Here is a 63,441-nt window from a genome sequence, read left to right on the forward strand (position 1 = left end):
TCTCGATTATGGAGGTGACAAAAAGGTTCGTCGTAAAAGATTACGTCAATGCAAGTTTTGACACTAATCCAGATGACTCTAAGTCTCAATCTGGATACATATTGAAAGTGGGAGCAATTAGCTAGAGTAGCTTCATGAAAGAGCATTGTTGACATAGAAATTTGCAAAATACATACGGATCTGAATGTAGCAGACCCGTTGACTAAACTTCTCTCACAAGCAAAACATGATCACACCTTAGTACTCTTTGGGTGTTAATCACATAGCGATGTGAACTAGATTATTGACTCTAGTAAACCCTTTGGGTGTTGGTCACATGACGATGTGCACTATGGGTGTTAATCACATGGTGATGTGAACTATTAATGTTAAATCACATGGCGATGTGATCTAGATTATTGACTCTAGTGCAAGTGGGAGACTAAAGGAAATATGCCCTAGAGGCAATAATAAAGTTATTATTTATTTTCTTATATCATGATAAAGGTTTATTATTCATGCTAGAATTGTATTAACCGGAAACATAATACTTGTGTGAATACATAGACAAACAGAGTGTCACTAGTATGCCTCTACTTGACTAGCTCGTTGATCAAAGATGGTTATGTTTCCTAGCCATAGACATGAGTTGTCATTTGATTAACGGGATCACATCATTAGGAGAATGATGTGATTGAATTGACCCATTCCGTTAGCTCAGCACATGATCGTTTAGTATTCTGCTATTGCTTTCTTCATGACTTATACATGTTCCTATGACTATGAGATTATGCAACTCCCCTTTACCAGAGGAACACTTTGTGTGCTACCAAACGTCACAAAGTAACTGGGTGATTATAAAGGTGCTCTACAGGTGTCTCCAAAGGTACTTGTTGGGTTGGCGTATTTCGAGATTAGGATTTGTCTCTCCGATTGTCGGAGAGGTATCTCTGGGCTCACTCGATAATGCACATCACTATAAGCCTTGCAAGCATTGCAACTAATGAGTTAGTTGCGGGATGATGTATTACGGAACGAGTAAAGAGACTTGCCGGTAATGAGATTAAACTAGGTATTGAGATACCGATGATCGAATCTCGGGCAAGTAACATACCGATGACAAAGGGAACAACGTATGTTGTTATGCGGTTTGACCGATAAAGATCTTCGTAGAATATGTAGGAGACAATATAAGCATCTAGGTTCCGCTATTGGTTATTGACCGGAGATGTGTCTCGGTCATGTCTACATAGTTCTCGAACCCGTAGGGTCCGCACGCTTAAAGTTCGATGACGGTTATATTATGAGTTTATGTGTTTTGATGTACGGAAGGTAGATCGGAGTCCCGGATGAGATCGGGGACATGACGAAGAGTCTCAAAATGGTTAAGACGTAAAGATCGATATATTGGACGACTATATTCGGATATTGGAAAGGTTCCAAGTGATTCGAGTATTTTTCGGAGTACCGGGGAGTTACAGGAATACGGGGAAGAAGTATTGGGCCTTAATGGGCCTTAGTGGTAAGGAAAGGCAGCAGCCAGGAGGTGGCGCGCGCCCCTCCCAAGCCTACTCCAAATTGGACAAGGGGTTTGGGGCGCGGCCCCCCTCTCCCTTCCTTCTCCCCTCCTCTCCTTTCCCCCCTTCTCCTAGTTGGACTAGGAAAGGAGGAAACCTACTCCAACTAGGAGTAAGAATCCAACTCCCTTGGCGCGCCCCTCCTTGGGCCGGCCTCCTCCTCCCTTGCTCCTTTATATACGGGGGCAGGGGGCACCCCATAGACACACAATTGATGATTGATCTCTTAGCCGTGTGTGGTGCCCCCCTCCACCACAATCCACCTCGATAATATCATAGCGGTGCTTAGGCGAAGCCCTGCGTCGGTAGAACATCAACATCGTCACCAAGCCGTCGTGCTGACGAAACTCTCCCTCAACACTCGGCTGGATCGGAGTTCGAGGGACGTCATTGAGCTGAACGTGTACAGAACTCGGAGGTGTCGTACGTTCGGTGCTTGATCGGTCGGATCGTGAAGACATACGACTACATCAACCGCATTGTGCTAATGCTTCCGCTTTCGGTCTACGAGGGTACGTGGACACACTCCCCTCTCGTTGCTATGCATCACCATGATCTTGCGTGTGCGTAGGAACTACGTTCCCCAACATGTGCACCGTTGCGAAGGTCCGTTGTTTTGAAGTACCACGTGATGATCGGGTGTGATAGATTCTAACGTTCGAATACAACGGGTGTAAGCTAGATTTACACAAGCAAAACACTTAGGTTGACTTGACGAGCCTTGCATGTACAGACATGGCCTCAGAACACGAGAGACCGAAAGGTCGAACATGAGTCATATAGTAGATACGATCAACATGGAGATGTTCACCGTTGATGACTAGTCCGTCTCACATGATGATCGGACACAGCCTAGTCGATTCGGATCATGTATCACTTAGATGACTAGAGAGATGTCTATCTGAGTGGGAGTTCATTGAATAATTTGATTAGATGAACTTAATTATTATGAACTTAGTCTAAAATCTTTACAATATGTCTTGTAGATCAAATGGCTCACGCTAATGTTGCCCTCAACTTCAACGCGTTCCGAGAGAAAACCAAGCTGAAAGACGATGGTAGCAACTATACGGACTGGGTCCGTAACTTGAGGATCATCCTCATAGCTGCCAAGAAAGCATATGTCCTTGATGCACCGCTAGGTGAAGCACCTGTTTTCCCAGCAACTCAAGACGTTATGAACGCCTAGCAGTCGCGTAGTGATGATTACTCCATGGTTGCGGCATGCTTTACAGCTTAGAACCGGGGCTCCAAAAGCGTTTTGAGCAACACGGAGCATATGCGATGTTCCAAGAGCTGAAAATGGTTTTCCAAGCTCATGCCCGAGTCGAGAGATATGAAGTCTCCGACAAGTTCTACAGTTGTAAGATGGAGGAGAATAGTTCTGTCAGTGAGCACATACTCAAAATGTCTGGGTTGCACAACCGCTTGTCTTAGTTGGGAGTTAATCTCCCGACGCGGTCGTTGACAGAATCCTTCAGTCGCTTCCACCTAGCTACAAGAGCTTTGTGATGAATTTCAATATGCAGGGGGTGGAGAAAACCATTCCTGAGGTATATTCAATGCTGAAATCAGCGGAGGTGGAGATCAAAAAGGAACATCAAGTGTTGATGGTCAATAAAACCACTAGTTTCAAGAAAGGCAAGGGTAAGAAGAACTTCAAGAAGGATGGCAAGGGAGTTGCCGCGCCCGGTAATCCAGTTGCCGGGAAGAAGCCAAAGCATGGACCCAAACCTGAGACTGAGTGTTTTTATTGCAAGGGAAACGGTCACTGCAAACGGACCTGCCCCAAGTACTTAGCGGATAAGAAGGCCGGCAATACCAAAGGTATATATGATATACATGTTATTGATGTGTACCTTACCAGCACTCATAGTAGCTCCTGGGTATTTGATACCGATGCGGTTGCTCATATTTGTAACTCAAAATAGGAGCTGTGGAATAAGCGGAGACTGGCGAAGGACGAGGTGACGATGCGCGTCGGGAATGGTTCCAAGGTCGATGTGATCGTCGTCGGTACGCTACCTCTACATTTACCTACGGGATTAGTTTTAAACCTCAATAATTGTTATTTAGTGCCAGCTTTGAACATGAACATTGTATCTGGATTTCGTTTAATGCGAGATGGCTACTCATTTAAATCTGAGAATAATGGTAGTTCTATTTATATGAGAGATATGTTTTATGGTCATGCCCCACTGGTCAATGGTTTATTCTTGTTGAATCTCGAACGTGATGTTACACATATTCATAGTGTGAATGCCAAAAGATGTAAGGTTGATAATGATAGTCCCACATATTTGTGGCACTGCCGCCTTGGTCACATTTGTGTTAAACGCATGAAGAAATTCCATGCAGATGGACTTTTGGAGTCTCTTGATTATGAATCATTTGACACGTGCGAACCATGCCTCATGGGAAAAATGACCAAGACTCCGTTCTCTGGAACAATGGAGCGAGCAACCAACTTATTGGAAATCATACATACTGATGTGTGCGGTCCAATGAGCGTTGAGGCTCGCGGTGGTTATCGTTATGTTCTCACCCTCACTGATGACTTAAGTAGATATGGGTATGTCTACTTAATGAAACACAAGTCTGAGACCTTTGAAAAGTTCAAGGAATTTTAGAGTGAGGTTGAGAATCAACATGACAGGAAAATAAAGTTCTTACAATCAGATCGTGGAGGGGAATATTTGAGTCACGAATTTGGCATGCACTTAAGGAAATGTGGAATTGTTTCACAACTCACGCCGCCTGGAAAACCTCAGTGTAATGGTGTGTCCAAACATCGTAATCGCACTCTATTGGATATGGTGCGATCTATGATGTCTCTTACCGATCTACCGCTATCATTTTGGGGTTATGCTTTACAGACTGCCGCATTCACTTTAAATAGGGCTTCGTCGAAATCCGTTGAGACGACATCATATGAATTATGGTTTGGGAAGAAACCTAAGCTGTCGTTTCTAAAAGTTTGGGGATGCGATGCTTATGTCAAGAAACTTCAACCTGAAAAGCTCGAACCCAAGTCAGAAAATTGCGTCTTCATAGGATACCCTAAGGAAACTATTGGGTATACCTTCTACCTCAGATCCGAAGGCAAGATCTTTGTTGCCAAGAATGGATCCTTTCTAGAGAAAGAGTTTCTCTTGAAAGAAGTAAGTGGGAGGAAAGTGGAACTTGATGAGATGACCCCTCTCGAACCAGAGAGTAGCGCAGTGCAAGAAAATGTTTCTGTGGTACCTGCACCGACTAGAGAGGAAGTTAATGATGATGATCATGATCAAGTTACCACTGAACTTTGTAGGTCCACAAGGACACGTTTTGCACCAGAGTGGTACGGCAACCTTGTCCTGGAAATCATGTTGTTAGACAACACTGAACCTTCAAACTATGAAGAAGCAATGGCGGGCCCGGATTCCAACAAATGGCTTGAAGCCATGAAATCTGAGATAGGATCCATGTATGAAAACAAAGTATGGACTTTGACAGACTTGCCCGATGATCGGCAAGCCATAGAGAATAAATGGATCTTTAAGAAGAAGACAGACACGGATGGTAATGTGACCATCTATAAGGCTCGGCTTGTCGCTAAGGGTTATCGACAAGTTCAAGGGGGTGACTATGATGAGACCTTCTCACCCGTAGCGAAGCTGAAGTCTGTTCGAATCATGTTAGCAATTGCCGCATTCTATGATTATGAGATATGGCAAATGGACGTCAAAATGGCATTCCTTAATGGTTTCCTTAAGGAAGAATTGTATATGATGCAGCCGGAAGGTTTTGTCGATCCTAAGAATGCTGACAAGGTATGCAAGCTCCAACGCTCAATCTATGGGCTGGCGCAAGCATCTCGGAGTTGGAACATTCGCTTTGACGAGATGATCAAGGCGTTTGGGTTTACACAGACTTATGGAGAAGCCTGTGTTTACAAGAAAGTGAGTGGGAGCTCTGTAGCATTTCTCATATTATATGTGGATGACATACTATTGATGGGAAATGATATAGAATTCTTGGAAAGCATAAAGGCCTATTTGAATAAGTGTTTTTCAATGAAGGACCTTGGAGAAGCTGCTTACATATTAGGCATCAAGATCTATAGAGATAGATCGAGACGCCTCATTGGTCTTTCACAAAGCACATACCTTGACAAGATATTGAAGAAGTTCAATATGGATCAGTCCAAGAAGGGGTTCTTGCCTGTATTGCAAGGTGTGAGATTGAGCATGGCTCAATGCCCGACCACGGCATAAGATAGAGAAAAGATGAGTGTCATCCCCTATGCCTCGGCCATAGGGTCTATTATGTATTCCATGTTGTGTACCAGACCTGACGTGAACCTCGCCATAAGTTTGGTAGGGAGGTACCAAAGTAATCCCGACATGGAACACTGGACAGTGATCAAGAACATCCTGAAGTACCTGAAAAGGACTAAGGATATGTTTCTCGTTTATGGAGGTGAGAAAGAGCTCGTCGTAAAGGGTTACGTCGATGCTAGCTTCGACACAGATCTGGATGACTCCAAGTCACAAATCGGATACGTGTATATTTTGAATGGTGGGGCAGTCAGCTGGTGCAGTTGCAAGCAAAGCGTCATGGCGGGATCTACATGTGAAGCGGAGTACATAGCAGCCTCGGAGGCAGCACAGGAAGCAGTCTGGATGAAGGAGTTCATCACCGACCTAGGAGTTATTCCCAATGCATCGGGCCCAATGACTCTCTTCTGTGACAACACTGGAGCTATTGCCCTTGCCAAGGAGCCCCGGTTTCACAAGAAGACCAGGCATGTCAAGCGTCGCTTCAACTCCATTCGTGAACATGTTCAAGATGGAGACATAGATATTTGTATATTGCATACGGACCTGAATGTTGCAGATCCGTTGACTAAACCTCTTCCACGAGCAAAACATGATCAACACCAGAACTCTATGGGTGTACGATTCATCACAATGTAACTAGATTATTGACTCTAGTGCAAGTGGGAGACTGTGGAAATATGCCCTAGAGGCAATAATAAAGAGGTTATTATTATATTTCCTTGTTCATGATAATTGTCTATTGTTCATGCTATAATTGTGTTATCCGGAAATCATAATACAGTGTGAATACATAGACCAAAACATGTCCCTAGTGAGCCTCTAGTTGACTAGCTCGTTGATTAGATGGTTACAGTTTCCTGACCATGGACATTGGATGTCTTTGATAACGGGATCACATCATTAGGAGAATGATGTGATGGACAAGACCAATCCTAAGCATAGCACAAGATCGTGTAGTTCGTCTGCTAAAGCTTTTCTAATGTCAAGTATCATTTCCTTAGACCATGAGATTGTGCAACTCTTGGATACCGTAGGAATGCTTTGGGTGTGCCAAATGTCACAACATAACTGGGTGGCTATAAATGTGCACTGCAGGTATCTCCGAAAGTGTCTGTTGGGTTGGCACGAATCAAGACTGGGATTTGTCACTCCGTGTGACGGAGAGGTATCTCTGGGCCCACTCGGTAGGACATCATCATAATGAGCTCAATGTGACCAAAGAGTTGATCACGGGATGATGTGTTACGGAATGAGTAAAAGAGACTTGCCGGTAACGAGATTGAACAAGGTATAGGGATACCGACGATCGAATCTCGGGCAAGTATCATACCGGTAGACAAAGGGAATTGTGTACGGGATTGATTGAATCCCCGACATTGTGGTTCATCCGATGAAATCATCGTGGAGCATGTGGGAGACAACATGGGTATCCAGATCCCGCTGTTGGTTATTGGCCGGAGAGATGTCTCGGTCATGTCTACATGCCTCTCGAACCCGTAGGGTCTACACACTTAAGGTTCGATGACGCTAGGGTTATAGGGAAAGTTTGTATGTGGTTACCAAATGTTGTTCGGAGTCCCGGATGAGATCTCGGACGTCACGAGGAGCTCCAGAATGGTCCGGAGATAAAGATTTATATATGGGAAGTCCTTATTCGGTCGCCGGAAGTGTTCGGGGGTTTATCGGTATTGTACCAGGACCACCGAAAGGGTTGCGGGGGTCCACTGGGAGGGTCCACCTGCCCTGGAGGGCCCTATGGGCTGAATATGGAGGGAAACCAGCCCCTAGATGGGCTGGGCACCAAACCCCCCTAGGTCCCATGCGCCTAGGGTTGGGGGGAAACGCTAAAGGGGGTGCCCCCCTTGGCTTGGGGGGCAGGCCTCCCCCCTTGGCCGCCCCCCCCTCTAGATCCATCTGGAGGGGGCCGTCCCCCTCTCCCTTGCCCCTATAAATAGAGGGGAGGAGGGAGGGCAGCCGGACCACATCCAAGGCGCAGCCCTCCCCCTCTCCAACACCCCCTCCTTCTCCGTTGAGCTTGGCGAAGCCCTGCCGGAGTACCACGCTGCTCCACCACCACCACGTTGTCGTGCTGCTGTTGGAGTTGTCTTCCCCAACCTCTCCCTCTCTCCTTGCTGGATCAAGGCGCGGGAGACGTCACTGGGATGCACGTGTGTTGAACGCGGAGGCGCCGTTGTTCGGCGCTTAGATCGGAATCATCCGCGATCTGAATCGCTACGAGTACGACTCCTTCATCCGCGTTCTTGTAACGCTTTCGTATCGCGATCTTCAAGGATATGAAGATGCGCTCCCCTCTCACTCATTGCTAGTATCTCCATAGGTTGATCTTGGTGATGCGTAGATTTTTTTTAATTTCTGCAACGATCCCCAATAGCCGTGGGTCCCGCCCCCTCCCGCCACGCGCCCATACTACTGTCGCCCGCTCGCCGCCCACTCGCCACTATAAATGCCGCCCCTCCCTGCTGTTGGCCGCACACTTGCCTCGCCACAACCTCTCTCTCACCGCCGACGACCCACTCTTCTTCGCCGCTCTCCCTCGTCTCAAGCCAAGACACCATGGTCGAGCGCTTCCCCGGCGACAGAGCGGCGGCCAATGGCTTCGACCACTGCCACCTACACGAGGTGGAGGCTTGCCTCCTCTACAAGGAGGACTACCCGATGCTGCCCGACATGCGGGTGTCGGGATCATGGAGACCCAGCACCGGCGGAGTCCCAGTGCCACCGCCGCCCGCCGGTGCTGAATGCCGCACCGAGATCGCGCGACTCCGGTTGTCTCTGCCGGAGCGCGTGCGGCAACAGCTGAGGTACGCCCCCGACAGCCACAATGTGTGGATGGCGTACTTCGAGCGCCGCCACGCCGAGCAACTCGCATCCACGAACGGCGCTAAACCCCGCGGGCGCCACAACCCCGAGGGGCGGCGTCAATGGTGGGGCATCTCGGGCGCGCTCTCGAAGCCATTCGCGAGCACATTGAGGCTGACAACTCGCCGCGGATGGAGTACCCGACGGCCCCTCCTTCTCTCGCCGCCGCAGCAGTTCCTGGACGTCGAGGCCAATGGAGACGACATCGCTGGGCTCCGTTTCATCCGGGTCGCCGCTCCTCCCCGTCAAGCCGGAGCCACGGGAGACACCAATCGGGCGGCACACCCGCGGCAGCGCCCTCGTCATCAACGAGGGCGGCCGTGTCCCTTCTCCTCCCTCCTCCCACCTCGTCAATCCGAAGACCGAGTCGGCGCTCCTTCCCGTGAAGAAGGAGCAGGAGGCCATGGCCGCCGACCTGGAGGATGACCTGGCGTGGTCGCGCCAGGACTACGTTCGTGAGGAAATGGAGCGCCAGCGCCGTGCTCTGGAGGAGATTGCCATGCGGCATCGCGGCCGCGATGAGGGCGGCGGCGGCGTGCTCTCCGACAGCGACGAAGAGGTGACGGCGCTGACCAACCCTGCCCGCATCGGCGTCGCAGGTCAGGGGTGCAGCAAAGACGGCAGTGGCAGGGTGTGCGGGACGATGATGACGGCGGTGACTACATCGCCTTCTACAAGCTCCTCGACATGTAGAAGGCTCGGGCGGCGGCGGGCGGCGTAGTTTTTTTAATGTTTTTATTATGTACAAATATGAATGAAAAACACCGAATATGAATGAAACCCGCCGAATTTTAGCCGAATTCATGTCTTTTTCGTTTAACTTAGCCTAACTTCAATTGGGGGTCGACCTGGGGCGGTGGTTGGGAACCCGACCGCCGCCATGGTCAAAATAGCGTCGGCTAGTTCTAGGAGGCGCTATTTCAGTCCTTGAGAGCGCCGAACGGTTGGAGATGCTCTTAGCTTCATTAACACTTATGTGATGACTTCTCCAGAAGAATTTCCAGCAACAACCCTGCACTAGCAATGCTCAAATCCTCAACAACAACCATTTTTATCGTTATACGCGGCATAGCTTTTAGTTCATTAAAATACCAACATGTCAATCTGAATGCAGAGAGGATGCCAATTTACTACATGATCCGTACGGACATTGCGTACGCACAAGTTTGACCTGCTCTCTGTGTCATGTTGTTCGGTTACTCCAATCCTTCAGACCATCATGTTAGCTAGCTTGGATCTCATTATTTAGTGCATCTCCAACGCTGACAATAAACTGTTCATCTAGACTACGCGGTTCGAACATGTTGTGCCATTCAACGTAGGCTGTATCTGCCCATTGAGCGGTCAAAACGCACTTTTTCCAGCAAAACAGAGACAAAGCTGGGGGCTTTGTCGGAGTCCGGACATCAGTCACGTAGGATTCCGGCACCTTGGCCCACTAAATCCCCTCTCGGTCTCATTTTTTCAACCCACTCCTTCTCCCCCTTAATTTGCATTCGCATCCTCTTCCTCCGACTCTGTTGTACCTCTCCGGCCGGCACACAGGCACGGCCGGACGTTCACAACTAGCACCGACATGCCCGCTTGCCTTTTATAGTGGTGTCATCCACCTAGGACCCCTCCGTAGGCATGTACACCACGCCCCTGTCAAATTCATCCATGGTGATCACCACGTCCATTAGGTGTTCAGACAAATGCCATTGAGCTTATTTTGGAACGTCGTGTCATTTTTTAGAGTATGAAGGATGGAAGGGTACTCAACCATGGAGGATGAGTTTGTTGTGCATGCATGGTTGGCTGTATCAGCGGATTTAGTAGGCAGGAGGAGCGGGGGCCGTTCTGGAAGGCGTGCATGATTTCTTTCACGCGCGAAAGCACATTGCGCCATAAGACATGGACATTATCCATGAACATAATGTGAGGTCATTATCGTATCGATGGTACGCCATCCAGACCAGCGTCACCATGTTATGTGGCATGTTTGATATGCTGGAGGCAAGGCGGTCATTTCCCGCTGCAGCCGAAGAGATCATAAGTTTTGCTTCTTCTTGCTCAACTTCTTGATTGATTGATTCATTCATTTAATATTGCTCTATACATTGCACATTGTGTAGCCCGTAGACGTTGTCGTGATGTACCACATGATAGATCATTTAGGTTTGTACACTGTTGGATGAATCTGAATGGACAGTATGCGTGGGACGACATGATCCATTCATGAAAAACTTGTTGAGTATCCGCTTAATCTTGTTGAATTTGAACTACTCACTACAAAAAAAGATACATCCGAGACATTTTGGGCCGAACGAAAATCTTTTCTGTCATACTTATGACACTTCTATGACGATAATTGTGACAAAACCCGGTATCATCATAGATGTGGTGGGGTCCTACTTCTATGACAAAAAATCATGACAGAAAATGGGCTTTTCGTCCTGGGCGAGCCGGAGACGCAGCTGCATGACATTCGTTGGGCCGTCCATGACAGAAAAAACCATGGTAGAACCGAGGGCACGGAAAATATCTGGGAGTCCCCGGTTATGGTGGGTGGTTGGGGGCCGAGCGATGCGCATTTCTCTCGTACGTACACGCGTGTGTGAGAGGCGTTGGGCTCTAACTGAATCCGAGCGAGGTGTTGGGCTTTAACTGAACCCGAGCGATTGCACTGCAGGCTACGCGTTACTGAACCAGAGAGATCGATCGATGGCTGTTAACTGAACCTGATCGAGCGGTTCCTTCGCTACTGCTGCTAACTGAAGCCGATCGATGTTGCCTCTGGATGAACAGTGAGTGTTGCGGGGGGTGAACAGTTCCCGGTGGGGGTGGATGAACAGGAGCCCGTGGCGTTGCCTCTGGATGAACAGTGAGCATTGCCTCTGGATGAACAGTGAGCGTTGCTGGGGGGTTTGGATGAACAGTCCGGGTGGGGGTGGATGAATAGGACCCCGATCGTTCGAGCCGATTGGGGCTGGATGAACATGACCCCGTGGAGGGCAGGATGAACAGTAGATGGTGGAGGGCTGGATGAATAGTAGCCCGTGGAGGGGTGGTTGAACAGGAGCCCGTGGAGAGGGTTGGTTGAACAGTAGTCGGTGGAGTAGTGCGCGGTGGAGGCTGGATGAACAGGAGCCCATGGATGAACAGTCGCAGGTGGAGGCTGGAGGAGGTCGACGGTGGATGAATAGTAGCCCGTGGAGGCTGGAGGGGGTCGACAGTGGAGATGAACAGTATCCCGTGGAATCCCGTTTTGCGATACGCCACACCCCTCCCGATGAACAGGACCCCTGTTTCGACCGTAGCGCTCCAACACAAGTCTGTTTCCTCTGTTTTGCGGTACGCCACACCCCTCCCGATCAATAGGACCCCCGTTTCGACCGTAGGAGGTCCGTTTCCTCCGTTTTGCGGTACGCCAGACCCCTCCCGATGAACAAGATCCCGTTTCGAACGTGGCCGGTCGAACACAAGGCCGTTTCCTCCGTTCTGCGGTATGCCAGGCCTCATTTCCATCGGCTGTTCCGTCCAAGCCGGTTGGCTCCCACGCGTTCCGTTTCCTCCCGATGAACACGACGCATTCCGTTGCCTCCCCATGAACACGACGACAACGCTGTTTCTCCGTTCCGACCCAGCCATGTACACGAGTCCTGGCCATACGTACGCGTGAGTAGGTGTTCGAGACCCCGCCCGTATGTACGTACGTGGCCGTATTTACTTTCTTGCACCCTGGCCATTGTACGTACGTGTACATGCTACGTGCACGCCTCTACTACGACACGTGCGCGCCTCTACATCGACCAGTATGTACGTACACGTTCGCGACCAGAATGACAATGCTACGTACGCTTCGACCAGGTGGGTCCCGACTGTCAGGCACTTCCTTGCCTGCGAAGATGTAGCTGGTGGGTCCCAGCGGTCAGGGCGGCGAATCATTTTTTTTGTTTTTTGCCCGGACGCACTTCCTTGCGTGCGAAGATGTAGCTGGTAGGTCCAAGTAGTCAGGGGGAAACGTTTTTTTTTCATGAAATACGGTGGCCCGTCTGGTGGGTCCCTACTGTCAGGTGGAGGAATAATTATTTTGCGCGTAATAAGGAGGCACTTCCTTGCTGCGGTCGTGGACCCAGCTGTCAGCCTCTCCACGACAGTACTCTTCCGATGGAAGTCGTTCCTTGACCACATTGACCACGCCGCGCCGAGAGCACCAGGGCGGTGGACGATGGCGAGGCCTAGGAAGGGAACAATGCGGAGCCAGGGAAGACGCGGCAGTGGAAGCCCGCGCGGAGAGGAGTACGAGGGTTCACTGGTTCGGCTGCGGTGTGAGGCTGCCGTCGCCGTAGGGCCTGGCCAGCGGTGGGAATAGTAGGGGGCGGTGAGGCCTCCGCGGCAGCACAGCCGGCCACGGGAGGCAGGAGCATGCGGCACGACCGGCGCTGCTTTGGGCGGCTGGAGAAACAAGATCGGAGGTTGAAGAAGCACTACGGCCGTTGGATGGACATCGTACGGTCACTGGAGCTAGAATCGTTCATATTGAGTAAGTTGACAAAGCACTCCATCCCCGTCAACTTAGTAGGCCCACAAGTCAGCCTCCCACCAAGGTGGGTCCCAACCAGCAGGGGGGGTATTCATTATTTTGTGCGTAATAAGGAGGCACTTCCGGTGGGTCCGAGCTGACAGCGGGGGGAACGTCTTTTTTGCGCAATATGGTGGCCCGTCCGGTGGGTCCCAGCAGCCAGGGGGCAAACGTTTTTTTCGCGAAATACGGTGGCCCGTCCGATGGGTCCCCGCTGTCAGGTGGAGGAATAATTATTTTGCGCGTAATAAGGAGGCACTTCCTTGCTGCGGCCGTGGACCCAGCTGTCAGCCTCTCCACATACAGTACTCTTTCGATGGAAGTCCTTTCTTGACCACGTTGACCACGCCACGCCGAGAACACCAGGGCGGTGGACGACAACGAGGCCTAGGAAGGGGACGACGCGGAGCCGGGAAAGACACGGCAGTGGAAGCCCGCACGGAGAGGAGTACGAGGGTTCACTGGTTCGGCTGCGGTGTGAGGCTGCCGTCGCCGGAGGGCCTGGCCAGCGGTGGGAATAGTAGGGGGCGGTGAGGCCTCCGCGGCAGCACAGCCGGCCACGGGAGATAGGAGCATGTGGCACGACTGGCGCTGCTTTGGGCGGCTGGAGCAACAAGACCAGAGGTTGAAGAAGCACTACGGCCGTTGGATGGACATCGTACGGTCACTCAAGCTAGAATCATTCATATTGACTAAGTTGACAAAGCACTTCGTCCCCGTCAAGTTAGTAGGCCCGCAGGTCAGCTTCCGAAACGGTGTGCCCCAGATGTCAGGGGGAGGAATCATTTTTTGGGCGGGTGAAGCTAGAATATCCGAGATTGAAGAAGAAGCACGGCATCCGTTGGATGGACATCCAACGGCCACAGCTGCTAGAACCGTGTGTTGACTATAAGTTGACAAAGCCTTGCATACGCGTCAACTCTTTTTTTTAGGGGACACGTCAACTTAGTAAGGCCACAAGTGTGTGGCAGAGAACTTATAGCCCATTTGTGATTTGTAAGAATGTACAGCCAATTTTTGAATTCTAATGGAATTTACTACATCCCATTTATAGTTTGTTAAAAGTACAGCCCATTTCAACCAACCGTTCAAAACAGAATTCAATAAAATTTCCCACATTTTGATGGGATCCAAAATATTTTTATTCCGAAATTTCTAGTCAGATTAAATACAATTTCAATATAAATTTATATTACATAAAAATCCAATGAAACATTGCACACGCAACAATTAATGAAATTAAAATTTTCAATATCCAAAAATAACATTTTATAAAGTAATTACGTGTTTGGTGCATTTTTTATAGTTACTGCCCAATTTTTATAATTACATCCCATTTATTATTTCTTAAAGCCCATTTTCTTGTTAAGCCTAATGCATCCCTCCTAGGAAAGATTTGCAGCCCAGCGGGGCGGAGAATAACAACTTGACCTTGCCTGGGTATTCCTAAAAAAAATATAGCTGGGCTAGCCATTTTTAGCTTGAAAAAAATTAATATCTGGGCTGGATACCTGGCCTGGGCTAGACGGGCCACAACCCGCCCAATTAATAGCTGCAACGATGTTTTCGTTGTTGTTCAGAGGAGAAAAATTAATATCTGGGCTAAACATCACTCAAGAAAAACTCTGCAGTGCTCACACCTCAAAAACACAAATACTGCTTGAGCTGCTTGGTCCCAGCTGTCGGACGCTTCTTGTGCAATTCTCTCATTTATTGACTACATAGGTTCACAATGGTGTGGGACCGTGATGTCAGGAAACCAGGAGGAAGCAAAAAATATTAGAGTTTTATATACTAATAAGGAGGCACTTGCTATCACCCTCTCCAAGTAAAGTCATCTCCTCATTCTCATGTCCGTTGACCATGTTGACAACGCGAGATGGCGGCGCCACGGTGAGCGCAACAACTCGAAGGACGACGAAGAGGGCCTCGCGGGCCCTACGGATGGTCTGATACAGCACCGGCTGCTCATTCGGGAAGCTAGGATCATAGGGCCACATGTCCGCGACGACATTGTCGTTCGCTTGTTCACCGGTGCTCGTTGAGGAGATGGAGGTTGCAGCACAGGTCCTCATGCGCTGGTAGCTCTTCCGCCATAAGGGCGTCGAAGTGCGGCCGCACCTGCTCTATGGTGAACACGGCATGAACCGGCTTGGACAGTGGCGCCGGCTCATGGTCGGAAGATACGTCCATCGTCTGATTGTCGTCGCTCAGCTCGGCGAGGTAGGTCACCGCCGCTCGGGTCCAAGTAAGGCCACCGCTGCTACCCTCCGGTTGCTGGCACTGAGCTGTACATCATGGAACAATTCTATGATTATAGGTTGATTGAAGAGCGCTCCGTGGTTGAGCAAGCTCATGAGATACAGTCATTTGCTAGAGAACTTGAGCACTTCAGTTGTATGCTACCGGACAATGTGCGAAGTAAAAAAGGAACAGAAGGAGTACAAAGAGTTTGAGCAGCTTTTTAGCGTTCCTATACATTGCAATCACAGCGATTCACATGTCATAGACAACATTCCAAACAATTGATGATTATGCATCTCAGCGATTCACATGGCAGAGCCAATATTTACTTCACAACTAAAGAATAAAGAAAAAATGGATCAACGCTGCTGACCGCAAAGGGCGTCCCATTCGTAAATATCAAACGCATGTCTTCTTACTAAAATCAATGATCAAAATTTGACAAGGTTTTCCCATTCCAAAATATCAAATGCCTACGATTGTGGAATGGGCAGGGTTTGCCATCAGTTCGCACATTGACATGGCACCTCGTGCTAAATAAACCAGTTGTTCTTTTTGTGCAGTTCCACCAAAATCAACCAAATTCGCGCGTAGCTTGTATGATTTCGCCCTTATATGTTGCAACGCCTTGAACTTATCGGCACCTCCTTTCTTGTGGTGGAAATGAATGACTCGATGTATTCATGAACATTTTGTGCAGTTCCCATTGAAATCAAGCTGAGCACCCCTGTTTGCACAAATACAAAAAAAGTGATTAGTATAAAGAAAATTGTACTATGAATTGACAGTTTAAACAGGCACCTACATGGTCCATGTAGAGCACACTTTTACAAAAATGGAACTCACCGGAAAGAATCCTAGAACAACATTGTACTCGTGCATCACAGCAAGAAAATGGAGATTTGTTAGTCCTTCTGAGCTGAAGTTAGTTTGGTCTTGTGGGGGGTAATGTAACCATCCTTCAACTGCTCCTTCTGATGAGAAGATAGACAGGCTTCTCCATCCTGGCATAATCGGAACTAGTCACTTCACGTACTCCATATTCTTCTTCAGAGGAGGATGATCCTGTTGTGCAAAGACAAGAGGATAACTAAATGCTAGCATCCCTGTTTGCTCGAAAAAAGGAAAGGAAATATTTAAAACAACACAGATGAAGCACTTCTCGAGGACAATACCACTTTTTGATGATAGCATCTAAACAGTAGCACAACACCAATAGAGATGACAAAGCTCAATCATATGGATGAAATCAGTGGGCGAGTACCAACCTTTGTCAGGAGGCTTATTGTGTAGAGCATACAGATGAAGCACTTCTCTGGAACCATCTGTTTCTATCTACTGTGGTGGCCATGCTTACTATATACTCCTCGATTAGATTAATGTTTCCAACATCTTCTTCTGCAGTTCCACTAAAATATATGGTATCTTCAAAGAAGATCCCTGTTTGCACAAGTAGAGATAATTACGTATTACATTAAGAGTGGCATCAAATCAGTGGCAAAACAATTGCTCGTTCCAGCCATAGCAATAAATTAAGATGCAAAACTATATCATTACTTGTGTCACCACAGTTCCAGTGCTTCATTACAGCACCAGGAGTTGATTTTTGTTTTTCTTCCGCTTGTTCTTTCCCTTCATCACTTGGTTCAATAACAGACAAGCTTCACCTTCAATGTAAGATTTGGCATGTCAATTAGGTCGCACAAGTATAGCACTAAACAATGACATTAATTTTCTGATGAAAGTGGCAAAATACAGGCCAACAGTTGTGAAATACCCTTATCTTACCTCAATGGGATATTACGATGCACATACAGATTGGAACTCTTGTCTCCATTTGTGCAGTTCACTAAAATCAAGCAACATTACCATACAAGTAGCACAACATATGAAAGCACACTGCAGAATCATGTGAAAGAAGGCTAGTACCGACCTCTCATGATGCGGAATTCAAACAACTCACAAGAAGAAGATCTGAACCAAATTTGCCAACATAGATAGGAAGTAAGATCTCCTCTTGTGCAATTCCACTAAGATTAAGCAATCAAGCAACATTGTCGGTGTGACATTTTGGTTGAACTGCACAAAACACTCTTAAAACAGAAGTGTTTTGTGCAGTGCAACAAAAGGTCACAATGGCAATGAGGTGAAGTAGATAACCCTGTTTACACAGAGGTGCAAAGGAAACAACTAGTGGTCAATAACGGTGGATGACACAGAAGCCAACAAAAATAAGCATCTACCTTATCTAAATGGGAAAGAAAGCAAGACAGTAGCATTTCTCAAACGGTGGCATTGATTAATATTAACAAAGAGATTATATTAACAATAAAATTCGTTAAACATGTAATTTGCTTTTAACTATGGCATTGCATCAATTTTCCAGCGGCATTATTAGAGGGTGTTTGTTTACAGGGTCATTTTGGTGGAGGGACTAAAAAAACTCCGTGTCAGTCCCATCTAAACCAAACAGGAGGGACTTTTAGGGACTAAAAGTGGGCATTTGGGACTAAAGAAAGAAGACCTCGAGGGAGTCTTTTTGGGACTTTTTCCAATAGTTGCCCCTGCCACACATCGCACCTTGTCTCTATTAGTTCACTACTAGGGGTAACATGGTCTTTTAGCATGTCATTTAATAACCTCTAGTCCATGTGTTAGTCCCTGGAACCAAGCAGGTAGGGACTAGGGAGTTTTTAACCAAACAGGGCCTTAGATTAACAACAGCTAAAGAGTTCCACAGGACGGTGGATGCACCAGCACCATGTGCATCTAACGATGTACTGGAGTGATGCACAGTCTGTTGCAACAAAGAACAAACAACCAAGGAGCATATTTATGTTGGTCCCAGTTTTGTTATCTTTAGACACCTTTCCCTATGTGAGCGCAGTAAATCTAGTCCTGCTCAAACTCTACGGCCTTGTCCCCCAAAACAAAAGATCAGTTCATTACAGATGTGTGTACTGCGTTTGTCATTGTTTTCCCTTTTCGACCAACGTAGGTGCTGGATAGCCAGTCTGTACTACTCCCTCCATTCCTAAATATTTGTCTTTCTAGAGATTTCATCAAGTGACTATATACGGAGCAAAATGAGTGAATCTGTACTCTCAAATATGTCCACATGCATCCCTATGTTGTAGTCCATTTGAAATGTCTAGAAAGACAAATATTTTGGAACGGAGGGAGTAGTACTTTCCCCACTTCCTTTCCTCTGTGAACCACGTCCTAGATTTATGCTATACAACTTTCCCCCATTCCTGTCATCTTTGAACCACGTCTTAGATGCATGCGATACAACTTTCCCCACTACTTTCCCCCTTGCTTTCCTTTTTGAACCACGTCCTAGATTCATGTTATACAACTTTTCCCACTACTTTCCCCCATTCCTTTCCTCTTTGAACCACGTCCTAGATTCATGGTATACAACTTTCCCCACTACTTTCCTGTTTGATCTAACACCTAGATCTGAGTGCAGAAGCGGAAAAAGCCCACATGCAGCTAGAGCAATGCATGTGGAATAAGTAAATTATACCTTAAGGTTCTTGGGGTGTCGTTCGGTGGGCGACCGGAGGCCGTTCGACCCACACTATGTACGGTGGCGAAGAAGAAGGGGTCGGAGGCCCTCCCGCGCCGCCGCTGGGTGAAAGTGAACAGCTGCGCTGGTAGTGGATTCCCTTCCTCGCTGACGGCGACATTGTTAAGCCTCCTTCCCTTCCCGTCGGACGGCTCTTTGACCAGCAGTGAGGGGAGAGAGAGAGAGGCCAGCGAAGTCTTGTTTAGATCTAGAGAGGGTGAGAGAGTGTGAAGAGAGCAACTACAAGCAGACCAGCAGTGAGGGGAGAGAGAGGCCAACGAAGTCTTGTTTAGATCCGGAGAGGGTGAGAGAGTGTGAAGAGAGCAACTACAACCGCTGAAGCTCCAGCGTGAATATATATACTGGAGAGAGTGTGAAGAGTGCAAACCCTAGAAAACAAGCGATGAGGCTGCAGCTTATACGTGATGAGGTGATTATATGGTCACTACGAGATCGTATAGCTCCGTATCCATCCATTTTGACTAGTCAAAGAATCCTCCTGGCACGAATTATGCTCAAGTGTAGTTATCAAACCCGAGACCTCAAGTTTGATGAGCGAACAGGCTAACCAGCTACACAACCCTCCCGTTATGTTCAATGAGAGGAAAATAACCTTTTATACATTCCTACATTCGTGTGACAAGCATGCCATGTTTTTTTTGTGTGTTGGAGTCATTGGGATTTAAATCATAATCGTGTCATGTGGCTTTGGTGGTAAGACTATCCACAGTGGTGCAGAAATAATACAGCCTTAGTCACCTTACCTCTCTCCATGTAGTACGTTGGGTCCAACCAGTCAGAGGGTGAAACAAACAAATTAATAAGAAAAATTAAAAGCGCCAGCGGTGTATCTTACCTCACACATCTCGCTACTATTCGGGAACACTGTCCAATTGATCCCTGTGTTCGCTCACGTACTATTTTAAGTGAATCCTTATTATAACATGCACACAATTTTGGGCACTTGTATTCAACCTAAGTCAGTGTGCCACCGTATCTCGTATGACTCCCTCCGTCTAGGTGTAATAAGTCACGTTAGAAGGTGCATCGGGACCAAGGTGCAAGAAGATTGGAGGAGAAGGAGAAACTTGACCGGTCATTCCTCCAATCAAAGCCCTGATTTCTGTCTCTAAACGCAACAATTAATCCAAACAACTAAGAGATGCCTCTTCTCTTCTTGTACGTACTCCATTTGTATCTCACTTCCTGTGGCTTCACACTCACACGATTTTCCTATTCTATGAACCTGTGTGTGCGTGTGTGTGTGTGTGTGTGTGTGTTTAACAGCATGTGTGTGTTAGAGAGAGCGACAGATCGACCTACTCCTACAGAGAGATGGTGTGTAGTGTACGATTTTAGCCGCGAGATTCGGTGCATCCTCTTGTTTCCAGGCGTCTGGTAGGGACAGGCGGACAGCTACCACGCCCGCTCCTGACCAGCCTGGCCCACCCAAAGCCCCTCCATCGCCCGCGCGCGCTTCCCGCCCGAAACGGTCAGTGCCGCTCCAAAGAATTGGTGCCGCATTCATGCCCGGGCAGAGCGGACGCGGCCTCTCACTGGCGCCTACGTTGAAGGGAGAAGCGGATTCAAGAGTGATGGTTGCTTCGTCCGTCCAACTTACTGCTGGGTCTATGTGATTTGACGGCTCATTAGTCATTATTACTGAGGTGGTAGGACTGCTGGATGTCCCACGCTTTCGGCGAAAGGAGGTACTACTAGATTACATTTTTCTTCATTCTTACGGCGGAGGAGTGCAAGAGCAGTGAAAACACGCAGGCTCAGTGATTACATGGCCCACCTCACACTATCACCATATTTTCTGGACATCGTGCGACACCTAACTCTTTACATAGTACTACTTGTATAGTACGTACTGTAATTTATCAGCGAGATAGTACAATGCTATGAAGCTTCCAGCTTCTGTTACATGTATCTTGCGTCCAAGGTTGTCCGTTGCAACATTTCATCAAATACAAAGGAGACTAACATGCATGCTATTGCATCTCAATGATTGACAGATCATAGCAAATATATACTCCCTCCGTTCCAAAATAAGTGTCTCAACTTTATGCTACATATGGAGCAAAATGAGTGAATCTACACTCTAAAATACGTCTATATACATCAGTGTTTGGAGTATGTACTAGTAGTTCGAAATCTACTAAAGGACATATATATTCCAAACAATATGATAATCTCTCTAACCAAGGTAGTAGGGACGAGGAGTAAACGGAGTGAGTAGTAAAATTTTCTCCTCGTCCTGCGAGCCACCGCGCGCGTGGGCGAGGGAGCGGGCGTAAGGCGTACAGTACTACTACTACTCATGCAGTCCCTAGCCATTGAAACAGAGACAGCTAAAGAAAAAAACGATCCATGCAGTCCCTAGCCCTTGAACCGTAAACCCTAACCAGGCTTTAATTTGCTGGCGACGTCGGCACTTCCTAAGAAATGAAGTCTGCAACCCTTTAACCATCGGATCATTTTGTGCAGTTTCACCAAAATCGAGATGAGCATCCCTGTGGCAAAGAAATTGAAGAAGCATGATTAGAATAAGATTACTAGGACTAGTTGATGAGACATAAATTCATCACAAATACAGTACGTAGAAGCCAGTAGAGGTATGTGCGGGGCAAAGAAGTAGAGAAATATCCACATGGAGTGATGTGGGCAGCTGGAGCAGTGGTGCAAGCCGGTTGTAAAGGGAGTTGTACCTGAGGGATGTCGGGACGTAGCTCAACCTAGAGGAGGGCGGAGGGAGGAGGCAACTACCCACATCGCGGTAGTGAGCAATGGACGAAGGCAACCTCACCGGCTTTGTGAGAGAGAATGGCGGGGACCCCTGATTGGGACGTGCCGATAGTGGGTTTTCGCCATCGGCGATGGCGACCGCATCTACACTAAGCATCCACCCCTTCCCCCGGTGGACGTGATCCGCCGGGATGTTAGAGATGTGGCCACAGTGGTTTTGTGCGAGAGAGTGTGAAAACTGAAGAGAGCAACCCCAGCAAGCAACTGTGTAGGCTCATCCTGCCTATGTATATAGTGGAGCGGTTTCCTTTTCTCTTCATATCAACCTATTTATATTGCGTATGTGCCACTGAAGAAAAAAAACTTTATTTATAAATGACGCAGCACCTACTACTCGTTCTTCTATAAACCTTGCGCTTGGCATCTCCAAACTATTAACCTTGCGATTGGCTCTTCGCCTCTTCGGGAAGTCGAGCAATAATGGTACTGCAGTATATATCGTTCTGGCTATATGAGACCAAATAAATTGTTGCATGTCCACCACGTGGCGAGGGTCGAGGGGCGAGGGAGAGTGTGTACTATTATGTCTGTTTCAATATGGACTACATACGGAGCAAAATGAGTGAATCTACACTCTAAAATACGTCTATATACATCAGTGTTTGGAGTATGTACTAGTAGTTCATATTGAAATCTACTAAAGGACATATATTCCGAACAATATGATAATCTCTCTAACCAAGGTAGTAGGAACGAGGAGTAAACCAAGGGAGTACTAGTAAAATTTTCTCCTCGTCCTGCGAGCCACCGTGCGCGTGAGCGAGGGAGCGGGCGTAAGGCATAGTAAGCAAGCTTCACCTCATCCTGCGAGCCGCCGCGCCCGTGGGCGGGGGAGACGGCGTACTAAGCAAGCTTCTCCTCATTCTGCGAGTTGACAGGACACATCAAAAGTACTCCAGTGTATAGAGCCTTACCTCTAAGGTAGGCCCCACATGGTTTGCCTCTTTTTTAACATAACGCGTCAAGTCGCAATTTGTTTGTTCACCCGTGGTAGACGATCCTCCCTCCATCTAGTGGACAACCAATACACGTGTCAAGTCACCACGTGGGCTGCCTTTTCGTACAAAAATGAGCTCCACCGTGTACCCGCGCGGGTGTGGTTGGGAAAGAGACGGGAGTACGTGCACGGTGCGTGCACCTCTTCTCTTCGTGCACGTCCCCCACCTACGTGGGTGTGTGTGTGAGAGATACAAACCTAGACAAATGGCTTGTGTGTTCGTGAGTGTTTTTTGTTTTTTTTGGGGGGGGAGGGAGGTTGATTTCGTGAATGTATTTGTGGGAATATGTGTCGATGACATCTCAAACAAAATTTTGCATGCAATGTGTGTGAAATGGAGGCCTATCCATATCATATATAGAGGGTCGGGTGATCCACGAGAAGAGAGGGAGGGGTCATAGATATCGATAGAGTCGAAGAGAGGATCAAGTGGGTGGGTGCGAGATCGATGAAGAGAGCCATCGAAATTGTGTGTGTGTGCAAGTCAAAGACATAGGGCGACTGACCTAGCTACCGGAACGTCAGAGGGCACAGGTCAAGTTTGTGTGCGGCAGGGAGACATGACTAGAGCGCTCAATGTATCGATGTGTGTGTGTGTGCTAGGGGGTGGGGGAGGGGTAGGCAGAGGCCTAACTATAGAGGTAGAATGAGTCGTATATGTGTTGAGAAGGAGAGACCCAGCTATGTCTTGAGGGAGATCGGTCGACATCCGTACATACTGAAGGACGGGAAATAGGATGGGCAGAGAGAGAGGAGAGAGAGAGGGAGGGAGAGGGGTAGAGTGCTGGATGGGTGATGGAGTTGCTTCTCGAAGATGGTGGGAGAGGCCTACTAGACAAACTGAGGGTGGAACTGCAATAATATCAATAAGAGTGGGGATGTGTTTCTGTGTGTGCCTGTGCGTGATAGATCTGTTGGGATACATCCATGGATGATGAAGGGGAACCATGTGTTTGGTAAGCAAACCTAACTAGATCGGTAGATCAATTTTTTGTTTGTCGGAGGAAGGGAGAGACATAACTAATGAGGTAGATCGATCGACGCGTGGGAAAAACGAGTTATAAGGACCTAGCTAGCTATATGTATAGCGGGAGATCGGTCGGTGTACGTCCATTTGTTAGAGGCAAATAAGCCTGACGAGACGGATAGACAGAGAGAATGGAGCTAGGAGGTGGTGCGAGAGGCCCAGCTACTAGCTAGATAGGGGGGGAGTGTGCGGTTTGTGAGATCAATGAAAAGAGGGGCGAGAGTTTACACGTGAGTGGGACCATATGAGAGACACGAGGCAAGGACACATAAAGGAGGAGATTGAAGGTGTGTGTGTATGTTGTAGGCAGACATCACTGGAGAAGTTTATCGATCGGTGTGTGTCGGAAAGGAGTTGTGGAGACTGTGGGAGAACGACCTAAAGAAGAAGAAAAATGAATGTGCGCGATGGATAGAATGCTGAGGGAGGGGGAGGGCGAGGAGGGCGTGTGCATGCACGAGAGAAAGTTAGTGGTATCTACAAAGGTTAGAGGATTGTGTGGGTGTAAGAGACTAACAAAGATCACAACTTGATATGAAAGTGGATTCATATATTTGAATAGGAGATCATAGTGTTTTTAAACATATGCATGCATGAATATAGCGGTGATACGCGTGTTGTGGTTTTGCACATGTTATACCATAATGTGATAATGCATGGCGTTTGCAACTCACAGCTAAATGTCGAACAATCTAAACCATACCATACATCGAACAATCTCACATTTTATTTGAATTTGTGATAATGTGTGGCGTTTGCAGCTTACAACTAAATATCGAACAATCTAAACAATACTATATATCGAACATTCTCACATTTTATTTGAATTTGTGGTAATGTGTGGTGTTTGCAACTCACATCTAAATACTTGTAGGCGTAGGGGGCGGGGCACCATACATAATGTGATAAACACATTATACATATGGGACATGGTTTAGTTTGTGAAGATCTAGCTAGAGCTTGAAATGTACTATGATTTGAAATCAACATAAAGTGGATTCAAAAAATCGAGTTCGAGTTCATATAGTACACGTAGTTCATATGTAACTCGAGACTGATCATGTGGTGTGCTGTGAAGATAATACACAAATGATGGTTTAACTTGACAATAATGACGATTGTAGATATTACTAAAACAGAGAGACGAATTCAAACGCTTTGACTTCACAACAATCATTATTGTAGATCTTATTCAAATAGAGAAACGAATTCAAATTTAGTTCATATTGACGCGGTAGTATATACGTTTGGAATGCACTAAAACATTCATTTGAGTACTAGGTTGCATGCATTATACACGTAGCGAAATATTTTAATTGAACATAACATGAATTCAAAGTTTTGAATGACATTTGTAGTGCGAATTGATTTGGTACAGTACACGTTAGGCTTGTCCGGAAATTTCAACCCGCGCCTTGTTAGCCCGAAATATTTAAGATATATCTTTGTCTCGTTGTGCTCCGACAACTCCCTCTATCTCAACCCGCGCCTTTCTATTCCAAAATTACAACGCCGCGAAAACTCCCACCTCCTGTGAAATCCTGACACGCGAAATGCTCGTGATACCCCTGAACCGAAAGAACCGCCTCAAATCGGTGGGGGTACTTTCGTAACTTACCCCACATTTCGAACAAGCGCGTCCCTAAGCCATGGTTCCCCACTCCCATCCCATCCGCCCACCCATTTGTACACTGAGGCCGGGAAAACCCGTGAAGCCCCACACCCTCCTCTGTCCGCCACCCAGCCGGAGCCTCTTCCCTGACGACGTCGTCCACAACAACACCTCGACGTCCCTCATCCACCGTACTGGATGAGGATCCGTCGTCGATCTGGTCGTCCCGCCGGTTCAGCCGTCCCATCCTCCACCTCTAAGGAGTTGCCCCGATGTTCCCCTCGTCTTTCGCGCCACCTCCATTCCCACACCACCGTCTTCACCTACACCATCAGAAGAGCATCAGCATCACCGTTTCCTCGGATGAAGCTGCAGCCTAATCGGCGCCACCAAAGAGGTTGTACACTAATCGCCACATTTTCTTCTTGATTCGATCTCACGGTGCTGCCGACGCTCGGTCCGAGTCGACACGGTGCGGCTCCATCCACCGCGGCGTCGCCGGCCACTTCCTCCACGGCGTCGCTCCCTCAGCAGAGACGTCCACATCAGTAGGAGCTGCTGCTGCTTTAGCTCTCGCTCGCGCTGCTGCTTTGCTCTTGCTCTCGGTTCCCTACCTAGTCTGCTCTTGCTCTTGCTCGCGCTGCTGCTCTCGCTCTTGCTCTTGCTTGCGATGCTGCTCCGATTTAGCTACACTTCAGTCGACTGAATCGACTTTTGGGTCAGTCGATTTTCAGGGGGTGGGAGGGCTCGCCGGAGTTAAGGAAGAACCAGCCGCAGCGGGAAGGGGGGCTCGCCAGAGAAGTACCCCACTATCTATCTTAGGGTTTAGGGTGGGGGCGGTGGTCGTCGACGGTGGTGGGGCGGTGGCGTGGGGATCGCCGGAGAAAAAGCTCGGCACGGGGGGGCCTAGAGGGATGGCCGGGGCGGCGGCGGACCAGCGGTGGGGAGTATTTTCGGGGCGGGCGGGGCGGCTGTTTAGCCGGTGGTGGCTGGCGGCTCAGGGGGGTGGAGGTTGAAGATGAACTGCATGCCCTTAATTTCGTATCCAACGGCTGCAAAATCGACTGACCAGAGATGAAAAATTCAGTCGACTGGCGTGTAGCCTCACCTCTAGTGCGTTCAGTTTCGACAGTAAAATTCAGTTTCGTCAGCAAAATTCAGTTTCGACAATTAAGTTCAGTTTCGACAGTTACATTCAGTTTTGACAGTTAAGTTCAGAGATGAGCGGCTGATGTATACATCTAGCACTTTGTGGTTATGTATTTTACGTCATCTATTGAAGATGTTATTACAATTCCACTCAGGTTAACATTGTCTCTCTTGTCTTGCTTCAGCCTCGGCGTCGTACAACTCACCGGAGCTGCTCCAACAACGAAACCCTCCATCACAGCGGAGCAGTACCTCGGGCTCCATCTCCAGACGCCTAAGATGTTCTTCCCCTCCTCCAACAGCCAAGTCAGCCGGAGCATCCTCACCGGCCAACCCAATCACGCTGAGATCGACATGGCTTCGCCAAAGAGGTTGTACACTTCTTGTGGTTTGACTTAATCTCACCATACTTCTTTGCATCTTGTGATCTTCCAATTCTTGTGAACCAAACACCCAGATTGGCAGAAATCCTGTGTTTTTAAATTCTTTGTTTTGCACGTGCATTCCTATCCTATTCCTGTCTATTTCCTATCCCTGCATTGTTAGAATCCTCAAATTCAAACAAGCCCTGACACAATTACTTCTGTTACAGATATGTGTTAAAGAAAACCTTGTGTGGTTTGTCCTGCTCCTGCGATGCTGTGTTCCACCCCAGCTCAGCTGCTCCAACGACGGAAGAGTTCACAGCAGGGATGCGCTCTCCAGACTGTCTTCCCCGCCTCAGATCTTCTTCCCCGCCGCCGGCAGCAACGACAACTGTATTACCATCATCAACTGAGCAGATGACCTTGAGGACTACACGCAAGAGAGGTCGCACTCTTCCGTGTCTGCTTACGTTATGCATCGCTTAATATGATGACATGTTACTTTATCGCCGTGTTCACCTATTAGACTCCAAGTCAGGTCCAAACTTATGCTGAAACTTGAGTTTTTAAATGGTTGTGGGGTACATATTGGGGCAGCAATCAGTACTATCTGTCTATTATCTGGTTAATCTCGGGTGTCTACTATGAATTTCATGTTGAGTGCAAACAAACATTAAAGGAGCCATTATCTGTATTTTTAACTAAAGCTATTATCTGCCTGATATCATTGGTTTTGGGTCTATCCACAGTTTGCTACCATCACTCTGGATTTGTGCATGCACTCCTTACATAATCTCACTATGTTTTATTCCTATGCATGTCAGTTATTGTACACAATGGAACTGAACATGTAGAGCAAAAGCGACGAGCCTTGCGTGGAAATAAAATTTCATGCAGACATCGCTCCATGGTGGGTGCAAAGGTAGCCCCCCCTCCACCCATTTCAGATCGTAATCAAGAGGAAGATAACTATTCTGAGGGGGATTCAAAAGCAGAAGACCACTCCTATTTACCCCATGAGGTCTTCGCTCTAACTTGGCATGCTGATGTTGGTTATATCATGCATATGGTGCCTTGCATTGCTTACTTTATACATCAAATATGTCAACTGCTTAGTTTAGACATGCTTTGTGTGAATGCCATATGTTTAGTTTATTCATCGTTTATGTGAATTATGCAATGCCATCTTGTTTAGCCAGGCATCATATATGTGAATTTTGCAATGCCATCCTGCTTAGCTAGTCATCTTATATGTGAATTATATCAGGCCATCCTTTTTTGTTATGTATTATATTTGTCAACAATGTTAGTACATTCAACTACTCTTCGTGTGCATCAGCCATTTGACACGGTGATGGAAAATTCTGGAGTAAAAACAAGATCTTCAGAGCAGACTATGCTATCTGACGAAGCGCATATCTCGCTGGTTACGGATAGCTCCTCAGAGGAGGATTCAGAGACAGATGACCAGTCCTACCCCCCTCCCCTCGAGGTGCATGCTCTAACTTGGCAGGGTTATGTTGCTCATATAGTGCGTATGGTATCTTGCATTGCTATGTCATTTGCTTAGTTTAGACATGATTTGTGTGAATGCCACCTGTTTAGTGTCTAATTATCATATATGTGAATTATGCAATGCCATCTTTTTGCAAGACATTATATATGTGAATTATGCAATGCTATCTTGTTGCAAGGCATTATATATGTGAATTATGCAATGCCATGCTATTTAGCCAAGAGTCATATAAGTGAATTATATCATGCCGTCCTTTTTTTGTATTTCTCATTGCTTTTGTCGACAATTTTTGTATATTCAACTGCTCTTCCTGTGCATCAGCCATTTGAATTGGTGATGGAGAAATCTGGAGTGAAAACAAGGTCTTCAGAGCAGACAATGCTACCTGGTGAAGCAGATATGTTGCTGGTTACAGATAGCTATTTAGAGGAGGATTCAGAGGCAGATGACCAGTCCTATTATCCCCCTGAGGTGTATGCTCAAACTTGGCAGGGTTATATTACTCATATCAGGCATATGTTGTATTGCAATGCTTAGTTTTTACATCATATACACGATGTTGAATGTCCTCTCCTTAGTTGACACATCATATATGCGATTGCCCTCTGCTCACTTCCTTAGTATATAAATCATATATTTGAATTATATCATGCCATGATGTTTACATAGACAGCATCTGTCTGAATTATGGCATGCCAACCCATTTTCTAAAGACATAATATAGTTATATCATCTCATCCTGTTCACATAGTCATCATATTTTGAATTATGTCATTCTATCCGTGAATTATAGCATGCCATCATGTTTCCATCAACGGCATGTTTGTGATTTACGGCATGCCAACCACTTTAATAGACACATCGTATAGTTATATCATGTCATCCTGTTTACATAGTCATCATATTTTGAAGTATGTCATTCTATCATGTTTAGTTAGCCATCATACATGTGAAATTGTGTCATGCTATCCTGTTTAATTACCCATCATATATTTGAAATTATGTCCTGCTATTCTATTTGGTTAGACAACATAAATGTCAATTGCCCTGTTTTCTTCCCTACTATCCATTGCACCTGTCTATCTTACAGTGTCCGTACATTCAATTACTTTTCTTATTTATCAGCCATTTCAATTGGAGGGGGTGATGGCAGTATATGTGGGAGTAAAAACACGGTCTTCAGAAAAGATCGTGCTACCTGTCGATGGAGATAGAACCACGGTTGTACTTGCCCAAGAACTAGCCCCACCACACATAACCCAGACTCACGCGGATTGTAACCCTACCCAGTTGGACAGAGAACCAGGTACACCCCTTCTAACCCCAACCCCAGCAGATAGTAACCCAGTTTCCGTTGACACATCACCGTCTCCACCACAGAGCACCCAAACACGAGCAGTTAGTAAGGAAACTGCAGTGCCCAAAGCACGAGGACCACCACTCCGAACCCCAAGTCAACGCTTAAAGCAAAAGAAGAATTGTTCTCAGGTCAGGTTCCATAGCTATGGTTCATACTACTTTGCTCTTGCATCACTGTATTTACTCATACCAACTAATTTCAAATTTGAAGGATGCAATTGAAACTCCAATGGTGCAACAGGTATGTTTTAAACCTGTTTCTTTAACATGTTTGCTGTTATAACTTGCTCTATGTTGATTTCAGTTTCAATTGAATAAACAGTTATGTTCTCATGCCATGCACATTACAAGTGTTGTTATTGCTGTGTAGTTTCCCACACTTATATTCTGTCTATGCTGCTTTGTCTTAAATAGATATGATTCGAACTGTATCTATCTTGATTTGGCAACATAAACTAGAATGATATATACCATACAATGACCATACTACATAGATATATGTTTATTTCATGCTGTTATCCTGTCCACCTTACTACTGAACTGGTTTACCAAAATGAGTTTCATATACTACATTGTAAACCTGTGGTGTGTTTGTTTGTTTCTTCTTTAGAATGCGGATAAAATATTGGAGAAGAGTACCCCGTTATGCAATGGTAAAGGAAGTAATGCAGATCAGGTTCAAGATAGTGAGACATCCCTGTTGTTCTCCAAGAAAGCTGATAAAAACTATATTGAAGACACTGAGACAATCCCAAAGTCCTGTCTTGATGTAGTGTTCGAGTTACTGGCTACTACTGCTGGCACCAGCTCTTCGTACTCGCTGCCTAAATCAGTTCAGCTTCTTGAGTCTCAACTTCAAGTTGAAAGACATCAATCAGATGTTATGCGACAGGAAGCCGAAGGACTGAGGAAGTCCCTGCAGAATTTATATGCATACTTTCTGGTGCAACAACAAGTGCTGGAGGATTTAAACGCCAAACAAGATAAAGTTAATAAGCTTGCTAAGCATCTTGCCAGCATTATGGGTACCCAGGATATTGTTTCTTGAACTCTTCTGAAGTGGTTTCAGTTTTGGACTTGTTTTGCTGCGGCGTTTATATGCTGCTTTGTTCCCTATATTTGCACTGGTGGCGAACTTTGATGCCCAATGGATGTAATATGTGTAATAGCCTGATAGCCTAGCATAAGTTACTTGCTTATTTATTTTCATTGTCTTGTTTATTTGTTTTCTTGTAGTCAGTGCAGTTCTTTTTCCACGGTTTGCTAGTGGTCAGGATAACCTATTTTTTTAAACTAGGCCACATTAACAATGGGCTACATATTTACTGTAGGCCTCCTACGGGCCATAGAAACAATAGGCCTTCTAAGGGCTGTAGACACAATGGGCCTTCTACGGGGCGTAGACACAATGGGCCTTCTACAGGGCGTAGACACAATGGGCCTTCTACGGGCCGTATGATCGGTTGGCCAAACATGGGCCAATAACATACCACATTATGGCCGTAAATGGGCTAGAGTTGAAATCGTCCGTTCATGGGCCAACCATAACGAGCCGTCGTTAATAGGCCATATTTGATGATGCTATGAGAACGGTCCAACGTATTAACGGGCCACAAACGGGCCGACTGTAACCACGGGCTGTATTTGGCCCACAAGCTAAAAATGACAATAACGAGCCGAAAGTAAACGAATGCTGGAAATGAGCCCAAGAATAAATGGGCCCTAAGAATGCCGAAAGATAACATGGGCTGGAAATGACCCAACGAAATAATGGGCTGTTAATGGGTATAAAGTGATACACTATTCATTACGGGCCAGTTTTACCATGGGTCGTTAATGGGCCGAGGGTTACTAAGGGCCTCATATGGGCCAAAAGACGTCATGGGCCATACATGGGCCGGAAGTTAAAACGGGCTAGAATTATATTGGACGGGCCAGATGACGCTACTGGGCCTAATTCGGATAGGTCGTAAACGGGCCCTGGGTTAGCGGGCTGTAAATGGGCTATATGCGAACAGGCAGTTAACAGGCTTGCCGTGGGCCGGCCCGCCACCTTTTGACCAAGTCAAACGGGCCAGCCTTTTCACAGGAATGGGCCTCTGTTGGGTCGTGCCACGTGTCGACATATCATAGGCGCTTTGGGTCCAGAGTGGATGACGTCTGTCCCAACGGCGAGCTGACACGTGTTTCCTCCAGCCAATGATGATTTTACACGTGGAAAATCCCCATTGGTCGGGGCTGTTAACGGGTTATCGGATCCAAAACCGGACCCGATAGCTTAACAGCGTTCCGTTACGATGGATGCCACGTGTCGGTCACCCTTGACGAAAACACTTCTATGACGCGCGATTTATCGTCATGGAAGTAGACACTTCCGTGATGATAATTTTGGTAATGTCATGGAACACTTCTACGACAACACAGGTATGACTATCTTGATTCTGTCATAAATTTGTCATGGATTTACATGCATGACAGAAAACGCGACCTAGTGTGATAAATACGTATCATCACGAAAGTATATTTTTTTGTAGTGATTGTTGAACTAGACTTATTTGCATATTATGTATGAATGATTTTTACATAAAATACCAACATGTCAATCTGAACTAGTCGATTAAAATACCAACATGTCAATCTGAATGCAGAGAGGGTGCCAATTTACAAGTCGATTAAAATACCAACATGTCAATCTGAATGCAGAGAGGGTACCAATTTACTACATGATCCGTACGGACATTGCGTACGCACAAGTTTGACCTGCTCTCTGCGTCATGTTGTTCGGTTACTCCAATCCTTCAGACCATCATGTTAGCTAGCTTGAATCTCATTATTTAGTGCATCTCCAACGCTGACAATAAACTGTTCATCTGGACTGCACGGTTCGAACGTGTTGTGCCATTCAACATAGGCTGTATCTGCCCGTCGAGCGGTCAAAATGCACTTTTTCCAGCAAAACAGAGACAAAGCTGGGGGCTTTGTCGGAGTCCGGACATCAGTCACGTAGGACTCCGGCACCTCGGCCCACTAAATCCCCTTTTGGTCTCATTTTTTTCAACCCGCCCTTTCTCCCCCTTACTTTGCATTCGCATCCTCTTTCTCCGACGTTGTTGTACCTCTCCGGTCGGCACACAGGCACGGCCGAACATTCACAACTAGCACCGACATGCCCGCTTGCCTTTTACAGTGGTGGCATCCACCTAGGACCCCTCCGTAGGCATGTACACCACGCCCCCTGTTGAATTCGTTCATGGCAATCACCACGTCCAGTAGGTGTTCAGACAAATGCCATTGAGCTTATTTTGGAACGTCGTGTCGTTTTTTAGAGTATGAAGGATGAAAGGGTACTCAACCATGGAGGATGAGTTTGTTGTGCATGCATGGTTGGCTGTATCAGCGGATTTAGTAGGCAGGAGCAGCGGGGGCCGTTCTGGAAGGCGTGCATGATTTGTTTCACGCGCGAAAGCACATTGCGCCATAAGACATGCACATTATCCATGAACACAATGTGAGGTCATTATCGTATCGATGGTACGCCATCCAGACCAGCGTCACCATGTTATGTGGCGTGTTTGATATGCTGGAGGCAAGGTGGTCATTGCCCGCTGCAGCTGAAGAGATCATAAGTTTTGTTTCTTCTTGCTCAACTTGTTAATTGATTGATTCATTCATTTAATATTGCTCTATACATTGCACATTGTGTAGCCCGTACACGTTGTCGTGATGTACCACATGATAGATCATTTAGGTATGTACACTGTTGGATGAATATGAATGGACAATATGCGGGGGACGACATGATCCGTTCATGAAAAACTTGTTGAGTATCCGCTTAATCTTGTTGAATTTGAACTATTGTTGAACTAGACTTATTTGCATATTATGTATGAATGATTTTTACTATTTTTTTATCTGAACTTTGATGAATTCTCTCGTGTTTGCATGAATTTCGTCCGGTTAGTTTAAATAGTGATTGAAATGTATGCGGATGGCGTTGGATGGTTGGTTTTCGTATCAATGTCCGTGGACTGGTCCCTGTCTTTATACAAATGCCGAAGCAAATTTGAGCGTTGGGGATGCGCTTAGGATTCGTCTCTTTTGTACGTAGCCACTGTACATCCTTTGTAGCTAGGATATATGCCTAGAATAAGAATGGCAGGCACGAGTGGATAATCATTCGAAGGCTCGGGCCCCCCAGGGAGCAAAACAGCAGCCATCGTCGTACAGCTCGTTTTATTTCCTTCTAGCACGGTAGTACATCCATCTCACCGGCAGGCACAAATAATCGTGCGTATCTTGGAGCATACATCACCGATATCTTCCGCCCACGGCCCACGCGACCTGTACCGCCACCTACCTCGCTTTCGTCCTCCGGCCTCTCCTCGCTGGTTAAGAACACCTCCAGTGGATCTCCCCGTTGGCCCGTTCCACCATTCACGCCCTTCCTTTCTTCCCTTGGCTAGCCAAAAAAGCTGCAGGCATCCCGGGGCCTCTGCCGCGCGCATGAACGAGAAGAATTCGCGGTGATCTCGGCATGGCCTCGCGCGTGGACAACGGGTACCCCTCTCATCGACCAGGTACGCACACACGCCTTTCCCCCATCCCTCGCCTCCCTCCCGGCTTTGGCAACCTTTGCCTTCCGTTTTCCATCACCGTACCCAGCGGTTTCCTCTCATCGTCATCGGATGTGTTTCGTGCGTGTCGTCGCGCGAGGTTGCTACAGTATATATGCATGAGGTTTCGTGCGTCCGTGCATGCACATGCATATGCATGTGCACACGATTGTGCGTTTCCGGGGGACTGTTCGTGTGCAATCGCACGCATGCGCGTCGGTTTCCTGTAGTGTCTATCGGCGAGGCGTGGCGCGCTGTTTGAGGATGACTGACCGAGCATGTATGCCTACAGCCAGCGATTCAGTTCGGCCCCTCGACCTGGAGGAACAGCAGCTCGTGGAATCTTTCTATTTCGAGCCCTTGAGTTTACTACCCGGGTGATGTGAGCCATAGCAACCGCGATACATGCCAAAAAGATGCTCACTGTGGTGGAGTCCGGCACACGTATAGGTATAGCAGTCTCGAGGGCCTGGTTAATATTGTCACTGTTGCCAGCAGTGAAGCTACACGACGGAACGTCTAACAGCACTCCTCTGGTGACGTCCATGCGCCGTGCTTTTTCACACGCTACGATCATGCGTATGCATGAACGAGCGAGCTCACGAGCGTATGCAGAGTCACACACCTTCTCATAAAAAAAACGACTGGAGCCGAGCGTATGGCACACTGTGTGTGCTCGTGGTAAGACGATCGATGCGGTACCGTCTCTGTCACCTTTTGTGCTACCACCGTAAGTGCATTGGTTGGTGCACGATCGAGCGAGCATTTGTATCATTCATCACACCTGTCCTTGTCTCGCATGTACAAACATAGGCGAGGCTAAGAGCACCTACAACCGAACTTTGCAAATCTGGCTCCTCGTATTTCATTCCCTAGATTCATATAAAGCATGCAAAAGAAATTCCTATGTACTACCATAGCTACTCTTCGCCGTCGGAGATGTTCACGACGAGGTGTCGAGCGCTGGCTGGACCGGCGGATAGAAGGGTTCCGGCTCATCCTCCTCTTGTTCGACCTCATCCTGCAAATCCGCCTCCTTCACAGCCTCTTGCACCTCCATCTCCTACCGGCGATGGTGTCTTGCCTTCGCAGCCAACTCCGGTCGAGGGAATCGAGGATGGCATGCTGCTCCGCCTGCAGATCCCCGTCGCCAGCGTCCCCCACATCCTCCTCCTCCGGCTCATCCCCCTCCTCCTCAAAGTCCTCCTCCTCCCGATCCACTGCATCCGAAGGTAGCCATGCATCGATCCGGGATTCGCGCCTAGCCCGTATCTGCTTAAGGAGCTTGAGCCGGCGCTCCGGCATGAGAAATGGCTAACTCATCACCCGGCGGCGTGGGGGCATGACTACTAGTCGGGGCGGGTGGAGTGGAAAGTGGCGGCAGCGGCGGATAGAAGAAGGAAAATGTAGATGCATGGTAGGGTTTCGATGTCACCGGTCGACTTAAATAGTCGGGCAATGCACTACGCGGCCCGCCGGAGCCGCGCAATCGGTCCAACGGAGGAGGCGAGCTTTGGACCGCCGGGTTTGAAGGCGTTTCCGGCTAAGACCCCTTCGTCAGTCCTACATGGCAGGCGTGCCCGAGCGCCCCATATCCGCCCTATATTTAGGCTGGATATGGGGGTGCCGGTCAGCCCGGACGTTTTTGAGACGTCCGTCTGGATAAAAAAAAGTGACCGGACGGCCTGTCCGAACATATGAGCCGGGTTTGAGAGGTACGGCTGTAGATGTTTTAACACGTTTGATGCTGCCATTGTGGATTTGGCTACAACTTCGTCAAAAAAGAGATGGAAATTTTGAGATAATAAAGAGGATAGCACGCACTTGAGGCGCGAAACAGAAACATGCCCGTTGTTTTCGCCAAGAGCCGGTTATTAGCTCGCCGCGCGGCCAAATCCATGGGGCCAACCGGGCGTTGCTAATTGCGGGCGGAGGAGGCGTCGGCCCACGGCATTGTGGACCAGGGACATGGAGCAGTGGCGCTATCGCAACGTGCGTGCGACGTACACGCCGTCGTGCAGGTGGCCGGTGGGCATTTCCTAAACGGCGCCCGTTGCGCCAGTTACAGGCATCGGCGCAAACGGGCGCACACCCCCGCCGCACGCCCGCGCCACCCTGGGCCGGCCCGTTTCACGTTTTTTCCTGTTGAAAACAAAGCAAAAATTATCATGCGCAACGAGGGATCGAACCATAGATCGCTTGATTGAAGTGCAGCGCACTCACCATCAGGTTAACTACGCGGTCTTGTCCATAAACTTCTTTCTCTTCTTTTAATCTTTTATCTAGGTCCTTCGCTGGTCAGTTTCTGGACTTTTTTATCTTGTTCCTTTTTCTTTTCTCATTTTCGTTTTTTCCTTAAATGCGCGAACTTTTTATCAGCTTCATGAACTTTTTTTCAAATAGGATGAACTTTTTTCAAATTCAATAAACTTTTATTAAAATCAATGAACTTATTTCAAAATCTATGAACTTTTTTTAAATTCAATGTACTTTTTTCAAATTCAAGGAACTATTTTTTTAATCCGATGAACTAATCTAAAATCGGTGAACTTTTTTCAAGTTTGATGAACTTTTTTTCAAGTTTGATGATTTTTTTTTCAATTTTGATGATTTTTTATTAAAAATTGTGAACTTTTTTAAGTTTGTGAACATTTTTTAAAAACCGATGAACTTTTTTCAAAATCGGTGAACTTTTTTTCAAATTGATGAACTATTTTCAAATTCGATGAACTTTTTTAGCAATGGATGAACTTTTTTTAAAATTCATGAACTGTTTTGAAGTTTGTGATCTTTCTTTAAAAAATCGTTAACATATTCGAATTCACATTTTTTCTGATTTTTTGAATTTTTTTTATGTTTTGCCTTTATTCTTCCGAAAGTTAACGGTTGATCGGTCAAACGCGATCGACTGAACCAGGGCGGCGACCCGACGTGCGGTGCGTAACAAGCGAGCGAATCGACGAGTGCGGGACGAGCGAACAAGCACGAGGCGAGCTGGGCCGGCCCAGTTCGCGTGCGCGTGGGCGCCAGTCCCTCGAGCCGGCGCTGAAGGCGCCCTATAGGGGCTCCCTGGCCGGTGGGCGCCTCGCGCGCCTCAGTGGGACACTATTCGTAGATTTTTTGCGCTGCGCCTGCCGACACGTGGAGGCGGCTCTGGCCCACCAGCAGGCAGGTTCACGGGTCCTTGGACGTGGTCTCGGCCTCTGGGGGCAGGTACCGTGAACCTGGGCTCGGTCGCTGGACCGGCCCTTTGAGGCATTTTGACACATAAATTTCCTTTTAGTTTAGTTTTACTTTTTTAATGTATCCTGACATTCGAAAAACAATGTTCTATATTAAAATACTGCCAGAACATGTATTTTATACATGTATAAAAAAACTGCTTTTATTTCTAGCACTAGAAATGCTCATGTTTTTTTAATAAATGATTTTGTATACGGACATAAATGTCTGTATATTGTCACCGAATGTTCCTAAATTAAAAAATAAATGTCTATGCATACAATATTTTCATTAAAAAATGTCTGCATGTAATTTCCAAAAAAGTAAAAAAATATATAAGGATGAATATTCAGCCCAGGAAAATATTGGCGGTCAATGTTTTTCAGGGTTTGGCTCGATTGACAGTAGTTTGCACTCATGTGTTGTAGTTCATAGATACGAGTGTGGAAGTTGTGATCGGAATTTTTAAGAACCTCGATACTATGTTGGCGGCTCATCCACATTTGCACAACAACTTGCGAAAACCACCTTTTGTTTCAACTATGTTGCATGATTTATGCAAGTTTATAGACGCCAATTCCCGTTTTACTATAGCATGGGTATATCTGCCTATATGCACCTTCCTCCCAAAATCATAAACACATTCAATGCTCATTTTATATTGTTATTGGAACAAAATCATTTTTGCTCCTCCTTAGAAGTTGAACATGATAATAAATAATTTGGATTTTGTTGTGAGGCGAACATTTGTACCTTTTTACTTAACAAGTGACGCATTGGTTATGTTGATCCTACGTGTAAGGGTATACATGTCGAAAGTATGGTGAGTAAGCGACCGGAGGACCTTATCGAACAACTTATGTGTGACTACAGAGACGAAAGAGACAATGTACCTATGTTCAACTATTTGAGATGGGTAAAAATCATGCATCATGTCTTATAATCCAAGGATTTGCAACCGTCCGTGGAGACCAATCTAGATGATATCTAAACACGGAGGCCGAGGCTCACCATAGTATTGAGAAATAATAGATGAGACCTAAACTAGGAATAGCAATGGTGCTTATCAAGATTGATACTGCTTGGGTGTATCCTTGAGCGGTGTGAGTTTTTTGTGTTACACTACCATGTTCGATTCTTTATGTTTTTCTTGTTTTGACCGTCAAGGCTTGATCATCCCAGAGTCATAAAATGATTATGGACTAAGGAGAGATACCATTTAGTTTAAACTCGAAATTCCCTGCAATGCATTTCCTTATATGATGTTTGTTTGTGTTCAATGGGGCACAACTACGACTATAAAACCATAACATGATAGAACCAAATCAATTTTGATCACGCATGTCGAAGACACATCAAACCAAAGTGGAAACGCCTATTGTTGATCTGGCACATAGTATCTCAAGCCAAATGTATGTGAAAGTCAAAATAAACATTATTACAATATGTCACGTGAAATTCACCACATAATAGCTTGGTCAGAACCCTTTTGTTGTAGTGAATAGTAATTGAATGAGTGCAATCTAGCCCTTTTTTGGCATGAATCTTGCATTTTGGATATTGTGGACAAGGAAGAGCGGTAAATTGATGCTCTGATCTAAATGCATGAGGGTGCGGAGCAAAGGAGGATCACGTGTGTTTATGGCGAGCCTCACGTTGAAAATTTTGGACATCAACTTCAAAATATAATAAATGTCGGTGATCTTCCATGGGTGGTAATTGGTGATTTCAGTATGATGATTGTAAAGACGTTGTGATTGAGTAATACAAGTTTACCCCCCGCAAAAAATTCATCATATTGAAAATGTAAGAACCAAGAACCATGGCACGTGGCATCTTATTATTTCATGGGAATAGTGTGTGCTATGTCATTCCCACATTCAACAACCATATTTTTAATTGATGCAATTATACTAGTACCTATTTTTTATTCTAGAAACACAATACAAACATCAATGCATACATACGTGCACATGAACATTGGGATTGACAAAGTCATGACAAATGCCTCGTACTGGATGAATATCGCCTGTAAACCTGAAATAGATTCAAGAAAATGTGAACATCCGTGCCAAGTCAAGGGATTAATTTCGAATGGGCTGGTTCTATCACAATTGTTTTTCGTACTTGTTATTTTTTATAGAAAAAAATAATACTTATTCTAAGAGCATGGTTAATAGTACAGCCAGCTGATGGCTATATGACATTCTCATGTCATCTATAGCTAACCTTTTAGCCTTCAAGTATAATAGTAAGATACAAACATGTGCCACTTTATTAATAGTACATGGCTCAACTCCCACTCTCACATACTAGTACTACCTCCGTCCTGGTTTATTAGTCCATTTTGAATTCTGTGCCAAAATTTGACCTTAAATTTAACTTACAAATGTAAATACATGTCATAAAAAACAATATAATTGACTATGTTTGAATACGAATTCAACGATATAATTTTTTATGACATGCATTAATATTTTGTTAGTTAAATCTACAGTCAAAATTTGACACAAAATACAATGGAGACTTATAAACCAGGACGGATGTACTCCCTCCGGTCCTTTTTACTTTGCATATTAGGTTTGTCTGAAGTCAATCTCATCCAACTTTGATCAAGTTTATATAAAAAATTATAGACATTCACATAACAACACCAATATCATTAGATTCATCTTGGAATATATTTTCATATTATATTTATTAGATATTATAGATGCTAATAATTTTTAATATAAATTTGGTCAAACTTAGCAAAGTTTGACTTTCGGCAAAACCAATGTGCAGAGTAAAAAGGACCGGAGGGAGTAGTAGTGCTTAGGAGCACGTGCTGCAGCTGGCTCTTATTTTGTAGCCGGCTTCTCTTGTCTCCCCTCCATACCTGCAGAAAAATAATATTTTGACCCTTACAGCCTGTTTACATAAGCTTATTATATACTTGCTCTAATAGTTGGTTTGCCACTGAAATGCGGTAGCTCATCCCTCCTCCATCACTTCGTAAAAGCACATCACCAGGAAATGTTTCAACCGAGTCCCCTTTCCCAACCTTTTTTTCGACAGAACTTGCCTGTCTTTCCCAGTGTCCATGCCGTCCTTTCGGACCAAACGATTCCGCCGAACGCAACACTATCATTTCAGGCTTTCAGCAGAGCCGGATGAGCTGAACTTTACCGTCGTGGCGTCCCGAAGCACCGAGCATCGAAACCGCACAAGAACCACCGGTGTCTCGTGCCTACGAAGCCGCACAGTACTGCCTACGAGTAGCCCCTTCGGTGCATGGCATGCGAGGCTGCAACTCTGCTGCAAGCCTGCTGCAACTCTGCAGCATGGGGGCTGCAGCCAGGAGCGAGAGCCCGTTGTCCGGGCTCTGCGCAGTAGCCGCTCTCCTCTCTCTAGCTCCGGAGAAGGCCGTTGTTGGTTTTCTATAGTCTCCAGGCCCGAGGCAGCCCGGAGCCTGGCATTTCACGTGGCCCCGCCCAGCAGCCCTCTCACCTCGGGCCCCGGGCCCAGCAGAGAGCGCACCCGGCCGGTACGGCCCCCACATGGGTCCCCGCGGCCCGCAACACCGGGGAGAAGAAGGACCCGGGCCACAGCAGCCACTGCGAGGCGGGACCGCGCGACGCGTGGGGCCATCGCGTCATTGAGGACGGTCTATCGTCCTTTGCCTTCGGCGATGCGCGTGCCCCCACGCACTGGCCCGTGCGCCCCGCAGCCGGAACCAACCCGAGCCACTGAACCGGTAGGACATAGGAGTAGCTCCAGCCACTAGGGCGCGGTACCCTGTCGCTGTAGCCTCGGCGTGCAACAGAGGCCCGTCACTGTTCCCTGCTCACGCACCGAGCGGCGCTTTGACCCATTCCCCTCGTAACCAAAACGGGACGGCAGCGACAGCGGCAGCGGCGCGCCCCCCGTACCGTACCGCGCACCACCCGTTGCGCCCCGGCCCCACAGGTCTTGTCGAGTGACCCATCGCGCCCTCGCACGTCGGTCCTCCGCGGATTCCCTCTTCGGTGCATGCGCAGACGTAGTACCAGTGCCGCCGGGCGCGACCGTCGGTCGCCGGGGAAAAGCCTGCCTCGCATCGTGATGCCCTTCCTGGCAGGAGGGGATTACTGTTGCCCGCCCGTACTGACACCGAGCGCGACGGGGCAATGAGCGTGCCGAGCGACCGGGCGCGTGCGCTCCCATGATGGCCAAGGTGCGGCGCGCACGAGGCGCACAACGGGGCGCGCCCAATCCGGTGCCGAAACGTCTATGGGCCCTGGGGAGCCGCGGCAGAGCGCGCTGTTATCCACTCCTGACATCTCGCCCCGCCATTTGCACCTCAGTACAGTACTTATCCTAGTTTAATTTTGTTTAGCAGACCCGATTAATCCCCCACTCGGCGCGTCGCGTCCGAGGCGCTCGCGTCCAAATCCGGCCCAAATCCCGCGCCGGGGCCCGCGCTGTCATTGATACGCCAACCCCCCACGTCCTCCACGTCCGTACGCGCCGGGCCCCACCACGAACTCGCCTGGAAACGGGTCCGCTCGGGGTTACCGGGTCTAGACCCGCCGGCCCCGCGTTGCGCGCCCGGGACATGACACGGGCTTCCACCCTGACGCTGCGCCATCGCTTCGGCTCTTTCCCCCCAGCGAGCTGCACTGCTGCTAGTTAACCGCAAGCGGCCGTCGTCTTTTCCCTCCTCAAAAAAGCAGCCGAGGGGGGTGGTGACTGGAGGCGGAGGCAGAGGGAGGAGCAGCGCCAGTGCGAGCGATAGTGGGGGAGCTCGGACGAGGCCTAGGGCTTCCGGAGACCGCCTCCTCCCGCGCCGCCGTTCGCCGGACTTGCTTGCTCAGGTATCGACCCCCGCTCTCTGGATCGGTCCCTTTCTCCGGCTCGTTTCGCTAGCTTTTTTGCGGGCGCGTCCGTGTTCCGTCGATTGGGAGGCGATTGCGGAATCGCGCCCGTGTCGGTGCCTATGTGAATTTTGAGAGGCTTTTGTTGGAAGCGGATTTGAGAGGTTTTCGGTGGATATCGGTGGTGTTTGGCGCCGGATTCGAGCGGATCTAGCTTGGGGTATCTGATCCCCTGCTTTTCGCCCCCGCTAAGCTCTCATGCGGCATGCGATGTGTGCCACATTTCCCCTTAATTTTGGAGCTCGTACACTTTAGTTTGGTTCTGTATATCGTTGCTCATGCGACAATTTCAGACTGGTTATTCGCGTGCTTAATGCTGTATTGCTGTAGCTCTGCATAGTGTTGTTAATCGGCGTATAGACGGTTGTTTTTGCTCTTGTTTTCAGTTACTAAGCATAACTGATCGTGTGGCTAGTTTAAACGCGTCATCAAGTCGGGTTGTTTTTGCTCTTGTTTTCAGTTACTAAGCATAACTGATCGTGTGGCTAGTTTAAACGCGTCATCAAGTCGGGATGAACTGCAGCCTCATAAGAACGCGTGTCTGCTCTAGACTCCAGGTTGAGGCAAAGTGTTTCCCAGTGGGATGCTGTACCCTGTACCTTCGTTAGACGGCAAGGAATATAGCATCTCCTACGATTTGCAGATATATTGGGAAAATCTGTGTTCGTGGTGCGTTGCGTTGATAACTTACTGGAGGTTGTCCCAGAAATGACATTAGCAAAACAATCATAATTTTTTATGGTCCTAAGAATAAGAATGTCCTCATTATGTGCTGTAGTGGTGGTGTTCAATATCAATTCCTACATATTTCATCTATTGCACAAACTGTTTTCCTTTTTCGTATAGATGCTTCTGGGCTTTAATACAGCTTCATTATTCATTTGCCCACTTCTTGTGGTGCTGCTGTTTATTCAAAGGATATAATCTGCTGAAGTTATTTTATTCTCAGCTAGCCAGGCTAACACAGAGGTTCAAATGAAAGTATGGTTGTTTCTGTTATTGTATAGGCAGTCAATTGTTTTTTTCATTATGTGTCCACGTGTTTGAGAACATCACTTGGATTGGATAATACAACTTGTCAGTAAATAGTGAGAAATGATTTAAATAATTTTGATATTTGGTTTTGCCAAAAGGCTTGAAACAAATACTTTAACTCTGGACGGTTATGTTGCAATTACGACTGAAATTGCTATGAGCAGTACCTCTCTTTCAGAGCGGAACTCTGTCTTGCTTTCTTAGCGATAAAACCATGGTGGGGCTCCCACCCTGCCATTCTAGAAAAAATAGGGGAACATGAGGCAGCTATGACTTAGATGATATTTTATTGCGTTCACTTTGGTAACCTTTTCTTCTCCTGTCTGGCGAGTATTTAAATAATCTGTTATAGATTTCTGGAGCCTTGGCGCAGTGGTAAAGCTGCTGCCTTGTGACCATGAGGTCACGGGTTCAAGTCCTGGAAACAGCCTCTTGCAGAAATGTAGGGAAAGGCTGCGTACAATAGACCCAAAGTGGTCGGACCCTTCCCCAGACCCTGCGCAAGCGGGAGCTACATGCACTGGGGCTGCCCCTTTTTAGATTTCTGGACATCACATATTCCATGGTTGGAGGCTATCCCACCATAACAGCTAGAAACCCAAAACCGATACATCACATATTCCATGGTTGGAGGCTATCCCACCATAACAGCTAGAAACCCAAAACCGATACTGACTCTAGTGTACGCTATTTATTTGTAACTTTTTGTTCTCGCTTATTCCACTCAAGTTTTATTATTATTTATTGTTGATAATATTAGCTGTGGTTCAAATTCCTTCTCTGAGTTTATTTCGATGTTTGCTATATATAGAGGACTCCTTAATTATTCTTAGATAATTCTCAATAGAACTCATCAATTATCTTTAGATACCTCAAATACGAGCAGTATGAAGAAAGTCTGTATATACATCCTTGTTTTTCTTTTTGCATTTATGAACAGAAAATCAGTATATATGCACTCATTTTTTTCTCCATACTACTCACTTTGGGGTATTTAGTACTTACAAATGAAATATGTTTAAAATAATAAGCGAACTCATTCTTGGGCATGTAGCAATTACAAATGAAATATATTAAAAATAATAAAGAGATATAATCGATTCACCTACCTCTTTATCATTCTCAGTATAACTCATTAATCATTCTTAGCTACTTCATACGAGTAGTATGAAGAAAATCAGTACCCATCCTTAGTTTATGCATTTTACCCTTTTTATGCACAAAAAGCAGTCTATATGCCAAAACTAAGTATATCACCAAATTGTATTATATGCATACTCATTTGTTTTTCATATAACCCACTTTGGGGCATCTAGTAATTACTAATGAAATATAATATGGCAATAAAGAGGTATAATTCATCTATGAGGTATATGAGAAGCGGATCATACTCCCCAGGAGTGTAGAATCATTTCCGTATGCATATATATGTGTGCTTTTGTGTGTGTGTGTATTACATGCCTACTCTAGATTAATATAGCTCACTATTTTCTCATTTTGCTATGGCAAAATAAGTATTATATCAAAACAACATCATCTAGCATAGCTTATGCGATAGCCAGCTACAGCTGCAATATTCTTGATTGAATATTCCTACCCCTGAATGCCATGGACCACATTTTAAAGCCTTATTTATTGTGATTGCTATGGACCTCATACTAGTAGTATGAAGAAAATCAGTACTCATCCTTAGTTTATGCATTTTGCCCTTTTTATGCACAGAAAGTAGTATATATGCCAAAACTAAGTATATCAGCAAATTATATTAAGTATGCACACTCATTTTTTTTCTCTCCATATAACCCACTGAGAGAATATCACATGGAAACCAAGTTTTGGTGGAAAGCGGTGAAAACCACGTGGGAATGATGTTTCGAAGTTTCAAAAAAATACAAGGTCTTTAGAGTGTGATGTTCTATTAGTATGTGAAATTTTCAAGTTCAAATACATTACCATTTACGAGGTATGAAAAAGGCAAAAGCAGCAATGAATAGTGTCAACCAGTAAACGTCACTATTCATGGCTGAATTTGTTTTTCCCATAGCTTGTAAATGGTAATGTGTTTGAACTTGAAATTTCACTTGCCAATAGAACATCACCGTCTTAACATCCCATATTTTTTCAGTTTTTTTCCAAACTTTCATAAGTGGTTTCCATGAAGTTTTCTTTGAAACTTGGCTTCCATGTGATATTCTCTCCAACCCATTTTGGGGTATCTAGTACTCCCTCTGTAAACTAATATAAGAGCATTTAGATAACTAAAGTAGTGATCTAAACGCTCTTATAGTAGTTTACAGAGGGAGTAATTACCAATGAAATATCACCTTTGTCCCAAATTACTTGTCTTAGATTTGTCTAGATATGGATGTATCTAGACACGTTTAGTGTTGGATACACCTGTATCTAGACAAATCTAAGACAAGTAATTTGGGACGGAGGGAGTATAATAAAGCAATAAAGAGGTATAATTCATCTATGAGGTATATGAGAAGCGGATCATACTACCAGGAGTTTAGAATGATTTTTGTATGCATATATATGTGTGCTTTTGCGTGCGTGTGTGTATTACGTGCCTACTCTATAGATTAATATAGCTCACTATTTTCTCATTTTGCTATGGCAAAATAAGTATTATATCAAAACAACAACATCTAGCATAGATTATGCGATAGCCAGCTACAGCTGCAATATTTCCAATTGAATATTCCTACCCCTGAATGCCATGGACCACATTTTAAAACCTTATTTATTGTGATTGTTAATTTACAATCTGAATCTGTTTAACATTTGTCAGCAGTTTTTTTTACTATGTTATGGCCGCATGTTAACCTAGCCTTCTTGTTTTCATTGATATAAGCGTAGTTTTACTTCCTATTAATATAGTTCATATTTTTATTGTTTGTGCCCTGTCAACCTTATGTTAGGATAACTTGATCAGTTAGCAATAGTCTTATGCAATTTTTTACAGCTTATCTTCTACTCCCTCTGTCCCAAAAATAAGTGTCTTGAGACACTTATTTTGGGACGGAGGGAGTATTTCTGTAATATTATGTTGCACGATTTCCTTTATCCCCTTTGTGCCTTGCTTTGGCCCTACAAGCATCAGTTATGCCAACTTTTAACCGAAAATTTATTGCTGTCTTCTTTACAAATTATAGTAATGTGTACCCAAACCCTATTGTGCATCACCCATTCCATTTCTTTTTCTTTTTAAGACTTGACTAATACCATGTCTTGGTTGATAAGCTGCTCCTGTTTGTGAGGTAGAAGTATATGCGATAAGAGGATACAGTCAAATTGTAGGTGTTGGATTACATGTTTAGACTATGTGATGTCGTATATGCACTTCCTAGAGTGTAAATTGAGAAATGCACCCATTCCGTTTCTCTTGTTAGGTTTATGCTTGATTCTAATATTCCATCATTCTACATGAAGTTATACTTGATACTCCCTCCGTCCGAAAAAACTTGTCCAAAGCTTGTCTCTCAAATGGATGTATCTAGCACTAAATTGATGCTAGATACATTCATTTGAGGGACAAGCTTTTTCGCACGGAGGGATTATGTATTAGTCTTGATACTTTACATTCTCATGATCTTACATTTTGGTGCTCTCTTGTCTTAGCAGCGGCCATCATGGTTAGGAAGAAAAGAACTGGTCCTGGCAGCCCTGGAGAGAGTTCTGGGGAAGCTTCCGGAGCTTCTGGGCAGGGTTCCTCGCAGCGAGCTGAGAGAGCTCCTCAACAGCATGGTGGAGGACGTGGTTTGGCACCTCAACAGCATGGCCGTGGTGGGGGGCAACACCAGGGCCGCGGTAGGCACTATCAGGGCCATGGAGGATCAGCTTCACACTATCCAGGTGGTGGCCCACCTGAATATCAACAGCGTGACTATCAGGGGCGGGGACATCCAGGTGGTGGTCCACCTGAATATCAACATCGTGACTATCAGGGGCGTGGACATCCGGGGGGTGGCCCACCTGAATATCAACCACGTGACTATCAGGGGCGTGGACATCCGGGGGGTGGCCCACCTGAATATCAACCACGTGACTATCAGGGACGTGGTGGTCCGCGCCCCAGAGGTGGAGTGCCGCAGCCATACTATGGCGGGCATAGGGGAGGTAGTGCTGGACGTAACGTTCCTCCAGGTCCATCAAGAACAGTTCCCGAACTGCACCAAGCCCCGCATGTCCAATATCAAGCCCCGGTGGTTTCACCATCCGCATCGGGAGCTGGCTCATCCTCTCAGCCTGTGTCAGAGGTGAGCAGTGGACAAGTCCAGCAACAGTTTCAGAAACTTGCGATTGTTGATCAAAGTTCAACAAGCCAATCCAGTCAACTGGCACCAGCATCAAGCAAATCAGTTAGATTTCCATTGCGCCCTGGAAAGGGTACACATGGAGATAGGTGTGTCGTGAAGGCAAACCATTTCTTTGCTGAGCTCCCTGATAAAGACCTTCACCAATATGATGTATGCCCTTTACATGAAGTTCTTTTTCCCCGCTGCAGTTTTTATTTTGTAATTTTTGATCAACAATCTTGTTTTGTCAGGTCTCCATAACTCCAGAGATTACATCACGTGGTGTCAATCGTGCTGTGATGGCAGAACTTGTTAGGCTCTATAGACATTCTCAATTGGATGGACGCCTACCTGCGTATGATGGAAGGAAGAGCCTATATACAGCTGGGCCATTGCCATTTCCTTCAAAGACATTTGAAATTACTCTGCATGACGAAGAAGAAAGCCTTGTTGGTGGTCAAGTCGCACCAAGGTATGCTGTTGCTGTGACATTTGTACTTCATTGTGTTCATACTTCATAGTAGTTCTGTACTGACATTCCTTTTGTTTTAAGGCATGAGAGACAATTCAGGGTGGTGATCAAATTTGCTGCTCGTGCTGATCTCCACCATTTGGCTATGTTTCTAGCTGGAAGGCAACCCGATGCACCTCAAGAAGCTCTTCAGGTGCTTGACATTGTGCTGCGTGAACTGCCTACTGCCAGGTATCCTTTAGCAAACCATGTCTTGTTTTATTGTTTTTCTGGCTGTATGGGTTATAATTTCCATGTGTTTTTCTTCTGTAGGTATTCTCCAGTTGGCCGATCATTTTATTCTCCAAACTTAGGGAGACGTCAGAAACTTGGTGATGGTTTGGAAAGCTGGCGTGGATTTTACCAAAGTATAAGACCTACACAGATGGGGCTTTCGCTGAATATTGGTTAGATATCCCTCTCATGTTTTTTTTTACCTCTGTGTCACTGTTCATTTGTTGTTTTGTTAGTTGTGATGAACGGTGGGTGGCCCAAAGTAATACTCCCGCCGTCCCAAAATAAGTGTCGCTGATTTAGTATAAAGTTAGTACAAAGTTGTACTAAATCAACGACACTTATTTTGGGACGGAGGGAGTACATAACGTTCCACTTTACAGAGCATCTTAGTGGAGGTTACATATTGGGAGTGGTCTTGCTGACATAATGATTTATATGGTGTTTATTCTTGCAGATATGTCTTCTACTGCATTTATTGAGCCTCTTCCTGTGATTGATTTTGTTGCTCAGCTTCTGAGCAGAGACATCTCAGTTAGACCCTTATCTGATTCAGATCGTGTGAAGGTTTGATTCACCACTTGTTTCACTGTTTTTAACGGACTTGCTTTATGCAGAGTTACCATAATTACCCCCCCTCCTGCAGATTAAAAAAGCCCTAAGAGGTGTAAAGGTTGAGGTTACACATCGAGGAAACATGCGTAGGAAATACCGTATATCTGGACTAACTTCACAAGCAACACGAGAGCTATCGTATGTGCTTCTTCCCTCGCTTTATACACCGAAATCTTTATGCTCTTGTACGTTCGTGGGTGATTTGATTTCCTGTTGGTTTCATGTGGTAGATTCCCTGTTGATGATCGTGGTACTGTGAAGACTGTGGTGCAATACTTCCTGGAGACTTATGGTTTTAATATTCAGCACACCACTCTACCTTGCTTGCAAGTGGGCAATCAGCAAAGGCCTAATTATCTTCCTATGGAGGTTACTATCTTGAACAATCTCGCTTGCATTGATTTGAAAATGATATGCTCATCTATGTGCTACATCCAGTCTCAGCATCTTGTCGAGTTGTTCAATGAGTTTATCACTCTGAAATATCAGGTTTGTAAGATTGTTGAAGGACAACGTTACTCGAAACGACTGAATGAGAAACAGATAACTGCTCTACTGAAAGTGACTTGCCAGCGCCCTCAAGAGCGTGAGAAGGACATCTTGCAGGTGATTGTTCATTATATTATTTCTGATGCAAGCTGTTATAACTGCTGTTACAAAATTGCCTTATGACATGCTGTGCCTATCACTTGCTATTTTTTGTGCGGTGCTGCTTGGCGTTCTCCTCAGTTTGACAAAAAAATTCCACTTAGATGTATTCAATCCACACTATTGCAATCAAATAATCTATAAAATTATAAAGTTCTTGGAATTCCTCCACAAGCATGTTTTACAAGATGATAGTTGTTTGATGAGATTTTTGTTAAGGCCAAAACCATAATTTTTGGGAAGACAACTATCTATGAGGCTATGACCTATGAGCCATTTATCTGAACTGTTCTTTTGTCTGTATTATTCATACACACTAGTACACTACCCACCGATTCACTCTAATCTGCACCAGCTTTATACATTTAAACTGGACTATCTAAATCTCTTCTCTCGCTTTTCATATTTGACCAGACAGTGCATCACAATGCATACTATGAAGATCCATATGCACAGGAATTTGGCATAAAAATTGATGAGCGACTTGCATCGGTTGAAGCTCGTGTTCTGCCTCCGCCAAGAGTAAGTCTATTCAGACTTGATTAGACAGCAGTTGACTTACCATATTGGACATACGTTGTGCGTAGCAACTGACTACACCTTTTTTATTAGCTTAAATACCACGATAGTGGCAGAGAGAAGGATGTCTTGCCCAGGATCGGCCAATGGAACATGATGAACAAGGTACACCTTGATAAAATGTCACCAGAAATTAAAATATTACTCCCACCGTCCCAAGATTCTTGTTATAGATTTTTTTAGATACGGATGTATCTAGTCACGTTTTAGTGTTAGATACATCCGCATCTAGACAAATCTAAGACAAGAATTTTGGGACGGAGGTAATATCATTTTTGTAAAGGCCTTCAGCTACCTGTTTCCATACCGGGAACGGTAGTGGAGAATCGTACTGCAAGAAATTTGGAACAAAATTATGCTAGATAGATAAAATAACATACAGTACCTAGATTGTCTGCTTCTTTGCAACACACAACTTTGCTAAATACTACACTAAGGAGTTTTATTGATGCTATTTAACTTCATATTCTTGCGTTCATTTCTTCACATTTCCTGAAGACCGTCTAGTTTCACATGTGAACATTTTAAGAGTCTGCATGATTTACCTTAACCAACCATATACTATTTTGGTTGGTATCTCTCTGATGTTAGCATTTCTTAAACCTAGACCTACATCTACTTTCTAGGTACTAGTGGCTGTAGTTTTACTGCATATCCCCCCTTTTGTCTTGTTAGTCTTGTTATGTTTTATGTAGTTCTGATATGTGTTCATTTTCATTGGTAGAAAATGGTGAACGGTGGTAGGGTCAGTCACTGGGCATGTATAAACTTCTCTCGGAATGTGCAAGATAGTGCTGCCAGGGTTTTTTGCCATGAGCTTGCTATAATGTGCCAAATATCTGGAATGGTATGATCGAGTCATCAAACTAGCTTTCCATAATATATCTGTTCACTTCTCTTATGTTGTATTCTCTGGTGTTAAAATTCTTACTTTCTCTCTCTTTCTTAGGACTTTGCACCTGAACCTGTGCTGCCCCCACTTACTGCGAGACCTGAACATGTAGAAAGAGCACTAAAGGCGCGTTATCAAGATGCCATGAATATAATCAGACCCCAGGGAAGAGAACTTGACCTGCTAATTGTAATACTGCCTGACAATAATGGTTCTCTTTATGGTATGATCTCTTCCAAACAACATTTAAAGATTGCCTGGATGATATTTTTGCTTATTATCTTTCTTTCCCTCCCAGGGGACCTCAAAAGGATTTGCGAGACTGATCTTGGATTGGTATCTCAGTGTTGCCTGACAAAACATGTTTTTAAGATGAGCAAGCAGTATCTTGCAAATGTAGCTCTGAAGATTAATGTTAAGGTATTTCGCTGTGCTTCAACCATTCCATCTTTATTGTGCACCTCGGTTGTTATATGTTTACCTACTTTTTAGGTGGGTGGAAGGAATACTGTACTTGTGGATGCCTTGACAAGGAGGATTCCCCTTGTCAGTGACAGACCAACAATAATATTTGGTGCTGATGTTACACACCCTCATCCTGGAGAAGATTCCAGTCCTTCCATTGCTGCTGTAAGTGACTTATTGCTACTATGAATTTTTTTGAAGTTCTGCTATGATACAATGGACCTGCTAGGTGTACTGGAAGCTAATCGCGTGCAATATTCTTTCCTTCAGGTGGTTGCTTCCCAAGACTGGCCTGAGGTCACTAAGTATGCAGGATTAGTTAGCGCCCAAGCCCATAGGCAAGAGTTGATACAGGATCTTTTCAAAGTATGGCAAGATCCCCAAAGAGGAACTGTGACTGGTGGCATGATCAAGTACGATCTTTGTAATCTCATGATACACATCACTCCTCTAGTATCTATTGCTGCTAACAGTGTAAATTCTGTTAAATTGCAGGGAGCTTCTCATTTCTTTCAAGAGGGCAACTGGACAGAAACCCCAGAGAATCATATTTTACAGGTTCTTATCCTTGCTTGGGCATGTTTGGTAAACACAATTGTCTGTTATTAAACAATTAGTATTTTCAGGGATGGTGTCAGCGAGGGACAGTTCTATCAAGTTCTTTTGTATGAACTTGATGCCATTAGAAAGGTAGAATTGCTTCGTTCATGCTTTTTTCTTGATAAACTCTGACCAGCCACACTTGTTTGGCAATACTCAGCATATATCTCTAACTGTTATTTCTTAACTACATGTAGGCATGTGCGTCCTTGGAGCCCAATTACCAGCCTCCAGTTACTTTTGTAGTCGTCCAGAAGCGTCATCACACCAGGCTTTTTGCTAATAACCACAATGATCAGCGTACTGTTGATAGAAGCGGAAACATACTGCCTGGTTAGTTGTTTGTACACACAAGCTGTTTTCTGCTTTGCTACTCAATTCCGAATCTGACGTTTGTGGAATGGACCTCTATCTATTTCTAGGCACTGTTGTTGATTCAAAGATTTGCCATCCGACCGAGTTCGATTTCTACTTGTGTAGCCACGCTGGCATTCAGGTTGGTACTTTATTTGCAGTCTGCATTTTGTCGAATTTCTGATTGCTGATTTACCTCTTAATTCCTTTCAGGGAACAAGCCGTCCTGCTCATTATCACGTTCTATGGGACGAGAACAAATTCACTGCTGATGAGTTGCAAACTCTAACAAACAACTTGTGCTACACGTAATTTACTATCTTGAACTTTTTTAGTTTAAAATGTTCTGTTTAACTGGCCCCAACTGAAGACAATATCTACTGTTTCAGGTATGCTAGGTGCACCCGCTCTGTATCAATTGGTAAGTCACAATACGATTCTCACGCTATCAGTGTTGCGTAAAACTTGCGTTGCACTACCAATGTTTGAAAATTTGACTCTGACTATTGCGTTTGCTTGCAGTGCCCCCGGCATATTATGCTCATTTGGCAGCCTTCCGGGCTCGGTTTTACATGGAACCGGATACCTCTGACAGTGGGTCCATGGCAAGCGGTGCCCGTGGCCCTACACAGGGTGGACGCAATACCAGGCCGTTTGGGAACGTTGCTGTCAGGCCCCTCCCCGCCCTGAAAGAAAACGTGAAGCGGGTCATGTTTTACTGTTAAGGTCGGATGGTCATTGTTTACACTATTATGCAAACCTGAAGATATTCGACTGAGTTTGGGTGTGTTAAAAGTATCCGCACTGCATTGGTGGCACTGGGAGATCTCCGCCATGCAAAAACTTTCGTTGTTGCGCAGTGTGAAACTCTGTAACCGTCTACCTATCTGTGGTCGTATTTGAACTACCCTGAAATTATTTCTAGTTTGGGAGGGACTTCTGCCTGTTATTTTAAAAGTCTATAATCATGTTGGGATCTAATGACGCTAAATGTTACTCCGTATGTATTTATGGCAGCCATCTGCTGGGGTCCTTTTGTTTGTTGACTTGCATCATACTCCCTCCGTTTTTATTTAGTCCGTGTATTAGTTTTAGTCAAAGTCAAGCTTTATAAACTTTGATGAAATTTATAAACAAAAATATTAACATATACAATAACAAACTTATACCATTAAATTTATTATTGAATGTACTTTCACATCATATAGATTTTTTATAGGAAATGTTTGTACTTTTTTCTAAAAATTTGGTCAAATTTTACAAAGTTTGACTTCAGTCAACTCTAATATGCAGAGTAAATAAAAACGGAGGGAGTACATGGGACTAGCCTTTGCTGAAATCTAATAATCCTCAGAGTGGTTTTTTATTTTCCAGTTTTGCTGCTTAAATTTCAATGATACGGCGACCCAGGTCAGTTTTTCCCTCGCATTGTGCGATCCATACTTGCAGCTACTGCTTCAGAATCTGTGCAAGCCCCCCTAGTTTCAGCTTCTGCTTCTACCTGACCAGCTTTTGTTTCTAGTTGTGGATGGCGGTTGCATACAGCGAAGTGTACACCAGTCCTATCATTTGTGCCCTCCTGCGTTCCAAGCTGATGATTTGCATTCTTCCAAGTCTGCGTTGTAATTCAGCTCTACTGCTTATCTGCAACTACAACATTGACATGGGTGAGCCTTTGGCTGTATTCCAAGTAGGCACCGACAGTGAAATCTAGGATAACTAGCAAGATGCACGTGCATTGCACGGAAACATCAAGGTGCATTTTTTTACAAAACATGTTTTGTGATTGACCCATGCGGGAGTAATCTCATGTGTAAAAACTAATGATATCTCAAGAAAGAGACGAGATAAGGTGAGGAGGAGACATGGGGATGGACTACGCTGGCAGCGGCAACCATGCCAGATTGTTCGAGAGGCTTCATTTTTTTAATTGCACAACAATGAGGTTGTGGAAGATAAGGATGAACGAGGGGAGGCCTTATCTGCAAATGTGAAGAGAGGTGCGAGTATTTTTTTGCAAAATTATCATTGTTTGCTTTCTATGCGTCAGATATAGATCGAACGGTCTATATTGGAAAATGGTAGGCACACCATCATCACCAACTCGGTTTTTTATAAGAGTAGAGAAAAGTGTAGACTGACTTCACTGCAGTAGCACTGTGCTTAGCTTTCTACTCGTTCTGGTTCTTTTTAGTTCGCATATAAGATTTGACTGAAGTCAAGTCTCGTAAAGTTTGACCAACTTTATAAAAAAAAGTATCAACATTCACAATATAAAATCAATATCAATAGATGTGTCATGACTTAAAGTTTCATATTGTATAAATTTAACATGGCAGATGTTGATAATTTTTCATATAAATACGGTTAAACTTTATGAAGTTTGACTTCAGAGAATTCTAATATGCAGAATAAAAAGGACCGGAGGGAGTACCGTGTTCCCTGGAAACTCTAGTCCACAACTTAGGGCTATGGGCTCTCAGCTAGGCACTGACCGATGTCGTCATGTCTCGACGAGAACATCGACCAGACCCTTTGCTCGAACTCCCCCAAAAATGCAGATACCTTCTCACCTGTCTAGCTCAGTTTTTCTTTTGCTGATAACTCTCCGTCTCAGCCTGTAGGTGGGACAACCAGCGGGTGTCCCACTTCGTGCCATTTTTTTTTAAGAAGTACTTCGTGCCACATATGTTCACTTATTTAAGTGGGATTAAGTGTGCAGCTCACATAATGTATGTTGTATTATGTGGGCTGCTGCATACCCACATAATTTATAAAACATGGCAATACGAAATTTAAGATGCAAGACAATTTAACATAAAGGCACGTAAGTCTAGATTGAAGTACAGTGCCCACATATGATACAACACAAACCAAAATCTCCACCGGAGGTTAACATAGATGGCAAACATTTCCGCGGACTTAGAAAACATATTTATTATAAAATATATTTATATTACATGAATGAGCAGACTAGTACACATGAATCAGCGAGATTGCTTGGTCATATATTCAGGATGTATAAATGTCAATCTGTGCAGTTCTTCAGGCTTACTAGTTTCCTTTTTGCGGGGATAAAAGAGTTTTATTCCATATGAATAGTGTTATAATTGAGAGGCACCAACTCCTCAATACATGGTGGCCCACGATCTAGCCATACAACAATACTCTTCATATGACTATACAATGCCAACTGATCTGCTACCTTGTTTTGCTTACGCATAAGTTTCCATGAAATAAACTCACAATCTACCATTAGACGCTTAATCTCAGCTACCAAATGCCAGTATGCTGATCGGGACAGATTATCACCGGTTAGGGCCGTCAATGCCTCCGAGGAGTTCGATTGAACCATGATAGGATCATTGCCATGCTGCACCGCCACCGCCATACCTTGCATTAGCGCATGCAACTCTGCCTCCAAAGCATCATTGTAGTTAAATAAACACTGGCACACTACAAAAATAACTCTTTCATCATGTCTCCTCAAGATCATCCCGGCCGCTGCAGGCTTACTAGCTTCTTCAATTCAGCTAACTAAAAGCTAACAAAAAAGAGAACATGAATGAGCACTCTAAGTCAGAACTTGAAACTTGCCAAATTTTAGGAGTACAACACAGAGAAAAATGAGCCGAGTTAAATAAAAGTACATAACAAAGATGAGACTTTTTTACACAATTACAGAACACAAGGACGCATCAGCAAATCACAGGAGAAAAGAACTTAAGGAAATTTCGGCTATACTTGTAAACTTGTTTTGTTATTTTCTGCACATCATTCAGGTCCTACTGGAAGGTGTGCGTGATGCTTCTAGGCAAAAGAAACAACACAGTGAAGGTGCGCACAGCTTCTGCCGAGGTTTTCCACGCATGCAGTGGCCGCGCTGTCGAGCTGCTCTGGTAGTTTCATTGATCAAATCAACGCACCAAATCCAACTGTAGTATAAGTATACACGTACGTACGTAGTAATCTGAGATGCATGCACGTGCACATGCAGATGTCAAAGCAGCAAGCAAGTGTTTCATTTCTTACTTTCACTCCAACGTACATACTAGTATGTACTGTACGAGGCATGCATGGATGCATGTGGCCTGAATATCTGAACCCTGACGATTTATCTGTAATCAACTCTGAATGTTTATCGGTACTCCCCCGCAGACCAGAGAATCTTTGCCCTTCCCCTAATCGTCCCGTGGTCTCTCGTCAACCGTGGGACGGACGTGCGTATGCCGCGCGCAGGAGCAAAGATGCTCCGTCGCAAAAACCCAACCATATTCACGTCCGTAACCTGGGAACTCCTGCGACCTTTCTCTCTGATACTCTGATCAGCTCTCCCTCCCGAGAGCCGAGAACATGACAGTCCAGTATCTTTCTCATGACCGACACAGCGCTGCGCCATCAAACCCTATAGTATGAGAGGCAGCAGGCCTATAGATTTTATAGAGAAAAAAGGGCAATGGAGTACGCTGCGATTGCAAATCAGAGGACTTCTTTAGGCATCGAGATTGGTTGGGACGCGATGTCGCTTGTCTCTAGCGGTGTCTCGGCCTGTTTGGCCCGTCCGGGGGAGAACCTCCCCCCACGAGACTTGCATAATATCGCCCACGGTCAGTAGTCACGGGTGCCATTGACGCTACTTCCCCGGCGGGCGGAGGAAGGAAAGGAAGGACGAATCCTATGTGAATGTGCGCCTCCTCTTGATGCGTGTGCTTGGATGCTAGTAACAGCTTTCCAGTCGCTGTCCTCCTGTGAACTACTCCATCCTGTAGAGCGCGCGTGCCATGTGGCCAATGGCCAGCTCGGTCGACCGACCCTGCATAGCCTGGGTTTTGCACGTATTACCAATTTATTCTTGCACGAGAGTCACGGTAGTGACCTTTTCTCTTTGATTGATAAATGACGTTTTATCAACTACAAATGTTGCACCAAAGGCACACAAGTCACAACCATCTTCTGCATAAGTTAAGAAACTTAATATGCATATGAATGCTACACACAAACACTAAACACTCTTATATTTCTTTACAGAGTATAGTAGGTAAAAATACATAGTCACACACTGACACGACTAAGATAATACCAACCAGGGCGGATGATTGATCTGCAGTCATGTCAGGTAGAAACTTCCTTGGCTTCCCGCTCCAATTTGGGATTACAGTGTGACTAAAGCAAACGGTCTAGGTGCGGACGGGGGAAGAGGATGAAAGATAATTGGAGGAGGAGGAGGATGAAATGGGCCAAAGTGAGTATGCCAGATCAGGCGCGGCTAGGGAAAATGGCGTTGCGATTCGAGTTCGCTAGAAGCAATAGTGATGTAAACAAATAGCCACCAAGTTGGTATTGATTTCCACAATGGAAATACCTTTGTACTATTTAAATTGTAAAATGCACTGTATATTAGTTTTGTCCAACGTCAAATTTGGTAAATTTTAATCAAATTTATAGCGAACTATATCAACATATACATAACCAAATGTGCATTAGGACAAAGTTTGACCAAGTTTCGTTTTGTAGATGCTGATATTTCTTTTTATAAACTTGCTCAAACTCTACATAATTTGATTTAGAGCAAAACTAATATGCACATATCTAAGTAGTTTGTCTCAACATGCACACATGTCACCTCATTAGAGGCCCACATCAAATATTTTTTTCCATTATTATTTGATCCCCACCACTTATATTTATCTCAACATGCACACATCCCACCTCACCATATATGCCACCTCATCAAAGGTTTATCACAACATACATGGACAAGTTTTCCATCATATTACACTACTTATATTTAATAAATATTTTCAAGTATACAATAATCAAATAGGATATACGACATGCATTTTTAGTGTTAATTCATATATTATTAATTCAAATATTCATGTTTAACACAATCAAATCTCATTGAAATTTATTACAACCAATTCTTGCAGCAATGCACGAGGCATCACCCGGTTTTATATTAGAGGGAGTACCAACAAAATTAGGAGGTTACAATGATCTTCTTCTTTTGCAGGATTATCAAAACATCAAGGTAAACAACTAGACTACGATGCCATGCCATCTCTAATACTATACTCCATCCGTCCGAAAATACTTGTCCTAGAAATGATTGTATGTAGACTTATTTTAGTTATAAATACATCTATTTTATCCATTTATAGGACGAGCATTTCCGGACGGCGGGAGTACTAGAGACATAAATGATGTCTGAGACTGCACCATAAAAACATAGGAGTCTTTTAGGTTGGGGACAGTAGAAATGTAGTGAAGGAGGATGATTTTTCCCCATATAGTTTGCAACGCCATGATTCAAAATATAGTTTGACAATTTCTTTGTACATGACTTGTTTGATTTGAATATGTCATAAATCCTTTAATCGAACGAAGGAAACCCTAAAGAATAATAGTACTTTGCGTTAACCTAGTCAAAATACCTAACCTCTATTATCCTAGGAAAACAGTTGTAGCTTTGACAATCTTTATCTTTGACGTATCCTCTGTTGGCAACATGGAACATCAAGCACACGTAGACAAAAGTAAAGGCTGATGGCGAGTGCCACGGCTCATCAGTCACCACACATCACAGCCTTTCCTGCCAAGAATCATTGGAAGATCGCAGCCACTTTTATGGGCGATCTTGAGCTTTCACGGTAGCTGTCCCTGTCGCCGCCGGCGTCACCGTCGTCAACACGACGACGCAGTACGGAGGGGCTTCCACGCAATAATCAAAGCTAGCGAGCGACCAGTAACCACCAATGGCCGCCTGCAGGGCGATGACGGGGAAACGCCGAAACTTTTTCTTATGTACGGCCGGCCGTGTGGAACAGAATGATAGCGCAGTAGCGGATCTTGCAGTTTTCAACCTAAACATTCCTTTGCTGACAGGCGCATTGCACCAACCACCAAACTCTTTTTTTGTTGCAATGCTCTTATTTTGTCTTCCACAAGGAAATTACATTAATTTCTCATATGGTGTGAAGGCATATGTCACGCTAACTCAGTTCCAATCACAAGCTGTTTACCCATGTGGACGACTCTTTAGACACAAGGATGGTTTTCATTGTGAAACTTTGATTATTGTTCACATAAGTACACTACTCCCTCCGATCCATATTACTTGTCGCAACTTTAGTACAAAGTTTGTACTAAAGTTGCAACAAGTAATATGGATCGGAGGGAGTAATAGTTTTTGTAAATTCATGATTTTATGTCACAAGCCAAATCAGTCTCTTATACTAGGAAAAGAAATGGGAGCGCTCTCGCAACCCATTGCGTCACTCACGGCGGCGGTCACTCTGGCCCCGCCGTCCATCGCTGCTGCTGCTCCCCTGCTGGCTAGAGCCGCCTCGGGCGCGTTGCCTCCGCCGCTGGCCGCGTTGCCGCCCCCAGATCAGGTCTCCCAGTCCAGATCGGGAGGATCTGGAGCCTGCGTCCCTTGCCCTTTCAGTCAGGATCGGGGGGATCTAGATCAGGTCTCCACGCTCCTGCCGCCGCCGACGGTTGTCCGCGACTCTGCTACTGCCGTTGGGGTTGGTGGGCTCTTGGTGACGCCCCTGGTGACACTCTCTCCCAAGCTAGCGGCTGCATCTTTGGGTAGTGACGCACGCACCATGACCGAAGCTTCCGCCGCCGCACTTGCTCTTCGTAGGTCCGACCCGCCTGTGGGTGGCCGATGGGCCCCTCACCCCGCCGACCCCACCACAATGCCATCTTCGACCCCACCACCCCACCACCCTCCGCTCCTCTGGCCGACGCCTCCACTGTCCGTCTGCCGTCGCGTCCGCCCCTGCCAGGTCCTGATATGGCGGCCGAGCCGGCCGCTGGTGGGAGCCTATCGTTGCATGTGGCGGCGACCACTCCGACACCACCGCTTGCCACCTCAGGCCCCTCCAATGGCTAGCTGCTTCACCTCCCTGCGTTGTACCATGCAGGTCCCTGCATCCAGTCCAAGGGGACCTGGATCCTGCTGCCATGGCCCCCGTGGCCTCTGCTCCCAGCAAGCTATTGGCCCCTCTGGCATTGGCCATTGCTACTCGGATCTCGCTGCGGCTGCCACGTGACTCCGCCTAAGGGGACGGTGCACCTCTGGCACGTCTAGGTTGGGGTGATTTGCGTGGCTGCTTCGTTCGGGATGCAAGGCCCGATATTCCCGTGTGCGGCTGATAACCCACAAGTATAGGGGATCACGACAGTTTTCAAGGGTAGTATTTCACCCAAATTTATCGATTCAACACAAGGGGAGCCAAAGAATATTTATGAACCTTAGCAGTTGAGTTTTTAAGTCAACCACACCTTGGAAATTATATTTTTGCAACAAAGTGTTTAGTAGCACAATAGCAATAATAACAAGAACAGTAGCAATAGCAATTTGTAGTGATTGTAACAGTAGCAGCAACGAAAGTGACTTAGCAAAGATCAATATGAGAAAAACGTAGGCATTGGATCAACGATGGATATTTGTGTTGGATGATATTCATCATATACCATTCACAACCTAGAGCGATACACAATAACTCCAATTCATCAATGTAATGTAGGCATGTGTCCCGTATATAGCCATACATGCTTATAATAAGAACTTGCGCGATATCTTTTGTCCTACCCTCCCATGGCAGCGGGGTCCATAAGGAAATCTAAGGGATATTAAGGCCTCCTTTAATAGAGAACTGTAATAAAGCATTATCACTTAGTGAATACATGAACTCCTCGTACTATAATAATCACCGAAAAGAAAATCCCAATTATTGTCACCTTGGGGTATGCGGATCGTAACACGTAATAGGTGCATACATCTTGCAAGATAGGATAAAGAACTCAAATATATTCATGAAAATATAAAGGGTTCAGATATGAAATCATGGCACTCGGGCCCTAGTGACAAGCATAGTGGATACTAGGGATCAAGCCCTAACAAATTGACTCAGTTACATGACAAATCTCATCCAACTCCATCACCGTCCAGCAAGCCTACGAAGGAATTACTAACTCTCGATGGTGAGAATCATGAAATTGTTGATGGAGAAGGGTTGGTGATGACGACGACAACGAATTCCACCCTCCGGAGCCGCAAACGGACTCCAGATCAGCCCTCCTGATAAAGAACAGAAGGTGGCAGCGGCTCCATATCATAAAACACAATGATTCCTTCTCTCTATTTCTCTCTCCACGAGACGGTACTTATAGAGTTGGACTTGGGGCAAACAGAGGCTCCAGGGGACCACAAGCTCACTGGGCTTGTGGCTCTTGGGTGTCCCCCTCCAGTAGTTCTCTTCGCCAATATTTTTATATATTCTGGAAATATTCTCCTTAAATCTTCAGCCCAATCCGAGGACTTTTATTTCTGCACAAAAAGAACACCATGACAATTTTGTTGAAAACAACGCCAGTCCGGGTTAGTTCCATTCAAATCATGCAAATTAGAGTCCAAAATAAGAGCAAAAATGTTTAGAAAAGTAGATATGTTTGGGACATATCAGTCTGGATGGGTGGCACCTTATATCAGGGCGCCACTCGCCACCTCCCGTGCCCTCCAGTGCCTTTGCGTCCACTGCTCGGCCAGCGTGGCTAAGAGACCGTTGCTCCCAGTGGCTCTCCAAGGGTCACCATGCTCACAAGTGCAGGGACCCATTCTGGTGCATGGGATGCCTCCGATTTGGCCAGAAAGCGCGTTTTTGTTGTGCACAACACCGCATCGACCGGACTACGACACCACGACATGCTGCTCCACCATCCACCTCATCGTCTGCATTAGTTATTGATGCAACACCGGTTGATGCGGCGTTGCATCCCGTCCTCGTGGAGCAGACTGAGCTACTCCACGCTGAGCTTCACGATTGCATTATACGAGTTGGGAGTTTTTTTGGCAAGTGTAGAGGCCGCTCTTGCCAAGCTTCAGGTTGTGCCCGTTGTGTCCCTGCTGCCCAAGATCGAAGTTTGTGTTGGGGAACATAGTATTTCAAAAAATTTCCTACGATCACGCAAGATCTATCTAGGATAAGCATAGCAACGAGCGGGGAGAGTGTGTCCACATACCCTCGTAGACCGAAAGTGAAAGTGTTTAGTAACGCGGTTGATCTAGTCAAACGTCTTCCCGATCCAACCGATCCAAGCACCGAACGTACGTCACCTCCGCGTTTTGCACACGTTCAGCTCGATGACGTCCCTCGATCTCTTGATCCAGTTGAGGACAAGGGAGAGTTCCATCAGCACGACGGCGTGGCGACGGTGACGATGAAGTTACCGGCACAGGGCTTCGCCTAAGCACTACATCGATATGACCGAGGTGTGTAACTGTGGAGGGGGGCACCGCACACGACTAAGAGAAGACTTGGTGTGTCTTTGGGGTGCCCCCTCCCACATATATAAGGGGGGGGAGGTGGCCGACCCAAGGGGGTGCGCCAGGTGTGGGGAGTACTACTAGGACTCCTAGTCCAAGTAGGATTCCCCTCTCCTTTTTCCTTTTTCGAAATAGCAAAGAGGAAAAGAGAGGAGGAGTAGGAGATGGAAG

The 63,441-nt window shown here is 45.7% G+C and overlaps 1 protein-coding gene across 3 annotated transcripts; it reads left to right on the top strand.

Annotated features, from left to right (window-relative positions):
- Positions 1–34,392: 34,392 nt before the first annotated feature.
- Positions 34,393–53,977, top strand: LOC119356055 (protein argonaute 1B-like). 3 transcript variants are annotated; one of them, XM_037622952.1, is made up of 23 exons: positions 34,393–34,547; positions 47,363–48,207; positions 48,288–48,508; positions 48,590–48,739; positions 48,821–48,954; positions 49,239–49,348; positions 49,428–49,534; positions 49,627–49,765; positions 49,886–50,002; positions 50,459–50,566; positions 50,657–50,728; positions 51,348–51,470; positions 51,573–51,738; positions 51,814–51,935; positions 52,008–52,145; positions 52,251–52,393; positions 52,476–52,538; positions 52,607–52,670; positions 52,778–52,913; positions 53,003–53,076; positions 53,148–53,242; positions 53,324–53,355; positions 53,457–53,977. In XM_037622952.1, the coding sequence occupies exons 1-23, from the start codon at positions 34,505–34,507 to the stop codon at positions 53,657–53,659; spliced, it is 3,405 nt and encodes a 1,134-aa protein (XP_037478849.1). In that variant the 5' UTR covers positions 34,393–34,504; the 3' UTR covers positions 53,660–53,977. The 3 variants fall into 3 exon arrangements, with proteins under 3 accessions (XP_037478849.1, XP_037478851.1, XP_037478850.1); XM_037622954.1 differs by lacking the exon at positions 34,393–34,547 and adding an exon at positions 42,439–42,640 and having other exon boundaries at positions 47,360–48,207; XM_037622953.1 differs by lacking the exon at positions 34,393–34,547 and adding an exon at positions 42,439–42,640.
- Positions 53,978–63,441: the final 9,464 nt, after the last annotated feature.

The sequence above is a fragment of the Triticum dicoccoides genome, chromosome 2A, assembly GCF_002162155.2.
Source record: "Triticum dicoccoides isolate Atlit2015 ecotype Zavitan chromosome 2A, WEW_v2.0, whole genome shotgun sequence".
Taxonomy (NCBI): Eukaryota; Viridiplantae; Streptophyta; class Magnoliopsida; order Poales; family Poaceae; genus Triticum; species Triticum dicoccoides.

Bases quoted from the DNA above. Each gene is read 5' to 3' on its own strand.
- LOC119356055 (XM_037622952.1), top strand. From the start codon at position 34,505: ATGGCCTCGCGCGTGGACAACGGGTACCCCTCTCATCGACCAG. The intron at 52,539-52,606 runs GTTCTTATCCTT...TAGTATTTTCAG, and splicing joins CAGAGAATCATATTTTACAG to GGATGGTGTCAGCGAGGGAC. The intron at 53,243-53,323 runs GTAATTTACTAT...CTACTGTTTCAG, and splicing joins ACAAACAACTTGTGCTACAC to GTATGCTAGGTGCACCCGCT.